Source organism: Diplotaxodon limnothrissa, linkage group LG13 (assembly GCF_057381915.1).
Source record: "Diplotaxodon limnothrissa isolate DT_005_m linkage group LG13, D_limnothrissa_male_GT1.1, whole genome shotgun sequence".
Taxonomy (NCBI): domain Eukaryota; kingdom Metazoa; phylum Chordata; class Actinopteri; order Cichliformes; family Cichlidae; genus Diplotaxodon; species Diplotaxodon limnothrissa.
The window spans coordinates 6,234,891-6,306,979 of NC_140608.1; the positions used below are offsets into that span (position 1 = coordinate 6,234,891).

General features: G+C 38.6%; 2 protein-coding genes across 2 annotated transcripts in view; one reads left to right on the forward strand and one right to left on the reverse strand.

Moving 5' to 3' along the window:
* cd74b (CD74 molecule, major histocompatibility complex, class II invariant chain b) overlaps window positions 1–1,926 on the reverse strand; it is a 3,858-nt gene extending 1,932 nt beyond the window's left edge. Inside the window, exons 1-4 of the mRNA XM_085369070.1 lie at window positions 1,818–1,926; window positions 1,585–1,688; window positions 449–618; window positions 88–152 (exon numbers count right to left, since the gene is read on the reverse strand). Coding sequence (XP_085225196.1) covers window positions 88–152; window positions 449–618; window positions 1,585–1,670 — 321 coding nt within the window. The 5' untranslated portion in view covers window positions 1,671–1,688; window positions 1,818–1,926. The remainder of the gene's footprint in view (window positions 1–87; window positions 153–448; window positions 619–1,584; window positions 1,689–1,817) is intronic.
* A 6,816-nt stretch (window positions 1,927–8,742) lies between these two features.
* On the forward strand, window positions 8,743–59,283 carry srbd1 (S1 RNA binding domain 1). The gene is made up of 21 exons (XM_085369071.1): window positions 8,743–8,798; window positions 9,154–9,218; window positions 10,258–10,660; window positions 10,927–11,166; window positions 11,710–11,876; window positions 12,578–12,695; window positions 12,835–12,973; window positions 13,167–13,263; window positions 13,358–13,547; window positions 21,146–21,249; window positions 22,167–22,274; window positions 22,437–22,594; window positions 23,884–23,974; window positions 24,176–24,283; window positions 37,884–37,975; window positions 40,225–40,307; window positions 50,029–50,135; window positions 52,048–52,215; window positions 53,031–53,180; window positions 57,297–57,481; window positions 58,991–59,283. The coding sequence occupies exons 2-21, from the start codon at window positions 9,154–9,156 to the stop codon at window positions 59,281–59,283; spliced, it is 3,066 nt and encodes a 1,021-aa protein (XP_085225197.1). The 5' UTR covers window positions 8,743–8,798.
* Window positions 59,284–72,089: the final 12,806 nt, after the last annotated feature.

Below are 72,089 nucleotides of genomic sequence, written 5' to 3' on the forward strand. Positions count from 1 at the left end.
CAAAATTAGGGTTTAGGGTTAGATTTGAACTGAGACTTACTAACTTGAAAATCAAAAGCCCAGTTTCAGACTTTTTTTTTTTTTTACCGTGTCCGCAAGGTCCGACATCAGCATGGAGTTCGAGGGCAGATGCATCTTCATGGGTGCAGGAGCTATGGACAGGGAGAGAAAGGTGTATGTGAGACAGAGGTAAAACAAAAAGCAAAATACAGAAAAAAGAGAGTGGCACTAAAAATAAATTGTACAACAACAGAGAGCTGTAATTCGGTTTCAATAAAATTCTAGGCACTGATTCATTATCAGTCTAAGTTGTTTTACAGGTAACAGGGCAGTTTCATGACATTTTGTCTTTTTTTTCATCTTTTTTAATGTTTAGCGGTTAAGCAGTTTGTTTTAAATAAAGCTTTTTTTTGCTGCATCCTGCTAATTCCCAGCATAGCATTCTCACCAGAGTTGACTCGTGACACCTGTGACTCAAGTTTGTTGTTCTGATCCTCCAGAGATTTGATGTCATTCTTCTGGCTGAGGAGGAAATAGGCGGTCATCGCCTGGCCCACAATCAGCACACAGGCCAGAAGGGTCAATCCTGCCACCTTATAAGCCCGGGTAGAGCGGCCACTGAAAAAAAAAAGAAAGCAATATTTCTTTATTAATGCTTGTAGGATTAAAAGAATATTATTTGGCACTAGAAGGTCTTCAGGATGAAAACCTTCAGTGGGAGAAAGATGATGAGTAGGTAGGCAGAAAGGTTTATGGACATAAAAGAATATGAAGAATGAAGAACCTGATTGGTAACTTAGACTTTTTGTTGGCTCAGAACTGGGGAAAAAATTGATATAACAGGAACTATGTCCATGGTGCTCATGTGTATACGTAACTAAGTAATGACATCAGCTGTTGTCAAGCAGACACCCGAGTGAACATCTAAGATGAGCTCTGTTTTCACCAGGGCATGTTTTGGACAATCCTTAATTTTATTGACGTGTGCTCAGCAAGAAGTTTTTTGACTTCTGATTTACTGATTCTAGAAAAAAAATATCCTAAAATCATTAAATACAGTTTTGTTTTTAAACAAATACCATATATATTTCATTTGCATATATATATATATATATTTATTTTTAATTTTTTTATTAGTTTTCTTATTAGCGTGAAACATACATAAAATATAATTACCATTATATAAACAATCACATATCTATGTCTATACATACATATTTATATACCTAAATAAGTATATACAAAGGAGGGGAAAAGGGAAAAAAAGGAGAAAGAGATAGAGAGAAAAAAACAACAACAAAAAAACCCCCAAAAAACAAAAAGAAATTTTCTCTCTCTATTTCATTTATATTTTTATTTAATTCTAAAATAACATTAATTTCTATATCAGTAGCAGTCTTAGCATAATAACCCACAAATCCACTTCACATTGCAGTTTTGGAATCTATTTTTGTTTCATTCTTTTCTTTTTGCAGTGTGTAAATCAATTAGTGACACACACACACACACACACACACACACACACACACACACACACACACACACACACAAAATTAAAAAAAACAAAACATCTTAAACACTTACTTCTGTCCTGGCGCTCCAACATTGACGGTTGTTTCGTGGCTAGGAGCGCCAATTAGAGGTTGGGTTGGAGTCTCGGTGTCGGACATCTTCACGCAAACACAAACCTGGGGGCAAACATACATATATTTTTTAAAAAACCCACTAATTACAAAATAAAACAGAAAGAATAATAACATGCTTTCATAAACACACACACACAAACACACACAAGAACATGGAAACGGGTTGTTTACCTTCTCTTAGGTCAGACTGTAAAGTGATTCACGGTATTAGTGACCGAATTCAGCCAAATTTTACCTTTATGACTGAAGAAAGGCAGAAGGAACTGAAAGCTGAAGGCAGGGGAATCCCGCACTGCCAATCTCTACTCTGGTTGGCGTTTTTTTCACAAACTGAATTTGTGATTGGCTGTTTGTAATAGTTCATCATCTGTAACTAGGAGCAGAGAATACAGACGTTTAGTCTTGGAAAAACAATTGAGCTCTTTATATGGCGAAGTAAATGGGGTATATCTTTGAATTTTATTAAATATCTGTAAATAATTTAACTTTGTTAACAACACAAACAACATACTGTGTTTTCAAAATACCTGTACTACCGATTATGTCTTTAATAAAATATTTCTATCTTTATTTCTAAATTTAAATCTAATATTAACAAAATTCTACTAATAACTATAGATTGAGGAACAATTATGCTTCCAACCCACTCCTGTAATGTCTTTACATCCTTGAATCGAACTTAACTCTTGAAAAAGACAGTTTTTCATTCACCATTCAAAAAGCAGACCCCAGTTAACACTCATTTATAAAATCTGTTATTATATTAAATATATATCATTAGCATATATTTAACATGGGAGATTTTTCTAAAAAAAAAAGGAAAGAGTAATATTGGTATATTTATATATATTTCAAATAAATATCCACACATCCGGCTTACAGACTTCCTTTTTCCTCTCTTTATATTGGTTGTAAATTTCCACCAATTAATGACATCTGAAGTGTGGACACTGCTTAGTTTCTTACAATTTAGACATATGCAGCATTGTAAAATCATTGAGGTATTTCTTGATTTAGATTTGTTGTGACGTCAGAGTAATAAAACAAAGACCCAATTGAACTGGCTAAAGGAAGTGAAAGTATATTGGACACCTGATTTGACAGGACAGTACTGCAAGTCAGATAACTTAAAATCAGACGAGGTTGCAAAATCACAGTTGTGAGTGGTTTGGTTGAAGTTGTAATAATGAGTCTCTGTGCTCGTGTTTTAATTCTTCTGGTAGCCTAAGAGGTTCTGAAATTACAAACATTACACAAAATGAAACTGATTTTCTGAGTATGTGGGCGATGGAGATAACCTTCTTTCAAGAGTAAGGAAAAGGGAAAGGCTTCTGTAGTATCATTGCTTTCGCTCTTTAAAATCACTATACTATATTTAATGGGGGAAACCCTATCAAATCATTTTCAGTAGATTTTTATGTATACCATGTACATTTACACCATGTAGACCCCATTTCCATGAAGAGGTGTACATGGGGGTATTTGGGTGCCATAACACACACCATGTTTGGAGATAAAAGGAGACTGGATTTCACCCAACAAACACTATACCAGCTTCAGTGGTGGGAACATCATGGTGTGGGTTGTTTTTCAGCATACGACACTGGCACACTTTATGATTGAAGGAAGGAGGAATGGAAAAATGCACCAAGACATTCTTGATAAAAATACTGGTGTCATCTACCAGGTTGATGACAATGAAACGAGGGTGGCCGTTTCAGGAAGACAATGAAAAAAAGCCTCTTCAACCTGTCATCACCACCAAAGGCTTTTGTACGAAGTGTTAAATAAATTTCAGTAAGCGTGTTCAATATTTATTATTACACATATTGTAGCACTGTATTGGAGCACTGTATTGGAGCACCTTTGTCTGGTGACTTTGGAGGGAGCTGAAGCTTTTGCTGGATTCTTGGTTAATACTCTGTTTCTCTCCATTAAAATGAAACTATGATAAAAATGAGATGGTTCAAGCTTACAAATTCAATATTTTCAGTGCTGTAAATGTCTGAAAACATTTATAAGTGATGTCAAAGAATGAGAAATGCTCTTTCTCATGTCCATAACATAATAAACAGTTTTGAATCTTTTCACATATTGTATTGAAGACTTCCATCCAAAATTTGAGTCAGACCAACTATACCAACATTAGTTCCACAACAACAATTTGTAAACTTAGAGGAGCCTGGTCAGATGGACATTTATCAGGAAATGAAGTCAGCCCAGTGAAGAGGAAGAGGAATAGAGTACTTTTCAGCAACAAAGGGAACAAAACACAAGAAGCAGACGAATACAGAGTATAGATTTTACTATACCAGAAGAAGAATGTACCAGAGGAAAAATGTAAATGAGAAATTGATAAAAATCTGAGGCTGAACAGAGCAACAGGAAGTGATACTGGGGATTTTTTTTAAAAACAGTTTTTCTTGATTGCTTTGACACAGTTCTCCGATCAGAAATGTCACTCTAACCACTCTTTATGTCCTTACATTGGTCTTTTATCATTATGCTTCATATGCTTCACATACTTCACTACTAAAAACATTTTGTTGTGTTTATGCATTTCTCATCTGTACGTATTATAACTTATATACAACATATCTTTTACTTTGTGTTAGTGTTTGCTAGCAAATCACTTCCTACTTTTTTCAGTGGTTATAGTAACACATGCTCTCATTCTGGTATCACAGCTGTGTGTTGTGACTAATTACATACGCATATATACTGTAACCATATATAGTGGGAATTTCCTGTAATATACAATAGTACAGCAGTAGTATTGTAGTTGTTTATATAATTTTCCTTGTTTATTTTTTGATGCACTTTTTTTCAGGAATGATCTGTAAGAAGCTGCAAGAGACAAGGTAGTGAGATGTGGTTTAGAAATGATAGCACTGACAAAAAGACAGAACCCTGAGCCAGAGGTGGCACAGTTGAAGTTGATAAAGTTTTCATTGGGAGTGAGTTGGATGGACAATTAGAAATCAGTACATCAGAAGGAAAGTATAAGTTGAGTGCTTTAGAGACAAATGTAAAGGGACAAGGCTGAATGGACACATAGTGAATATACTGGGCAAAGGATGTTGAAGATGCTGGTGCAAGGCAGCAGAAAAGTAGGAAAACCAGATAGAAGATGTGTGGAATGAAGGAGGGTTGATGTGACAGAGGATAATGTTAGGAATAGGACAACTACTGTGGCAACCACTAAAGAGAGCAGCCAAAAGAAGAAGATGAAGATAGTTTCATGTGTATCATCTTGCTTGGGGCTTTCCTGATCTGTGTAATGCATAGAGGAACACAAAAAGTTATTTACACTCAGGTCACGCGGTGTCCCTGTTACCATGTTATTGTGCCACATGTGTATATGTACGCAAATCACCCTAAGACATATATAATATAATATAATATAATATAATATAATATAACAATAGCTTAATTTCAATTTTCAGTTAACAGGCATTTCTGTCAGGGCTCTGTGTGCGGGCAGGCGGAGATGAGGATCCAAATGCAGGACTCGGACACTGAATTGCAACTCAAAAAACCCCTCAGCTTTATTGCTGGTGATGAAACAAAGCATGAACTGACAATGAACAACTGGAAACAGAAACACACAGGCACAATCTGAGAGTACGACGCAACAGAGAGCAAAGGAAAACACAGGGCTTATATACACAGAGGAGTAATCAGGCAATGGGAAACAGGAGGGAGACACCGCTGGGAGAAATTAGGCTAACGAGACAGGGGAGAAGTAAAACTGAACACACTGACATCAGACATGAACGTGAACATTCAAAGTAAAACAGGAAACAAGACACTTTACTAAGACACGGACTAGACAGAGTGAGACAGACTTGACACTGAACTAAACTTGCAATAATAACAATAATCAAAACAGTATCTCTAAATAATCAGAACATAAATCATAATCCAGAAAAACACCAAAACATAAGAAACAGAAAAAGCTGGGTCAAAATGACCCAGAACCGTGACAATTTCACTATAATTCAAAACAGACTGTAGCTCAGAAAGTAGAGCAAGCTGAAGGTAGGTACGTTGATCCCTGACTGCTCCAGTCCTCATTGCAAAAATCCTTGGACAAGATACTAAACAATTTGCAGATTGTTCTCCATTACATCAAGTGTGAATGTTATATAGAACATGAAGGGGTGAAGGAAGCATGTTGTATGAAGTGCTTTGAGTGTTCAAGTAGTGCTCACAAGTGCTATAGAAGAACTAGTACATTTACCAAATTGCTTGCGTGCACACAGCCGAGAAAAAGGAAAGTTCAGTTCAATTAATTTCTGCTCTGTTTAATAAAAATCTCAGTATTATTTAAACTCAGTAAGTGGGCTGGCCTCTAAACACTCAAATTGAGCACCGAGTGAAGAATTTCAGGGCAGAGTTTTGACAGTGTGCTCATAACTTTGAGTCATCCACGTGAAGTATTGATTACACACTCGTTCTGATAACATCTTCCCCTTTTAAAAAACAAGAAGTACTAGTGGCAACTATCACAACCATAAGCCTACAGTTGTTCTCAATAATTTTGGAACAATTTTCACCACTCTTAATGCAGCTGTCAAAATGGTTAAGGCATTTTTCATAACACAGACTAACCTGTTCAAAAGACACTACAACAATCAAAATCTTTTTCACATTTGTCAAAATTTGTCATTTTAAGACATCAAATTGCTATTTTTTTTTACTTACTTTCAAAATAGTACAGCAAAAATATAGGCCTAATATTAAGTGTTTCAAAACACAATGAAATGAGAAGGATTTATTTAAAACTTTACAAAAGTCTGTGATTTGGTGCGGTTCATAAATTCACATTATGTTTTATCATCCTTGAAATTTCTAGTACAACACTTGTATTAATAGAACACTGTATGCAAGTATGATTTAAAAAAAACAAACAAACCCATTAACAACAATTCTTGTAATGGCATTAAAATCAGCCCAACTTTTATTTTCAAATGCAAAAAAGTATAACAGCCAACATACTGGACACTGTTCTTCTGAACATCAAACAATTATATTGCCATCATTGTTATAATCTTACAATGAAACAAAGTCTCAGATTTAATTGTTCTAAAACTAAGTTTAGGCCTTCCACAACTTTGTTTTGGAAGTTACATTACTTACATAATCAAAATAAAATGTATTTATTCTTCAGTCACAAGTGCAGGCTCTAGATCAAACAGCACATTTGTTTTGCATTCAATCACAGAAGCTTGGTATGTTGTAATATTTTAAGGATGTTTGTTTCCAGTCCAGGCATTACTGCCTGAATGACTGTCGTAGATTTAAGTGATCCAAATGTGGGTGAAAAAGAAAGTCATTAACATTGTCCCAACTTTGCCTTAAATCGTCTTCAGACAGTGCAGAATGCTGCAGCACGTCTCTTAACAGGCACCAAGAGAAGATCTCATATCACTCCAGTTTTGACCTCCCTTAACTGGTTGACTATAAATTTTAGGTTTCATTTTAAAATTTTAGTTCTAACCTTTAGGACCCTACATGGTCAAGCTCGTCAATATTTATCTGACCTGCTGAAACCACATTCATCTTCTCGGGCTTTAAGGTCATGGGATCAGAGACTGCTGGTGGTACCGCGCACTCGTTTTAAAACTCGTGGTGATCGGGCCTTTCAGACTGTGGCACCACGGTTGTGGAATTCTCTTCCACTGTCTCTCCGCTGCACGGACTCCACTGATTCTTTTAAAAAACAGCTGAAGACATTTTTATTTAGAAAAGCATATGATTAATTTCCTTTTATGCTGTTTTTATAGTTTTATTGTTTTACATTGTTTTATTTGCTGTTTTATTTACTGTTATATTGTTTTATATTTCTATTTCCTGTGTTGTAAAGCACTTTGTGATTTTTTTTATCTGTGAAAAGCGCTATATAAATAAATTTTACTTACTTACTTACTTACAAAATTACAGAAATGGAGAAAAGCAAAATGATAAAACTTTATGCAGAGGTCAGAAAACAAATGGCCAGACTAATTCAAGCTGTTAGAAAGACAACAGTGATGTTACAAGCAAGATATGCAAAAGAGCATCTCTGAAAGCACATCTGACCTTGAAGCAGATGGGCTACAGCAACAGATGACCAAACTGGAGGCCAGTCCTGTCAGCTAAGAACAGGAAACTGAGGCTATAGTTTGCACAGACTCACAAAAATTGGACAATAGAAGACTGGAAAAACATCGTAGTCATATGGCCTCCACATTCACCAAATGTCAGTTCAAATCCATGTCAAGTATGCATTTCTATTGGTTGCAAGTAAACCTCTGACATAGTGTTAGTGTATTTGCTCTTTCATACATATTCATACATACAGAGGATTCAGACATCCATACAGAATTCATAAAAGTGAGTAGTGAGAAGTGCATCAACACAGAAACAAATAGCTATAGTAGTGAGGCATATGAGGTATATGTAGAAATAATAGTAGAAACAATGTAGACACAATAGCAGTGTGTGTAAAAACAAGGAGAATGTCTTATATGAGTGAGAATATGCGTCACAGATTTGAGTTCTGCATTAAGAGTAGCGAGAATGACCTTTCTGCTGTCAGAACTGAGCCAAAGCGATGGAGAAAAACTGTAAAAAAAAAAGAAAGAAAGAAAAAAAAAGGAAATTAATACGTAAATAGATAAAAGAAAAAGGTAAACACAAACAAGAGGATAGAGATACAGAGAATTTATTAAGCTAATTTTGGAAAAGTGAATAGTTTTGGCACAACAGTAAATTCAGATGATAATTCAGATTGGAAAAGCTGCCGACAGGACAGGTGAAAAAGGACAAACGAATCTCCTTCTGGAAGGGAAACTTACAATTACATATGCCATAAAGCCAGCTGCAAACATACTCTCGTTTACAATTCACAAATTCCCAAGTCACGAAACTGAGGCTGTGCTGTACTTGGCCCCTCAGCTAAAATGAGTTTGACCACTCCTTTGCAGTATGTGGCAGTGTGCACCTTCCACAACAAATACAAGGAAGAAGAGTCTTTGGCCCTTTAAGACTTTTGGTTGCTGTGATTGGCTCAGTCCATTTTGTTGCAGGAAGCAGTCGTTGTACTGCACAAAGTGCTATTCCAGCGCAATAACCACAAATAGTTTGAGTATTATCAACAGTATAAAGGTATAGTAGGTAGTCACGCTTTATGCCGTGCGGAAAAATTGTGTCATGAATTAAAATGCTTCGTTATGTCAGTAACGTTGCTTGCTTCATCATGTAGCGGCAAATTTGAAACAGCTAACCAACATAACGCCGATTCTGTTGTTAGCTAGCAGACACGTACAATTCAAGTTCAGCAAAAATAAATGGTCTTATGGTTGAATACAATGGGCTGAGTATTGTTTAGCGACGTAACTCTCGCCCAACGGCACTGACAGTGCACTATTATTGTTAAAGCCAGATAATTTTACACGATGTGATATGATTTTAACGATGAAATTTGATGTAATGCTTCTTACCAAAATACCTCCTCTAACAGATGATGCGAAGACCCAGAGCGACTACTGTCAACGCTGTAAAGTACAAAGATGTGGACTCCGACCTGTAAGTGGTTTTTACTCGTTCATTTCACCCACTCAGTAGGGCCGTACAGTATTTGTGGTCAGGAGCAGAAAATAATGTTCCATTGTTTTCATAACAGGTTGCTTAAAACATTTGTTAAATCCTGTATTTTAAAAGATTTCTCTATTCAATGAAAAAGCCCTTGAGAGTTATAAATTAGTGTGCAGTAAGTGAATTACATCATAGCTTCACAAACTGAAGCTTAAAAAAAATGCATTATGTGGTTTAAATCGAAGCTGTTTACGTGATGGTCAATAATACAAAGTGGTGGATTTCTGTATGTTCTGCTTTTGGGAATTTTAAGGTACTAGAATTTCAGGATCTTGTGGATAAGATGGTATGCAGACAACAAACAAGTTTCACCAAGTCTAGAGCTAGTCTTTTATGATAATCTAAGTCAAAGTCAAATTTATTCATATAGCACATTTAAAACAAAAACTGTTGACCAAAGTGCTATACATTTAAAACAATCAAAACTGATAAAAACATAGGAAGACATGACAGGCACAGGCTAAGGTCACTTAAACCCTAATGTCTTCGAAATTGCTACAGATAGCTTTTTTGCAACAGCCATCATCTGTAATAGTATTAATTCTATTAATAAGATACATACTTAACATGTATTAATCTATTTTTTAATAGTTACTGTGTGTAATGTGTTTTAAACTTTAATGGACCAATCAGGAAACGGATTCCTAGACAATGACATTAAGGGAAATAAAATGAATTATAAAATGAAGCACTTTTAAAAGTTATATTTGTTCTATTTTAGTTATAGTGACAAAACAGGTGTTGTATTTTGGATCATTTGAAGTTTAAGGCCTTCTTTGTGAGGCCTTAGAAAGGGGTATTACGTGTTAAATGTTAAATATGTCACTAATTGTTCGGGTTGCTTCCATGTTACTAACTATCAATCCATTAAACACCTGTGAAAAACATTATAAAGTTATTAGAAAGGTTCAAGTTTGGTTCTGGTGTTATAATTGACAGATTTTGTTCTTTTTCTTTACTCCACCATCAGATCTTTTTCCCAAACGGTGAGTAGTGATGAGGATGCTGAGGAATGGAGGCCACCGAAGCCAAAGTCAAAAGCCCCCAACAAAACTGCTAGAGGTACTGCAACTGGTGAAAAGAAAACAACTGCCAAGAAAACTGCAAAACCAAAAGAGGCAAAAGCACCCAAAGAACCTAAAGCTCCCAAAGTGCCTAAAGAACCTAAGCTAAGGGCACCACGTAAACCTGCAGCAGGACGAAAAACACAGGCTGCTAAAAGTCTAAAGGATTCTGAATCCTCAGTGTTGGCTGGAATGGAGAGGAAAAAAGTGGATAATGATTATAGAGAAAAAACAGGAGGAATTCAAACTGACTGTCCAGAGGAAACGAGGGCTGAAGAGAGCGGGACAAGTGTCAGAACGAAGGAAGAGGTAAGGCAAACTTTCAGTGTTTATAATTACAGCCAAATGAAACATATTAGAATGTAATTATAAGTTAACTTTTGTGACCCATTAATTACACAAAACTGTGGCTGTATTTATAATATTAAAAACTGGACAATGAACTACACATCAATATTTACATTCTGAGTTGATGTCTGCAGAAAATGTCCATGTTCTAAATGTCTTGTGTTTGCATTTTTATATTTTCTTTCATCTTTTCCTTGTTTTCCTTTCTTTCTCTTCTTTTCTTGTAGAGGGTGTCATTTATTGTGTCAGAATCCTATCAGAGAGACAGATGGGCAGACGAGGGGTCTTCACAAGCTTGGCTTGGAGTGAAGAAAGAGGAAGTAGATGCGGAGGATTTTACTTTTGATGAGCCCTGTTTAAAGAAACAAAAGACCAGTGCTGCCTGCATGGGACGGCCGACTAATTTACCATCATCTGAAGCGCAGTCTTTGAGGAATGAACTCAATATGAACTGGGACTTGATAGAGGTATTTTTATATATTATGTGGGAATTGTTTCTTTTTTTGTTTGTTTTTTGTCAGGTGGTAAAAAGACACCTCACTTAGTTTCAGACAGAAAATAAATGCTCTAATAAACGAACAGTTTGAAGGTGACCACCACCACCTGGCCAAAAAGCATATTTCTACCTTCATTTGCATAAAGTTATGACTCAAGAATTAAATTAGGCTATGTGACAGTGATTCGCATATGCAGTTTAGGTGATAAGCTACTGGAGAGAAATGCCACTTTAAAAAAGTCACAACTGCTTTTTCAAATTTAGTGTATTGCATTACTGATGTTTGAAAATCATAAGTATACAAGTAGCCGTTCTTAATGCACACTGACATATTTAAAAAACAGTGATCAGTTAATACACACAAAGATCCAGAATTCTGCATATCAAATATAATCAAATGCTCTCTGCTGAAGGTTAATTTGTGTCTTTCTGCCTACCTGCTTAACTGTGTGTGTATATATGCATGTAGAGTAGATGCAGAGTTGCAATTCCTGTGTGTGTGATTCCCCCCCAGGTGCTGTCCCACTTGACATGTGTGGAGCGATGGGTATGTGCAAACATCATTATGCTGCTTCGTGAGGAGAACACTGTGCCGTTCATGGTGCGCTACAGGAAAGACATGATTAACCACATGGATGCTGATGCTGTTCGAGATGTCCAGATGGTTTATGAGGAGTTATGGTAAGTGAATGTAAGATGTTCAATGAAACAAAAAAAAAAAATGAATCTTATACTTTCATAAGATTCAGATTCACCCTATCTCTAAGGGTGGCTGGCCTCTCCCTTAGAGATGGTGTGAGAAATTCGGCCATTCGGGAGGGGCTTAGAGTAGAGCCGCAGCTCCTCCACATTGAAAGGGGCCAGTTGAGGTGGTTTGGGCATCTGACAAGGATGCCTCCTGGGCGCCTCCTGGGTGAGGTGTTCCAGGCATGACCCACCAGGAGAAGGCCCCGGGGCAGACCCAGGACACGGGAGATTATATCTCTCGGCTGGCCTGGGAACGCCTGGGTGTTCCCCCAGACAAGCTGGAGGAGGTGGCTGGGAAGAGGGAGGTCTGAGCTTCTCTGCTTGAGCTGCTGCTTCCGTGACCCGGCCCCGGATAAGCAGAAGAAGATGGATGGATGGATGGATCTTATACTACTTACACTACTCATGCCCTCAATATGTTAAAAGCATGGAAAGAGCATTTTAGAATACTGGAATTAGATTTGTGAAACCACATGAGCTGACTATACTGAGTCCTGCAGCTAGATGGTGCTATATGTCAAGCTTTAAAGCCTGAAATAGTTGCATGTGGCTGATTTGTATTTCTCTGATTTCTGTGTGTTTGTCCTGCACAGTTGATAATCTGTCTTTCTTCTATGTGTATATTTGTTCTTCAGTTCTTTGGCAAAGAGGACTCAGTCTGTGGTTCAGACCCTGAAGAAAGATGGGGTGTTAACAACTGAACTGGAACAAAACCTGAGGAACTGCCGTTCAGCTGATGAACTGGATCATGTGGTCAGAATCAAATTTGTATTCCAAAGTGTTATCCATCAATTAACTGTAATAAGATTAGTTCATTCTTGACTCTCCACACATGAAAAGGGCTCTAGCACTAATAACTAGCTCAGTCCAGTGTTTGTGTTTTTGCCTGCAGTACTCCCCCTATAAGAAAGGCAGCAAGCTGACAAAAGCTCGCAGGGCCAAAGCACTTGGCCTTGAGGACGCTGCTTCTGCATTGATGAACACACCACACACTCTAGATTTAAGGGCATGGATAAAACCTGGTACTGAAGGTAACTGATAAACATGTGCACACTCTTGTCATGGTCTGCGCTGTTTTGTGTATTGCTTGAACCAGCCAATGATTACCAAATGATTTAAATGGTTATGCAATGCAGATGAAGACACACACAATCACATTCTAAATTCTTAAAGATTTATTGACTCATTTAAAGTACATTATTGATGTGTGTATATGTGTGACAGGTCTGTCATCAGTGGAAGAAGTGGCTACAGGTGTGGAGCACATATTGGCTGATATGATGGCCAAAGATCCTGAAACACTCACCTACGTGAAGACATTGTAGGAGTCTGTCTACATACACATAAAATCGAATTCATTTTTCTTGTATCTTCATGAATTATTAATATTGTATGTCTTTCTTTTTTTGTGCCAGATGTGAGAAAAGTTTTGTAAGCATACAGTCGTCTGTGTCTAAGTCGGCATTAAAGGAAAAGGAACAGGCGAAACCTGTCCAAGGCCACAAAACAAAAGCAGGCGCCGAGCAAAATAAAAACAAGGACATTGACAAGTTCCAACTCTACTTTGACTTCACCTGTAACATCCAACGTATCCAACCCCATCAGGTAGGAAGTTTAATTATCCTTTTAAGAATTGTCTGCAATCTACCTTAAAAGTTTTGTGCAAATACATTTTATAGCAGAAGCGTAACCATTTGGAGTGTGATTATAAGCTTAAAATCTTTCTCGAGTGCTTTTGTAATAAACATAATAAAGTACACTTTCTTTCTTTCTTTCTTTCTTTCTTTCTTTACATTTTAGCTATAACTGGCCTGCCAAGCCACCAAAAAAACAAACAATCAGTTCAAGTCCTTTGAATATTTTAGAGTTTGGGATATTTTTATTTTGGCTTTGATGCACTGCATATATAGTGCTATTACTAATACTATTTTCCTTTTTCAGAAAACATTTTAATATTACATACATTTCACAAGAGTAAATACAAAATAGAGTTTTTAAAGGATGATTTTATTCATTAAGGGAAAAAATGCTACCTAAACCTATGTGAAAAAGTAATTGGCCCCATTATAAAATCGTGAATTAACTGTGATTAAACTCATTTTTAGGAAAGCTGATATTAATTCTTAACGTGCCGAGGATGACTGGGCGTGGTGGTGGAATGGCGGCTGTTTTTAGGGAGAAGCTCGCATGCAAACAACTCTTAACTGACTCTCATTCAGGTTTTGAACTTTTGATGTTTGGCATCCCTGCCCAACACGTGTCCGTTCAAATTTCAGACCTATTTCCAATTGAAAATCTTGGAAAAGATTGTATTAGTTCTTTTGTAAATAGACACAATGTTCTTGAGAGGTTTCAGTCTGGTTTTAAAGCTATTCACAATACTGAAACTGAACTTTTAAAAGTTCTTAACAATCTTTTATTAGTCCCTGACTCAGGAGACTCAGCTGTGCTTTTGCTTTTGGATCTGACAGCTGCCTTTGATACTGTTGACCACAGCATCTTGATCTCACGATTGGAGCATTGCGGCATCAAGGGCCTTCCATTAGAGTGGTTCAGGTCATACTGATCTGACAGGACTTTCTCTGTGAGCTTTGGAGCTTTTATCTCTTCTTCAGCTCCCCTTACTTGTGGTGTTCCCCAGAGATCTATACTGGGGCCAATTTTATTCTCTATTTATATGCTGCCCATAGGTCTAATTTTTTGAAAATATAACATTTGTTTCCATTCATACGCCGATGACACTCGGATCTGTCTTCAACTGAAGAGAAGTTGTCCTGCTCCACTGGAGCCCTTAGTTCAGTGTCTCGGTGAAATTAAAGCCCGGATGGCCTCTAACTTCCTTAACTTTAATGACAACAAAACTGAAGTGATAATTTTTGACCAAGTGTCAATCCCAGCACCTCTCATTTTAACCTGCGCAGTCTTGAGTCTTTTATTAAGCTGCATGCCAAAAATTTGTGGGTTATATTTGACAGCAATTTCACCTTTGAAAAACAGATTAGCTCAGTTGTACATTGGTCTTTTTTCAAACTGAGGCTTTTAAGGTGAAATCATTTTTGTCTTTTAAAAACTTTGAATGGGCAATCCATGCTGTTATTACATCCCAGCTGGAATATTGTAACTCCTTATATGTTAGACTTGGCCAGACCTGCCTTGCAAGACTGCAGTTGGTCCAAAATGCTGCAGCTGCATGAACTAAAAGATGTGAACATATTTCGCCGGTGCTTGCCTCTCTTCACTGGCTCCCTGTTCACTTCAGAATTGACTTTAAAATTTTATTGTTGACTTACAAGCCCCTGAATGGACAGGCTCCCGGGCAATTGTCTGACCTCTTGCAGCGATATGCGCCCTCTAGATCTCTTAGATCAAATGAGCTTTTGCTTTTAGCCATACCAAGGTCAAGGCTAGTTCACAGAGGTGATCAAGCATTTGGGTCCGTAGCACCTAAACTGTGGAATAATCTACCCCTATGCATCAGACAGGCAACTACTGTCAGTCTTTTTAATCTCATCTTAAAACGCATTTGTATTCACTGGCTTTTAATACAGTATGAGAGGTATTTGGTGTTTGGTACTAATATTATAAGTTATTTGGTACTAGTTATTTGGTATTTTTGTACAGCACTTTAGTTAACGTTGGTCTTGTAATTAAATGTGCTATATAAATAAATAAACGATAATCTCACAGACATTTGGGAAAATATTCTGTAGACTGACGAAACAAAAATGTAACTTTTTGGGAGTTTTGACTCCTTTTACATCTGACATAAAACTAACACTGCATTTCATAATAAGAATATTGTGCCAACAAGCATACATAGTGGTAGAAATGTGGTGTTCTGGGACTACTTTGCTTCTTGAGGACCTGGGTGACTTGTATTTGATGAAACCATGAATTCTGAATCCTGAATATCTGGCCATCAGTTTGTGCCCTGAAATTCAAGTACACTTGGGTTACAAAGTGGGACAGTTATCTGAAACATACCTGAAAGTCCACCTCTGAATGGCTTAAACAAAAAAAGAAATTAAAGGTTTTGAATGGCCTAGTCAAAGTCCAAGCTTAAGTCCAATTGAAAGGCTTTAGCGTGACCTTAAATAGGCTGTTCATGTTCAAAAACCCTTCAGTGTAGCTCAATTTGAACAATTCTGCGGAAAAGGGTGGCTAAAATTGCTCCACAGCGAAAACCAAACAAAAAGAATGACAGTTTGCTTTATTTGTAAGATACATTTACGCTGCTGAGACTCACACTTTTTCTTGTGCCTATTTTTTTTTTTACCTCGACTGGAATTACTCCTTCTAACACCTTTACTTTTATGATATAACTAATGAGACAAGTAATAACCCAGCCATAAGAGAAAATACATACAAAACAAATAAACTTGAAAAGCAACAAATAAGTCAAGTCTTCTTGATGATCATAAAGGTCATTTACAGCTGTGGAGTGTGTTTTGACTACCCTAGTTCTCAAATACACACACGCATGCACATAAACATGAACAAATGCACACCATCTGCTTGTGTCATTTCTGTCTGCTTAATGCATGCCACTTCTGAATGCTAGCCTTGTCAGTCACAGTTAGCCTTGTCTGTGCCTTCATATTTAGCCCTCCTGCATCTTGCACCACATCCTCTGCTCCCCCTCTGTCCCTCTAGTGACTGGTGGGTTACTCAGAGTTGGGCCCGGGCCTCATGTGTCACCACAGCTTCCATCATCTGCTGTCTCTGCCACACCACACTCTCTGGCAACCGCTCTCTGCCCTACAGTCATTTAATCGCATACGCACATGCATACACACACTTGCTCACACACAAGCGCACCCTGTGAGTCCCCTCATTTTCTCTTCTTAACATATGTGACATGTCCCCTGCCGACATGCCATTGGATTAGGGAGCTTTGATTGACAGGCGCTCTCCTGTAGTGACAGCTACTGCTGCTGGGCCCACAGGCGGACAAAAGGACGGGGAGAAGGAGTGGGGGGCAGTAAGGGAAGGCAGAGCATGGACAGATGAGTGGTGCTGAGGTGCTTCCGTCACTTATCTCTCCTGCTTCGCTCTACTCTGCCTCCCTCTTTTTCTGACTAAACGTCAGCCCTCCAATCCACTCATCACCTCCGCTTTGCGCCTCTCCTCCCCTTTCTATGCAAGGCCTTTAATTCGATGACTCGCCTTTGTCACGGAGCGTTAATCCACAGGCTGCTGTGACCCTGCGAGCTGTCAGATTCCGGCTAATATGAACCTTTTCTAGCCGTCAAGTTGGCAGTTAGGGGGAGCAGGTGGGAGATGTGTTTTGACAGGAGGCATGTGTGTGAGCACACACTTGCCCGTTTGCTTTAGCACATTTTTATTAAGCCCCAGCCGTGGTAGTTTGTTAAAAATAAAGTGCAAGGCATTGTATTAAGGGTGTGTGGAAGTATAGATCTCCTGTGGTGGAAAACAAAATTAGGTAGCATGGAAAGTACATCTTCAGAATTTTAATCTCCTTAATGAAGTAACACATAAAAGGGATTCTAGGTTTTGGTGTTGGTACATTTTAATTCATCGTCAAAGTTAAATACATTAAGGAAAAGAATTAAGCAAGAAGGTAACATCTGAACATTAGGTGTTCACCTTGATTCAAAAGTACGGGCTTGAAATGACAGTTTAATTCTGAATCCATAATAACAGATTTGGTGGATGATTTTTCTCGTGCTGCCTTCTAAAATCCATGTCACTGATTTTTATGACCACATGAAGTGAAGGAAAAGAGTGCATTCCTGAACTTTAGAAGTTGAAACTTTTTGGTTTGGCATTTTTCAACTTTTCTTGAAAAAAGGGCTGAAAATATAAACAAATTATAGGAATAAATGAGTAATTCAGTACTTTTTGTTGTCTTGTTAATCAGCTAATGATTTCAGGCACAAAAAATCCAACTTTTCTTATGATTTCTTATGAGTGAAAATGGGGGAAAAAGTACAGTGATTTATTGTAGCGTATATAAGACAAAAGCAGAATTTGTACAATTTCAACAAGCTCAAAAGTCGGTATCATTTTATCCTTCAACACAGCCTGAACTCTCTAAGGCAAACTTATGTAGTCTCCAGGAATAGTTCTCCAGGCTTCATGAAGGACATTCAAAATCTCTTGTTACTGTTTCCCAATGGTACGACTTTCGGTTACTGTTCATCTGCTGATAGTTTTTTGCGCCTGCCACTTCTTTTGTTCTTCACTTGTCCAACTTCCTCAGTTTTGTAAGAGCACACCACACACCAGGCTAAGCTGTGCCCTCTTTAGCTCAGATTTAATTCCGACTAACATGATTTGAGGCCTTCTTTGAAGGGTACACGTTTACCTTATAGCTATTAGCAGCTGCTATGCTCTCGAGTATGCCAGGGAAGATTTGTTAAACATGCAGTGGGCTGTTTTTAATGCGATTTGCGCTGTGATCAAATGGTAGTTCAGCACTCCAGTCTGGGGCTTGCCTGCAGAGAAGCTTGGGTGAATGGAACTGTTTTATCAATTAAACACTTGTTTTTGATGGACAGGCGGAGAAAAACAAGATTATTTGTATGTTCACATTTTGTACTGCAAAATTGTTTGTTTGTGTGTGTGTGTGTGTGTACTGTACATGTGGTATATTTGAGTTTATGTAATGGTTTTAATGCCCGAGATGCTCTGAGGATTTTATAACTTTGTACAACTTGCGGTATATTGAATCAGATTCATGTGTCAAATATAAAATATGTTATTTTGCCACCTGGGTAGTACAAAGTCTGTGTAATCAGTGATTACGAGTGGACATCAGGTGTCCTGTCTCCTTCCTCCCTCACGCTCTGCACCTAATGTATTTATTCGCTACCTTTACCTAAACCAAGCGACATATCACCAGTAGTGAGAACACGTCACTGTGCGACAGTGAGAATGGGAAACTCCATGTGTGTTCCTTACAAAGCGTATTTTTTAAATGAAATCAAACTGTGTAAAGATACTTTTGTTTTATTATTCCATATACTTTACTGGTTATTGTTTATCCAGACCATTATATGCCCAGTTTTGTATTTCTAATCCTACTGGCCTTCACTTATATAGGGATATTGAGCATTCTACTGACAGCTTTGTTCAGCTGTTATACAACCACATTCGTCACTCATATACAATGTGTCCTGTGTGTGTCAACAAAGTCAAAAAGTCTGCAAGTTGGCACTGAATATGTGTGTCTGTTTGTTTATCCTTGATATGTCGGATGGATAGATGTGTTGATGACAGTATTCCTCTAAAGAAAGGGTGAGAGAGAGAAGGAGACAGACAGAGTATAGTTGTTGGCTGACTGCCCTCCCTTCAGGGCTGGTGGGAGGAATAAGGGGCATCTAGAAGAGACGGTCTGTCTGCTCTTGTCAGGGTTTGGCCACTACTTGGTTACCTGTCACTCTGGGCCCATCTAAAACACAAACACAGTTCTTACTCTGTCTCACATCACCCTTCCTTCCAGATCACCCTGTGTGTCCCATCAGTGACCCAACTCAGATAGAAACTGAGAGAAAGTGAGAGAAGCACCAGACACTGGTGTTTATCATCACTGAGGACCGTCATCTGCTATAGAAAAAACCTGAGCATGAACAAAAATTGCTGTTGGATGAACTTAGATCTTTTACTTTTGTTGGCACCATAGCTGAATTTGGAATACATACCAGCAACAAGGAAGATGAATTTAGTGTTTGTTTGTTTTCCAGAAAGCTACTTTCAGCTGCTCCCTTATTCACCAAGGCTTGCCACAGCACGTATCTCTGCATGTTTGATTTCGAAGGGTTTACACCGAATACCCTTCCTGATGCAATACCAAAGGAATTTGTGTCTTCTCCTGGAATTGAACTGGTGATCTGTTGAATGTGTAAACCACTACACTGTGGAGAGATTTCTTTTTTTCTCCATTTAGGTTGTGATATCAATAAAACCTTAGAAGCAGCAGCTAAAATTCTGGTACAGTTGTGCATTTTTGCGGTTGTTTATAAGAAATACATATTTGAATTATATCTTTATCATACATTATAGTGTTGTGTATATAGATAGACTGTTATGTTTATCTGTGCAGCTTCTATTTACTTAAAGTGTTATGAATTCTTGAATTTCTGAAAACTTTATTAATATTTTCTTATTTCTAGTTGATGATACACACGTTGATGCCAGACAGTGTCGTATGAATAACACTATAAAAGTATATGTCATTCTTAATTACCCAAAATAATTAAAGCCCAAGAGCGCAGATTTAACAAGGCTTTGTTTTGTATTTACTGCTTTAATTTCACTCATGGGCTTTCCTAAATTCCAAGATAAGGAAGTGTTTTGCCTTTTTTTTTTTTTTTTTTTTTTTTTTTTTTAAGACTACCTCTTAAACTTTAGTTCTTTGATAAAGATTCTTTGAGAAATCTCTTCATAGTCAGCGAGGCAGCTCTGGGGAGAAACATGTCAACACAGGAGAAATCTTAACTTTCATCATTATTTAAGGAAACTTGCTGCATTAATCCGTGTCTCTGCCATGCCATTAGCTGTGTTTTATGTTTTTATTTGTGTGTGTGTTGAACATGGGCGCATCCCTTCCGAGGGTGCTGCTGAGTGGTAATGGTTGTGGCACTGTGTGGGTGCGGGTGGGGGGAAGGCCTTGCGGTCTCAGTGCTGATGGTGGCATGGTGGTGGCATTTGTCAGCTTGCTTCTTCCGCTTGGGCTCCAGATTGACGTCTTGTTTCTTGGCCCTGTTCTATGGCAGGCTAAAGGTTCCCCACTGAAAAGGTCAGACACTTACTACTGTTTGCTTAACAGCATGTAACAGTTCCTCTGAGGGGGGAACGACCGCACAGCAAAACAGGCCTGGCCACGGGATATACTCCTAGGCTCATCACTTTTAGCGCACGTGTATTGAGATTTCAAAGATTTTTTCTTTTTTGTATGTTTGTGTGAGTAAAGCGTGTTCATGCACTAAAGCGACAGAGCCTTATGTGTTTTAAAACAAAATATACACATAAAATATACATTTTTCTAAAATATTTCTGCTAGCCGTTGCTATTTATCATACTTCAAATGAAGTATATCACATATACACACATAAATTAATCTGAATATTTATGATTTCAGTGGATGCTGGTTTTAGGGACAACAGCGAGTCTTGTTTAACTGTCTGTGCGGTAACTGGTGGAAATATATGTATTGCATTCATGTGTGCATATATGTGCAGACGCTGGCTATTAACCGAGGGGAGAGTCTCAAGATTTTGACAGTGAAGGTGAACATCCCCGACAGGGTGAAGAGTGACTTCACTAGGTGGTGCATCAACAACAGGTCAGACACAAGTAATACACAAACACTGTTACACTCACTGACACATGTGTCTGCCATGATAATATGATGTTTTGTTAAAAATTTTAATACAAAACTGGAACTGTAGAAGGCAGAAAGTGTGGCATCTGTTGTTGACTTTAAGATTTTTGTACAAAAGGCACAAAACTGAACATATGATACCAGTGCTGTATGTTTTGTGGCTGTTTTTCCTGTGGCTGAAGTCGGTAATAGAAATACTAAGAAATGGCTGGAGAGTCATTATTGCTTTTCAAGAGGACAAAAATGAAAATTTAATATTTTTTAATACTCCAAATTGAATACAATCCATTCATTATTTTTGACTTATGCTTCAGGTATCTCTAAATTAGATTTTACATTGAGAAATTATTATTAGCAACAATTCTCATAATTTTGAATATTTTCTTAGTATTCTTTTTTAATATTAGTTTTGGGAAGCATGAGTAGCACAGCACTTTCCTAGGTAACAGCAACTTTTGCTAATTCTGTTTTTTGCCACTCTGAAATAGCCATTTAAATAATCAGTAAAATAGAAAAAGAAGCAAATAGCAGTTGTTTGTAAGTACTATTTGTAAAGTACGCTATCCATTTTTAAATATATATTCTTAGGCATCTTGTAAGCAAGGTAACAAAATGTTACTCTAATGATAAGACGTATTTCTCATGATTAAAGGAGTAGTTTCCTTATGTGCCACCAAATATGACAAGCAGAACACTCCACCTGGTTTAAACTATAATAAAAGGTTCTGTACAGATTGGGTTTTTGATGACATTTGCAAAGCATCTCTTGGGAGCACAAGAGTCAGTTTGCAAAGGCACATTTGCTTTGACAAAATACGTTAAGCAGTAGAAACGCCTTGCAGAAGAACACACTCTTTACCCCCACTGCTTTAATGCAGGTGGAGGCCAAAGACATTTGCAAAAGAAGAACTTCATGCAATCATTAGGAATGCAGTGGAGGATTCATATAAAAGGCTTATTCTTCCTTTCCTCACCAGGAGTTACAGGTAAGTGGATTTTGGATTTTAAAGTGTTTTTTCACCCAATATCAGTTTTTCCATTTACACCATGATCCTTTTTTGATCCTTTCTCAGTTTCTCTTTTGTTGATGTTGTCATTCTCTTCTTTAACTTATCTATTTGTCTCTATCTTGCATTTTCTCTCTTTAGGACTAAGCTGACGAGTGCAGCGGAGAAGGAGTCAATCGCCATGTTTGTGCGCAACCTCCGCCAGCGCCTGTTGGTGTGTCCAGTGAGAGGCTGTGTCATCATGGGGGTGGACCCTGGCTTCAGACATGGCTGCAAGCTGGCAATTCTCTCACCTACTAGTAAGTAAACACAAAAATGTACAAAAGTGGACTCACTGTCAGCTATCTCTTGGTTTTGCAAGTCAGTGTATAAAAAGCATACTCATGTACCTACACAAATAATACAAAAAATACATTTTATTGCTAAAGATATGATGAAATCACATTGATGTTGAAGAAAGATGGAAATATAAAGGCAATTTAGAATCGGAGAATCCCACAGATTTACCCAGGGATTCAAATCAGGGCTTTGTCCTGGACTTCGGTCTACTGGATGTAGAGCAACAAATGTTTTTGAGTCGTTATCTGACTGGGAGACAAAGCCATGAGCCACATCCATTTTTGCTGCTCAAAAAGCATCTCTAAAGGCTTTTTGTGATTGTAATCATTGTAGCCCTTTCCAAAGAGCACCTTTGTCCATTAACTATAAAGGGAATTGTATTTTTACCCTTTTACCCTAAACCTTTTGAAAGTTTTGAGTACTGCAGTGCATTGTATCTCAGGAGAACAGCTGTGCCAAGATGGTTTGTTTTTAGTTAATGCAATTCATTGTCATATTTTAATACAATAACTAAGTATAAATTCACATCATTGCTTTTGCCAACTGTATTTTATCACACTTTTTAAGTGTCCTTTCAAATTTATGACTAGTGAATTTTTATTTCCCTCGTTTGTGTCTTGTGATTTCTGACACTTGTGCTTAATTCCCTTTGCTATTGATAATTCAAACCTGGATATACATAGCAATGGCACACATTTCCAGTTGTTACTGGGCAAATTATGAAGCCAAAGATTTTTTCTGAAAGGTTGCCGTGTAACCAGGCACCACTAGATTTGATAGAGCTGGCATGAACCTGGTGGGTTTATTTTTTTGTGTGCACACAACTATGTGTATGTGCTGTGTCCATTTTACTGTTTTTTTTTGACATGTCACTCAGTGGTTGTGCCCTCAAACTGGCAAGGGATTGCCCCACCCTCTGGGTTACCAGTTGTGTGGCCAAAAGTCATGCTGGCACACTTAAATAGTATCAAATACCGTGTGGTGTGGTCACAGGTTTGTGTCTCCTGGCTCACATCATTTCACAGCTTCAGATCTAAACTTCTCTTTTAATGAAGCAGTGAAGTGACTGACTTTCTGGCGCAGCTTGGATGGATTATAGGTTGTGTACTCAACTTAGAGGGAAGAGACATTACGTTATAGCATACATCTTTGTCTGTTAAATTCCTCTTGTCATCATAGTGACATATCAGCAATATTGTAATTTCTCTCTCTCTCTCTCTCTCTCTCTTGCTACTTTTATCTGTCCAAGGTCAGATTCTCCAAACTGATGTTGTGTACCTGCATAATTCAAACCAACCAAGGGAAGCAGAGAAATTACGCCACCTTATGACCAAATACAGGTATTACAACTAAAGAGTCACTGTTAATCATAGTATTTCTGTGCAGATTGTGTATTTGTCTGCTTTCTTGGTGTTATAAAGTCCACTGAACTGTATATTATTAAAATCTGGAGGGAACTCAAAACCCAGTTGCAGTTTTTCAGAGGTTGATGTTTTTTTTCTTAATCCTCAGTTTTCTCCTCTTCATCTTGTCCATATTAGCTGTAGTAGGGTTGTCATTGGCAATGGGACAGCATGTCGGGAAACAGAGTCCTTCTTCGCTGACCTCATCTCCCGGCGGTATTTTCACCCGCTGGATGTGTCCTATTGGTAAGGTCCACTATACTTTGGAATAGTTCGTAAATTATTTATTATCCTGAGTAGAAATAAATGCTTATAAAAGATGGCTGATAGATGACTCTCCAGAGGGCTGACTTCTATTGCACAGTTTAATGTTTCTTGGGTTTGCAAGATTTGCATCTTAAACAGTAACAGAAGGCTGTAAACTGTGGACCTTTAGATATTTTTGGATGGTTTGCAAGATATGTGTTTTTTTCTGAAAGGAAAATTACATAGTAGTAAGTGAAGCTCAAGCTTTATGAATCTGTGTAACACCAGAAACAAATTGAATTGAACTGGTGCTGAAATAATTCAAAGTTTAATACATATTTGCAACTGTATTTGTTCTGACTATTTTTAAAGTTAACTTTGTCTGTTGTCTTTCCTCTCTATGGTGTTTGCAAAAAACATGCCATACTGCTCGGCTAAGCCAAGGCTAACTGCACTCATGGTTCCTACTCTTAGAAAACACCCAAGGATTTTTTAGGACCAAAATATTAAAAAAACCTTTAAGTAAGTGATTCATTGAAATATCCTTGATTTGTTTATACAACTTAACTGCCAATATGTAATCTCTTTCATTATGAAAGAGGAGTAAGAGGGGAGGTATCAGCAAGATCTGGAATTGTTATGGTAAATGGTAAATGGCCTGCATTTGTATAGCGCTTTTCTAGTCCTTAAGGACCCCAAAGCGCTTCACACTACATTCAGTCATTCACCCATTCACACACATATTCACACACTGGTGATGGCAAGCTACATTGTAGCCACAGCTGCCCTGGGGCGCACTGACAGAGGCGAGGCTGCCGGACACTGGTGCCACCGGGCCCTCTGACCACCACCAGTAGGCAAACATGGGGTTAGTATCTTGCCCAAGGATATTTGGCATGCAGCCAGGAGGCAGCCTGGGATCGAACCACCGACCTTCTGATTAATGGCTGACCTGCTCTGCCACCTGAGCTACAGCCACCCCCATAGTATTATGATGATTAATAAGTTATTATGATCTTGGTACAGAATAAGATTAACAGTGGGGGAGAACAGTGATGAGAAGTGTAGAAGAATAAAAAACAAAAAGCATTATATGTGTGAGCGAGAAAGCAGGACACAGATGCAGAGTAAGACTAAGAGGAATGTGTCCTCCAGTGAATATTGTCCATTAAAGCCATCTGGACTTTGTTACGCTTTGGTCCAATTAAAGAGACGCTTTGTGGTTGAAGTTGTGTCTGTAACCAGGCCCAGTCCAAACTTAAGAATATAACAGCACAGAACCTGTGTCCAAGCATAATAACCACTGGCCTCTCCCTGCTCCATCTCGCTCACTCTCTACTGAGTTCCATGTGTGTTTGTTGACTTGGGGTTAGAAGTGGGACCACAGCCTAAAGTGACTTTAAGTGATATGTGAATGTCTATGTATAATTTTTTTTTTTCTGAGCACCTTGGAGTTCATATACACACACACACTTCAAAGGTTGTGCTTTTGGTATAATAGCCCATATTTTTTCTATCATGTTACATTTTCTGTCGTCTTTTTAGAACAGAAACAGTGAAAGCGAGGCGTTTAGTAAGTTAATGTCCACTTGATTATTTTCCTGACAGACGGTTTTTCTTTTGAGCACCTCCAGAGCAGCTAAATTTTACATCTTGATATAATGCCTTTCTTGTTCATTCTTTTGCTGCAGCTGTTTGGCATTCACACTTTTCACAACACAGAAGAACCTTTGGATGTCTGTTTGATGTGGTGATAGCTGAATGTCCTGTATTACTCAATGTGATTAATCACATTTGAGTACGCAGCACATGTGTAAAGAGTCTGCCTTAACTTGGTATGGTTTGAGGAATAAAGGCATTTGCAAGTGTGTGAACTATAGAAGAACAGAAAGCTGTTGTTTTGACATTAGTTATTGAAAAATGGTTGTTGTCGTCCAGAGATAACATCTTTCCAGAATCATCTGGTCCTATATCTCACTCTGGTTTCTTTGGACAGTTGATGAATAAGATATGGGGAAAAAAAAGATGTTAAAATACAGTCTGTTTTTTTCAGAATTTAAATCTACATTCTGCTCTTGCTGCTCTTCGCTCCCTTCTCTCTCAATCTGATTCTCCTTGGTCCTTGTTTTACATTATGTATCCCTTTCCTGACTTTCCCTTCTTAACTTCAGTTGAACATTCTTTGGCCCTGCAGAATCCTTTTCCTAGATTTTCAAAAACTGCCCATACTTAAATAGTGGTTCGTTCCAAAGTGTTAAAACTCTAGGATTGGTTCAGTATCAGTATTGCACGTACTTTGGGATTTAGAGTTGTGGTCATAAGTTTACATACACACATCATATCCATAATTGTTATGGTAATTTTGGACTTTTAATTATTTTTTTGAGCTGTTCTTTTCCCAGCGTGAGGTGATTGGATAACATACATTTCAAGTTAGAATTTATTTTTGATATTTTCTAATCCACACAGTGTCAAATGTATACTTACGTCCCCACTAATATTTGGTTAAATGTCCCTTAGCAAGGTGCCTCTTGACCAGATGTTTTTGGTAGCCATCGGCAACCAAAAGGCATAACTGTGGCTGGGTAATTTGCCACTCATCTTAGCAGAATAGGTAGAGTTGATTTAAATTAGTTGTAATTTTTCAATTGGGTTTTTAACCCAATTGACTGTGTAACTGAGATACTTCACATTTATGTTACAGCAGTTTTATATCAATACACTTATTTCTGCATGTTTTTTATTCTGTCGTTCCTGCTGCATGGAAAATCATTCTATGCTGGATGAAGTCATTCTCCTGGTACAAATGGAAAAAAGTTTTAGGGGTGGGGAAATTGTATAGCTAGCCTGTTGGTTAATATACTAGTTGTCAACATTTATTGATCTAAAATGGATTAACATCCTAATACCTGCTGTATTAGTAATATGTGTTTTTCCTTAATACTCCTTTAAGATATCTGGTTAATTGTGTCAAATTTGACAGAAGCATCTCTTGAAGAATGACAATGATTGCATGGCTGATTAAAGAATAACTGGCCTCAAAGAGTGATGGTTGTTTACTGTGAGGGTCTCACTCCCCTGCTGGTTGACCCACAGCTGACCCTGACTTGCTACTAAGACATACTCATTACTGTGACCACAAGGATGATGACAGTGATGTAGAATAGCTGTGTAGCATCAGAAACAGTAGGGATCTTAGTGCTGGCTGTGTATGACCCCAAAGTAATTAATTGACCTATTTTCTTGTATACTTAGCATGTTTGCATGAGCTTTTGTAGGCTGACGTGATACCAAATTGGTGCCCAATACTTTTTGCTTGACAGATGTAGGAAGGTTTTTAGGAATCCGTAGCTAGCCAAATCACAGTGGTGGAAAACAACCAGGAAGACAAAATAGTGGTTTCAGGGTATTTACAAAGTGAGTGACTCTCCCTGTGTTACCATTGCTATACCTTTAGTGGCCCTTGTTTTTCACCCTGCTTTTTTTGTTATCTGCTGCTAGTTATGATGCCATTACCATTTTAAATAGAATCAGTAAAAGTTTGGCATTACCAGTATTTTAATATTTTTACTAGAATACCATTAGAGGTATTAGGTTGGGCTGGCTTGTTTGGCTCTGTGTGTACCTCTGCAAACACATGTGTTGGTAATTAGACCTCCCCTCTCTTCTCTTTTCCTCCACTTTTTCTGCCAGCTTTGACTGTGCCGTAGTTCATTAAAGTCCCCGGCCTCATTTGCACCGTCTGCTTCCTGTCTCCCTGTGAGCCTTCATTGTGTCACCACCCCCACCCTTCACCACCCTGTCTTCTCTACTCGCCTGTCTCTCTTTCGCTCTCTGTCCTTCTGCCTCAGTGCTCAGATGGAATGACAGCCAGAAATGGCAGCCTGCAGGACATCCCTACTTGTATTTTGACTGTGCGTGTGTGCGTGTGTGTGTGTGTGTGTGTGTGTGTGTGTGTGTGCATGCAGTTTTCCTTGCCTTAGTCCTGTTTAAGTCTAACTTTCATCTTCCGCATCACCATAATGCTTTAGAAGTGTGGCCTTTTCCAAAGATGGTGAAAAAAGTGCACAGATTTGAGTCTTTGTCTGTAAGACTGTCATTTTATGTCATTTTGGAGCTACAGATGTGAAAGCTTGTTTTATTCTGTGCAGCTGTAATAGTCACCCCTATTTGTTTCCCTGATAGCGCAGAAATGATGTACAATGGAGTGCACGGAGTAATTTCATTAGGCCACAAAAAGTACACAGCACCATTATTAACATATATGTAGTTCTTTCTGATTTTTTTAAAGGTACAGTGTGTAAATCTCACCATATTAGTAGATTTCAGATTGCAGTCAATTGAATTGTGTTTTCTTACCTCTCCCAATTCAAGTGTATAAACCTAGCTACAGTGGCTGATGTGGGACAAACAACTCTAGCTGGCACTGCAGCCTGTCACTTCGCTGTCTACCTCAGCTGTCAATATACCACTTTCCCATGTCTATTTGTTTCTGGAACAAGCTGCAAAACTTTGTGAAAGGAGTCCAATAAGAGTCGATGAGTCAGTGAAGCTCGTGTCCAGGGTTTTCTGTTCGTAATCATGATGTTCTTGCCACTGTTCGCTGAACTTAGTGAAACAATAGATTAAACATTGTTTTACAGGGACACTTGGTGAATAACTATGTGAGAATGTTATCAAGCTGTTTATCAGAGGGAGAGTGTAATTTGCAAGACACTTGAGCCTTACATTAGCTGGAATAATGTTAGCTTATAACCAGCTGCTGCTGTTTAGCTTGCCTACTGTTAGTTTGTTTAAGAGATGGTAGTGTCGGATGTGTTATCTTCAGTGAATAAGTGACTGCAAGAATATCCAAGATAGATAAGCATATTTATTCACATTTTCTAACTTTAGTACCAGAGATGAGGCTTAAGGTGAGGAGGGGGAAATGAGGGAGGAAAGAGCATGTGTGGAGGAGGAGAAAGACAGAATGAAAAATTGATGATGTAAATATAGATGTCCAAATGTTAAATACTTATATATAGTTTGAACGACCTATTTGTGATCTTTAAATATAAAGTTACTTATAAGGTGTACAACATATGTGACCGGTATCCAGCCATATACATAAAATGCGATTATGCAGAATGGCAATGTCCGTCTTGTCCACATCACTTTGTTAGAAGATGTAATTACACACCAATCATTGTATTTCTATGAATACAACATTCTTTTTTTCTGATAAATAACCCCGAAAGCTATTTACTGTACCTTTTATATGAAGGTGATAGGCACATATGCACATTGCACTACTCAGTTCTGCACTTACTGAAAGTCAAAAATATAACTTATTTGTATATACTGCCTATTTAAATATAACGTTTATATTTTTGCAAATTTACTTGTTTGTGTGCACAAACTTGGGCAAATAAAAATGATTCTGATTCTTTAATAATCACAACTTTAGCAAATTCAAAATGGAGAAATACTATCACAGCAATTAATCTTTTCATTATTTTATGCTTTCAGCTGTTTAATATTCTGTAATTCAATAGAGAAAAGCAACAAATCTTCACATTTGAGAGGCTGGAATGTGAAATTAACCAGTAGTGATTATTAAAATTGTTGCTGAATAAATATTTTGTTGATCGGTTAATTAATTTTTTCAGCACTGATTTGCTCTCAGGATTTTTTTTTCATAATAAGCATATGACATCATAAATATTTTAGTGGGTTGATGCTATCATTGTGGCTATACAAGGCTTTTTTTTAACAAAGGTAAATTGAACAAACTGCCTAAAATGTGCATACTTGTGTCTGATTTCAACATCCTCTCCATAATAATTTAGGCCTAGTTCTCTTAAATTTTGTTTTGTTGTTTTTTTTTTTTATTTAATGAAAAAGATGGTGAGCGAACTTGGCTTCTAGTTGACCAGTTAAGCGGATAATCTCTGTTATGTTAATTTATATTTTATTCAAATTATATAAAACCTTTTATATTCAAGAGAAGATTGTGAGTTTTGACATAGTACAAAGACGTTTAAGGAGTATATACTAGCATACAACTCAAGGTTATTGAAACAGGATTATCATTAGAAAAAATATATATTTAGATGTTAGCAGTGGAGGATTAAGTATGACAGCTTTTAAGGACTTCAGTGTTGCTTCCTGTATTTTTCTTTTCTTGTCTTTGCCATGTAAGAATTATATCACACAATCTGGTTCTTCATAGTCCTATAAGATTCACCACACAGTAACCTTGCATGATTAAGCTTGAACTATGCCTCTATGGATGACCAGTAATCTGCAGGAAATTATACAGCATGAGGTAATATTAAGCTGACAAGGTTTGTCTGTGGCGATGATGACCCTCACTGAATGCACATTAGGTTACTTGCCATACAGCTGTGCCTGGATAATGTTAAGACCTCCTGCTGGACATCATTCTGGGACACATTAGAAGGAAGCTCCAAATTTCTGACTTGAGTAAACTATTTTCTAGGTTTTAGGTGACCTAACCAGAGTGCATCTGCTCTGATTGCCTGGGCATTGTCATTAACACCTGCTCTTTGCTAGCTCACTGCTCAGTATGTGTGCGTGTGTCTTTCTTTCTCCTACTTGCCTGGCTAGAGCAGCTTGACCTCAGCTGTCATTGTGCTTTAACACTGATAGAGCATGCAGGCTTTGTCAAAGCTCACAAAGGTGCACAACACGGACCAGACAGATGCTCGAGTGGAAATGTTTGTGTGTTGGTGTGATGTAGCGTTGTGCTTGGTGATATGATATGTGGTCTCTGTCACTTTCGTCAGGTGGTTTCCAGATTTTTGTGGGGGAATCTTACTGGTAGGAAAGACATGCACGCACGCACGAATGCACGTACGCACAGTGAATTGGACTGAGGTTTACAAATGACAAAAAGCTGAGAGGGTTCAGTGCAAAAATATTGTGCTTAAATTTGATCTGCAAGTCAGTTTTAAACACTTCCTGTTTTCACAGTGTTACGATTGAACTGCGATACATTTACCGTTGCATTTCACTGTTTTGCATGTTTTGGGCTTTGAGCATTAAGGCTAACAAGTTGACAGTGTTTGGCTGTAATAGGTTGATGTTATTATATCAGAGGGCAAGAATATGTGGGGTAAGGTTAGGGAGATCTTTGGGCAACTGTGATGATACACACGCACTCTGACCACTGCTAAAGGCAAACAGAAACGACATCCAATTTCTTGACCACTTTCTCTGTTGCTCCTCAAGGCAATGGGATGACTGACCCTCTTATCCTACATGTCACAACTCCAACCACCGGTCCTGTTGCGTTGAATAAATGACCTGATAAATTGCAGTGTGTTAAAATAAAATCGTTTTTTGTGGTGCTCTGTCGTAATAAAACTACTTTGTCTATATGGTGACTTTTGCTACAGTTTATTATAATTGAATCTCTTTTTTTGCCATTTCTGACTTGTCGTTGAGCTGTGGGTTTTGTCAAAGTTGTACTTTTAGTTGATAAAAGTATTATGACGTTTCTCTTTCTCGTGCTAGTCATTATTTTTCCTTAAATGGTTCATTCTGTAGATGAGATTGACACAAGCAGCAGAAGAAAAAGTCAAATAGCAGTGTCTAATAACAGCCTCTGTTTGCCCTGGCACACAGGCACGCTTACAATAAGTCCTTGACTGTCTTGCCCTCTGGCTCGCTCCTGTTGGGATGAGATCATTATTACTTGCTACTGATGGACCTGGAGGAAAGTGGTGGAGACTGTATTTATGACTGTATGTGGGTGCGGGTATGTGTATCCCCTGTCATGTCCTGTGTCCAGGCATGCTCCCAGGGCCAAGCTGAGAGAGTGATGAACATACAGTGGCAGGACAAGCGATGACTGAGTGACATCCAGGCACTCAGGCCCCATTGAAGGTTGGATAGGAGGTGGTGCAGAGGGACAGATGGATTTAGAGGCATGGAAAGGCCTCAGCTTGGCTTTGGGGTGCATCTTCATATTAGAAGAGGAAAATAAACCCACGGGTAAACAAAGAGGTTATGTCTTTGCCTTAAAATTCATAATGAATTGAGTCTGATGCAGAAAATGGTGGAAGTATTGAGTAAACATTTCAGACAGGAGAAAATATAACGTAACAAATTCTCTTTTAATACTTTGTGGACAGGTTGTGGCTCGTGGGGTTGAGATGTGGTTGTTTTAGCTAAATGTTTTTGAACAAAACCCAAGTTGTGTGTTAGTGGAAAACCTACAGGTCAGAAGAAAAACATTATCATTTGCATTTATCGTGATTATTTAAGGAACCTTGAGAGTTTCAACTTAAATACATATTCTGTATATTTGTTATTTGTTTAACCTTAAAAGGATGGGTTAAATAAATAGTTTAGTTAGTTGCAAAATGAATGTGTATTGTCTGTTACTATGTATAAAGTAGAAATGCATTCATGTATTGCAGATAGTAGACATTTCTTCTAATCAGTCACAGTGTTACCATGCTTTTTTTTTAATGAAACAAAAAAATATGAATTTGATATGAATTATGATGGCATGACTTATGTGTTAATAATTGTGGGATAGCTACTTTCTACTTTTTCCTTGAAACCTTTTACCCGTCAAAGTGTGAAAGTCTAAAGGGCATGAAAAGCACTGTGACATCTGTGCCCACCTTCTGTGCTCTTCACAGCTTTTTCATTTGATCTCGTTTGCCCTTTCTTTTTGGCACAAAGCAGGAAGCTTTTTGTTGCTCTCTTTCTATTTCATCCTCACGGAGCTCTTGGAGATATTTTGCTCTTTCCATTACTGAAGTAAATGGCTTGTAAAAAAACAAATAATTCAAGCAGTATTGTTTTTTGAAGAAGGTTTATTTGGACTTTTTTAGCTTAACATAGTCACAGATGGTTTGGGTTGGGTTGAGGACTTGGCATTTGCAGGTGGTGAACAGTAAATATCTGCCACTTTCATTCTGAGGAGCCACAGGCCTGTCGCTCCTCCCACCGTGCTCACTGGTGGCCAGCCTCGGTCCATTCTTCCCCACGTTTCACCCTAGGGCTACACGGTTCCCTACAATAGTCTTGTGTGACAAAAATGTGTGATGAATGTGTGTGACATGCCATGTGTGTATTGCGTGTTTGCATGTGGTTGTGTATGCTTTTGTGTATGACACAAGTGCAGGCCTTTCCTGCTACCAGATTGACGTGAGTGTCTGTGAGGCTTTGCTCTTTTCAGACATGCCTCACACTGGCAGTTGGAGTTTATGTGTGTGTGCGTTCGGCTGCCTGCCTTCTAGCGCCTCGAAAGAGACTGACGGCCTCTGACACCTGCCATTTGGACGCTTTTCTCTGTGAAAAATGTCATTGTCTTCAGAACCGACGTGTGTGTGTGTGTGTGTGTGTGTGTGTGCGAGAGAGAGAGGGAGAGAGAGAGAGTGCGATATGGCGCATCCCTCAATTTGTCTCCCTCAGGTCAAGCTTTGCAGCTGACTGAACAATGGAACGAAGCTGTTTGAGCAGCTGGGACAGAGAAACTTACTGTGTGTGTTTTTGTGTGTGTGTGTGTGTGCGTGTGCGTGCAAATTTATTTTTGGGTGACAACATCTGATGTTACAGCTCATTCTGAGGCAATAAAATGAGGCCAATCCAAGTATCCTGAACACAAACACAGTTGCTGGAATAGAAAACATGGTCCAGGTTAGACATATTTGGGCAACAAAGTTTGCGTTCTCTTTTCCTTACCATATTTAAGTAAAGCAGTAAATAAGAAGGTTTCTACTTCAGCTTGACTGGGTATCATTAACACAGAGAGAAAGGTATTGGAGATCAGTACCCTTTGCTGCTTTCTTTTGCATATTAAGCAGCAGATTGCAGCCACCTACACTCGCATTCTATATGGGATCTCTTTTAAGCAAGTGAAATGCATGCAAAGTCTTGCTGAATTCAAGTGACTGACTTTTGGCAGTTATATCCCTCATCTTCATTCTAAAAAATATCTCTGCTTTGGATGTAGGTTTAGGTTAGTTGTCCAGCTGAATTACAAAATCAGTGATTTCAAAGGTATTAATCTTTGCAGCACACAGAATGCTTTTTTAAATTCATAATTTCTCCCACTGAAAAGGCTACATCCAGATAAACAGAATCAGTTTTGGGGGATTTATTCATCAGCATTTGGTCATATTATGTATTTTACACATATATATTGTATATATTCTTTACTAGGCATGTTTTATTTGATTTACTCTCTTAAGTGACTGCACCTGCTGGTAATTGACTGTGCGCGGACTGTTGGTGCTACAGCTCCTTTAAGTGTGAGAGGCAAAGCACTCCTGTCTACTGATTTTTGTTATTGATTCCTTTTATGAAAAAAGCATATAATTGGTATAAAACGTTCCAAAATTGGCAACAATTATGTGAACTGAAGCATCTCAAGTGTAAGGGTATTTCCAAATTAAAAAGAGAAATATCAGACTAGTGAAATATAAAACCATAGGGCCTAAACAACAAACATCTAAATAGACAGATATTCAGTTACAGCATCCCTTTCTTCAAGTTGTTGAGTTGGGGTTTTGTGGCTAATAACAGTTCTGTTTTCTTGAGGAGTAGCAGGATGCCAGTCATTGTGTGTGTGTGTGTGTGTGTGTGTGTGTGTGTGTGTGTGTGTGTGTGTGTGTGTGTGGACCATTGAGTTTGTGACTTTCCCCCAGGAAAGGGCATGGCTAAAGGCAAGTCTATATTTATGTTTGTGTACAATTAAGAGAGCAAATGAACTTGCGAGTGAACGATATCCCTACAGGGGCAGAAATCATTGCTTCACACCAAGAGGCAACCACTGACTTTGTATACAAAAGAGAGAGAGAGAGAGTGTGTGTGTGTTATCTGTCCATTCATCCACCATCCAACCACAGATGACCTTCTGCTGGCTGCCAGGGCGATCCCCTCACTATGGCTGCAGTCATAGATGCTATGGCGATGAGGGCTCAGAGCTGTATCTATGACAGTGGTTACCCAGATGCCCCAGCAGCAGCCTTAATTAAGTCAGACGTGATAGGGGCTGGTGGCCTTGCTTTCTTCTCTCACCCTATTCTCAACTTTCATATGTCCTGTGTATGCTTCATTGTACCATCATTTTTTTTCACTCTGTCTAGAGCATCTCTCTCTCTCTTGTTGTAATTTTTCTTGAAAAACAAACGGTGTAGGTGCTACACCTCATTGACCTACCCACTCTGTTTTGGGGGCAGAGAGAGAGATCAGGGTTGGGAAATACACATTCATATGTATATAAATACATATATAATTATTTGGCCCTTTGCATTTGCTGTTGGAAAATTGAGATTTAGGTATAGTGAATGATTTTGTTTATATAAGCGAAATCTTAATCTGGTCTTAATCTGCATTACCTACCATGTAAATTTGTGTCTCTGCAAGCCTGCATGCTTCTGCGCGAGCCCATGTGTGTCAGGTTAATGACCAGCTTTGCTTTGACCTCCTTGAAGGTCATGTGCCATTGCTCGTTAGTAGTGTCACCATGGCGATATGTCAGCTGTCAGCGCGATGGATGGGAGGTTAACAAAAAGAACAGTGTAATGGAGAAAGGGCTGAATAAAGATATTTGGAAGGAGAAAGAAAAAGGGAGGGTGGACAGACAAGTTAATTTAAATGCGATTCTCATCAGACGGCCTCTGCCACTCCTCATTAATGAGATACTTATAATTGGCAAGATTGTTGTAGCAAGGTCTAGGCCTCTGGGATAGTATATGTGCACGCGTGTGTGTTTGTGTGTGTGAGCGCACTATGGAAGACCTTAGTTTTGGACATAGGGGAGGGGACGACCCTCTTGTCATATTGGTTAGCCCTGAGGGAACTCCCCCTTCTTTCTTTCTCCAAGTCCCCTTCAAGAGAATAGGACGACTAAACAATTTGGCAGTTTCATTTGTGTGTCACCAACATTAACATGGGTATCAGTGGCTTTGTTGTACCACCATCTTGCAAGTGTGGTGATGGATGATAAGCAGCCTACTTTAGACTGAATGCATTAACAGGGAAATTGTATAATTCGTAGCATGTTAACCTTATATTGCCAGGAATTTAATTATAAGATATATATGAAATATAACAATGCTGGAATTGTCAAAGACCTTGACTTCAGTTGAGTCGTTAAAAGTTTATTTAATGGTTAATTATGTGAAGTATTAAGGCAGACTGTTGGTTTTATTTTCTAACTTTATGCATAATTCTAACGATTTTCTTTCTGCAGCAACATGTAAATGGATTTTTTTTATGTTACTTAAATTTATAGATAACTGGGCAGAAAGAAGAATTATATTACTTAGGACTTAGTTGAAACTTGGTATGTCTGACATCATGTCTCAGTCCTGACATGGCTTTGGAAAATGTGAATGAATGCAGCATTTTGAACTTTTAATTGTATTTTGATTACATTAACAGCTTTTCCTTTTGTTCCCTAGTGATATAGACCTACCCCTTTGACACTTATAATGCACCAAAGTATTTAAGTAATAGATAAACTAATAAAACTAATAAACTAATAAATTACTAATATGTTTGTCACTTTCTGTTATATAAATTTCACATTTTGTTGTGAATGAACAAAAACTTTTCGATTTATAAATAAAGGACAGTCTGTAAAATTATTTATTTTTCTGTAATTTCACACATTTATCACGTAGAAAAATGAAGCGTGCTGTTGAAATTGCACTTCTTTTTGTTATGTTGAGACATCTCAGGGATTAAATGTTTAGTTATGTTTCTTTACACTGACAGAAAGAGAAGTAGCATTTCTATGCCTCACTTAAGATTAAAATAGGCTGTGTGTAGCTCACGAGGTTAAGTGAGTTTGACATCCCTTGTCTATAGTAATACTCTATAGAGGCTGGCAAACAGTGCACCAAAACTACCACTAGATGGCAGAAGTGCCACACGATTTGCTGTAAAGAGGTTCGGTATCTTACTACTGAGTCACACTTTCTTTTGTGAGAGTTCAGTGTGGAAAAGTGACCGTACTCTGAATCATATATGCAGAAAAATGTATGGCTGTGAATTTATAGTTGCCTAAAGTGCATACCATACAGTGGGCAAATTGACTCAATCACCCAACTGACTCGCTAACTTCTGAACATGTTAAGTATTCATAGGTACATGAGGCAGTGACTCATACATGTATTTGGAGTGCAAGTTGTTTTTTTACACCTGCTGCCAAGTGTCAGAATACTTAAAGGCATTTGAAAGACTGTAACTGAGATCTTAATGTTAAGGGTGCAGGACTACTAGTCATGATGCTATTTTGGCTTGTCATGGCTACAAAGGGGGTAACTAGAGTCAAATAAAGTAACTGTTTTAAGGACTTTTCAAGTACATTATTAAAGATGTAAGTCATGTTTAATTATGATGATGTCTCTCAAGTAGTAATAGCTGTTTTAATTAGTTTCCTCCTCCCTCTCCTTAACTCACAATTTTCTCCCTATGCAAACCCATCTTTCTCACCTCTTTTTCACCTTCCCCCCGCTGTCGAACCTGTATGTTTTCCCTTTTTCCTTTGTACATCTCTGCCAGTATCTTCCCAAAGACATCCTTTACTTTTCTAACTCTTACTTTTCTTTCTTTCCCATATCTTCCCTAGTATAACCAATGAGGCAGGAGCATCCATCTACAGTGTGAGTCCCGAGGCAGTCCAAGAGATGCCAGACCTGGACCCTAACCTTAGGAGTGCAGGTACACCAAGCTGCAAAGCTTGATTGTTGTCAAGTAGCAAGTAGATTTTTCCTGGTTTAATGTGTTGTTTTTGTGGATAGCAATATGAATAAGGTTGGAAATTTGGTAGTCAGGAACAGCTGTATGTCCTATGGTTTCAGCTTCAATTTTATTTTCCACCTTTTTTTTTTTTTTTTTTTTTTGCATAATGCTTTCATACATCAGTGAATTTCTGGCATTGCTTTTTGGTTCTCCTCTGTCGCCCTAACTTTGCTTTACCTCTCTGCCTCCCTTGCCAATTCTTCCTAACTCTCTGCACATACTACGTCATTGAAAACACAGTAGAATATAAAGGAATCACACTGAGTTTTGGAGAATAAATGTTTCCAGCAGACTTCCTCTATAAAAACCATAAATCAGCCAAGGCTGGATTATTCCTCACCAGTATCCTGTGGTCAGCAGCACAGAGCACTTGCAGAGAGCCATATTTATACCCATAACGAAAACCTCAAGAAATCTACTGAATTTATATTTGGATGCTAAGCCTCGACACCATGAATAACAGTGTGTGTCTGTTTTGCCTTTCCGGGGTATCTTTGCTATTGCCTTAGTCTAAATGAATGGCTGTGTAACACTGTATGCAGGGGGGTGTTTTGACTTATTACACTGATTATTGTGAGATTAGGGACACCTAGTGGAAATAGGTAATATTTTACCCATTTCCAGGGATTACTGTTTTTGTTCCACTTATTTCTGCTCCTCCCGTCTCCCCTCTGATCAGAGGACTGCTGTTACTAACTGGTTTTCAGTCACTCATTGCAGACATGCTGCATCTCTTTAAAAGTTGGCCTGTTGTAATCAAGTTTTTTCAGCTCATGATCTGATTGAGAGTAATGATGTTTGAGAGGAGTGCGAGCAGTTCATTTTCTTTCTCAGTTCATGCTCTGCAACAAAAACTGTGCAGCCACATCATCAGTGTCTCACCAGAAGGCTGGATGTCTCCGTTTTCTCCTGAGTAATGTGTCTGGCCAGGGCCTTCGTCAGTTGTTGTGCTCTTCATTGCTTCCCATTTTTGTAGTACTGTATTTGGCTCATAAACTTTCAATAAGTGCTGGAGAGTTCTGCTGGACTCCATTTACAAATAACCTCCCTTCAGAGGGGGGGTGGGGGTTAGAGACGGAATAAATGGAAAGAGTATAGGAGAGTTTTGGTGGTGTACTGAGCAAGGCTAGGGTTGAAACTCCATCCCTGTCTAAATATTATCTCAGGCAGCAGGCTCCTGCCGCAGCCAGAGGAGAGAGAGGAGGACCATTGATTCCAGACATACTCCCTCTCTTACATCCTATTCTTCCCTTTGTCTGCCTTTTCCACCTCAAAGATCAGAATCTGATGCATCCCATGCAGCATACTACATACACAAAACGGTGGATAGGGCAGGAAAGGAAGGACAAATGAAGGGACAAACTGTTCCCTGAAATTGATCAATGGATGAGCAAATCGTTGGTCATAATTGTGTTGTGATGCCAAAGTTTGGGGAGTATAGCAGTTTTTTTAAGTTCTATTTTTTAAGGAAACTCAAACTACTAAAAATATTTATGTATATATTGCTTTTTCTCTTTTTAAAAATTATATAAATGGAAAAGACATAACAGTGTACGGTAACGCCCAGAGCTGGCATCCCCTTTGTCTTGCCCATGGTTATGTAAGTACACAATTGATTGGTTGTGTTATTCTTCTCCGCTTGGTGTGTGCTCGTGGGGAAATGCCGTGTGTATGTGAATAAGATTATTGTAATTTTTCTCTTTGTCATTTAGAAAATCAGAAAAGACGTGTGATCTAAACCTTAAAGACTCTGTCATAAAACAAACCCAACGTTGGTTGAGGAGTATTGTGTATTTGTTTGTGTGCTACGTTTGACTGTTTTTGCCTGAGGGCACAGAAGTGGATAAATTGGTGTTTTTAAAGGTTCATGGCTCAAACATCTATCAGCAAGCTAAATGACAGGTGCAGCAACTCCAGCTGAATGCCAGCTTTAATTATTATTAGTGGGGGTGGAGGAATGACAATTAGGTTTGGCCTGCCCTCAGGCCAACACAGTAATATGCAGACAATTAGCATATCGAGTAATTACGCATACTACTATGGATTTGCATATTCAATAACTGTGAGTCAAATACCAAGTTTATGAAAAACACAAACCACGGATTCCCATGAGACGTAGAGGTATCTCATGTGTGTGTGTGTGTGTGTCTGTGTGTGTGTGATGGCAGTGTCGATTGGAAGACGTGTCCAAGATCCGCTGGCTGAGCTTGTGAAGATTGATCCCAAACACATAGGCATTGGAACATATCAGGTAAGTTAGCTTTTAGCTTTTCGATTGTCTGCTTTTGTCAATGAAGACAAATATTCCAGGTGTACAATAAGGCACTTATGTTTATTTTGATTTTAATGTTTCGTATTTACTTTAGTTATCAAAGATGGTCTTTTTAGGAGAGTCCAGATCAAATATTTCATACCAACAATAATGTAATCATGCATTTGCATTTCTATCCTTTCATCCTCCAAAGCACAAGTTGCTTTTTACTAGAGTTTAGGTGCGACATTTATCTTTTAGGCAAAACCAAGAGAGCAGAAACGTAACTGAGTCCTAAAAAGAAAAAGCGATGAGAGGGATGAGGAAAAAAGGCAAAACAGGCAAGCAGGGACAAAGAAGATAAACTTGGCTGAGAGCTGTGTCAACAGATGATGCTAAGGATGACTAATTCAATTAATGGAGATCAGGCATGACGTATGTTTGGACATTTGCTTTTGCTTGTTTAATTGCCGTTCTCTGTCCGTTTGTGTGCACTGCCAACTCTTTTATACTCTTTCCAGTGTCTGTGTGTGTGTGTGTGTGTGTGTGTGTGTGTGTGTGTGTGTGTGTGTGTGTGTGTGTGTGTGTGTGTGTGTGTGTGTATGAAGCAGGAGTTGGCTCAGTGTTGGTTTTCTGCATTGCGAGTGGGTATGTAATTGTGCGAGAAAGGCAACCTGAGCATTATGTCAGTGAGCTTACTGTTAGCATCAGCTATGAATGCAGTATTGTTCTCCATGTGGTCTTGGAAGAAAAGGCTATGAGGAGATGGAAATAAGTAGAAAACGGAAAAGAATGAGGATGACACAGGCAAATACAATAAGGTCACAATAAACGACTGTCAGCTGTACATGATGGATCCAGTATTAGATGCTATGTACTACAAAAAAAAGTAATAATAAAGTTATTTTTAAGGCTTTATTGGATATAGTTAAAGCAGGTAGAAGAGAGGGTGTAAACTGCAGAACATGTAGTGCTTTTTTGCAGCAGTTGTTTTTCAGTTATATTGTTAAATTGGTAGAATTCCTGTTCCTGATAAAGATGTGAGGACCATTTAATTATTGGGCAGTGATGAGAGAGAAGAGCTGATGTACTGTAAGGCTGAGTGAGTTTTCAAGTCTAGTGTTAAATTGGTGGAATTCCTCTTTGTAATAGAAATGTGAAGCCCATTTAATCACTGGGAAATGATGAGAGAGAAGAATTGATGCACCATAGGACTGACTTTATTTTGATTAACTTTTAATTTAATTTAATTTTAATTGCTAAAAAAGCAGATATTTTTGTCATTGATGAAAAAGAATTTTTGCTTTTGGCTTAGTAAAAAGGAGACTGAAGTTGTTATCAGTTGGTTTTTCATTCATCAACTAACAGATGAGGTGCTGTTTATCTGCTGAGAGGAGGTTTCTGCTCACTAAGTCAGTATTGTACAGGGTAAATTGTAACTAAGTAATACACTGATATCTTTTATCAAGGTTATTTCAAGAGCTGTCATTCAAGGAGCGTAAGAAGCATTTTCATGTGTTGCTTTGGGTAATATTTCAGTGTTAAGAAAAAGAATTCACCAGTGGAAGAAGAGAAGGAAGGGAGGGGGGTTAAAAAGAACAGCAGAGGGTGACAAAAGTCAAAGTAAAGGAATGATGGGAAAAATTTAACATTTGAAAGTAAAAGGAGGAGGTCATATTGTTCAAATGATTGTGTGCATGGCTGTGTGTGTTAGGTCACAGGCCCGTGTCTCTCATCACGTCCTGATCTTGACTCTCTAGGGTGCTCAGGGTTCTGCACCTCCCGCTCTCAGATCATGTGACTAGGTCAACAAATGCTAATCTTACCGAGTAAATAAACTCTGGGTGCTGACAGATATGAGATGGGACATCATCTTGACCTGTGTATGAGCTCACGCAAAGCATACACACTTTCTTCCCATCCTTTTTCAGAGTCAGTATGTAATGTGTGTGCATACATTTGCATTGGTGTATACGTGAATGTATATGTGTGAGAATAGGGCAGTCATGCATGCGTTTGTTTTCTAGCAAGTTCTTTTATATGGCCTTTTGAGCTTTCGGAAAGTTTATTGCCATTAGACCCAAAAAGCATAAGGGTAGATGTAACTCTAGACAGCTGGCACAGCATGCGCTCTCTTTCTCTCTCCCTGCTGACCCAGTGAGTGACAGCTCTGAGGGAAAGACGGAAATGAGCTGAGGGCTAAAGAAGTGAGGCCCATTAAAATCAGATTGGACGCAAGTATTGGGGTGGGAACGCTGTTTTCACTGTGGATCCGCTGGCTGACAGTTTTCCTTTTTTTTTTTTTTTTGAATGCTGAAAAGCCAGAAACATGTCAGAATGAGGAGCCAGTGTCATTAGCTTTAACAGGACACTGACATTTAAAAGACTACTTACACATCGGCACAGTACAGAAAACTAAGTGTGTAAACATTGCTGGAGTCTTCTGTTCTTTAATAATTAGACACTAACTTTCCTTTGAACCAGACCTCCACCTGTCAGTCACCTTTATGTAGCTATGGTCTGTTGACAGCTGGGAAATCCCCAGGGATGTGAAATGAACTACTGGAAAATACACACACACAGACGCACACTGCTGTGTAAGAAAACATTACCCGCCAGCCGGATATTAAAGAAACTGTCATTCTTCCCCTCACCTTTGTTGATTGTTTTTCTCTTCCAATTCTAACTTTTTGTAAAACTCTTCACACACCTGAACTAATGCCCTTCATCTGCCTTCCTTTAATTTCATGTTTTCTTTCAAATACTACAACGTGTTAGGAGTGGGTAATACAACCTCAAAATTATAGTGCAATATTTCAAGGAAATCTGAGATAATGATATTTATAAGGATGTAGAAAAAAAAACTGATCGCAGCTTGTAGGCAGCATTTATAAGTGTGAACAAATTCAAGGGCATTTTTTGTACGTCTTTTCTATTGAGCCACTGTCATTGATGCCATCGAAAGTGTGAATCTGTTGCCACAAGGTGCCGCCAGCAGCATTATAGTGCAATACTAGTGACACAGCATTGTATACAGTGACACAGCACAAGTCAAATGTAAGCACAAAAGTAACCTAGGAAGTGTTTTCCCTGGAAATTTTAACAGTAACGTAACTGTTTAATACTTTTGTGCAGCAGTAAGTAAAGTAACTTAATCCTGTACCTCTTCATGAGCCTGCACAATACTGTCACATATTAAAACTGAAACTGAAAACCCCTTGTGAGCAAGCACTTTGGTGACAGTGGGAAAGAAGAACTTCCTTTTAACAGGAAGAAACCTCCAGCAGAACCAGGCTCACGGAGGGGCAGGCATCTGCCGCGACCAGTTGGGGGTGAGTGGCAGATGGCTTGGATTACCATCCAACGTTTGCTGATTCTGCCAGATTATGGAGTGCAGCTAGCAAGTGCTCCAGCAATGCTTGGATGAGCAATTTGTTTAACTCTGGGTCACACACCACAAGTATAAGTACTGTCTTCATAGCCTGGTTGTACTCAGTGCTCCCTTTTTAGGTCCAAAATCGTCATTGAAGGGTAACAGACAGCTCGTGCTCTCAGACATGTTTGAGTGGCTTCGGCTGAGGTGGTTGAGCAGGCGGTATGATATGCCACTGCCATATAACATGTACTGAGTATAGACTGTAAATGGCAGAGAATAACATCTCATGTAGCTGAAGGAATCTAAAGTTTGTGTTCTTTTAGGAACATTTGCACTGACTTTCAGATTTGCTTGACTGAATATGAGGTTTTAGCCTGCATGCTGTGCTAGTGATGTCACTCTCACACCAAAGCCTGTTTTCCCATAGTGATATGTGTGTGTGTAGAAAGAAAGTGTCTGTGACTCCTTTGGCATGTTTTTCACCCTTGAATGGTAGTGCCTATGGGGCAGACAGGAGCAGGCAGAGCACAGGGAAAGAAGAAGAATAAAAAATGAAGGCTTGACAGTGATTGATAGTTCCTGCCTAGTCGCTTTGGAGCGTGGGAAAAAAAAAGCAAGCTCTTTAAGACTTGGCAGAAGGTGCCAAAAACATTAGGAGATACTATTTTAATGATTTCCTTTAGATTTGTTCAAGCATGTTTTTGAGTGTTTGTGCATTTAAGCAGGGTGTTAAATGAATAAACCTTCCATCTTTGTTTGTATAATGGATTTACAGAGGCTTGTGCCAAATATCTTCTTATTCTGCAATAAATAATACATATCTGGCTGCCAGGCTACTTATTTTAAGGTTGTACAATTTACTTTCCCTTGTTTAAATTTCTTGGTAAGTGCTTTCTAATTGCTACCTTTTTATATCAAAATTAGTTTATATAGTAGGATATTCAAGGGAAAAAAGCACACAAACCTCATAGTTAACAAGAGCAAACAGCAGAATTGTCAAATAAGAAATAAACTATTTAAAAGAGAGGAGGAAAGGTGCATTTTTTTGGTTCTTAAAATGATGATTTAAATCAACTGTGTCCTTAATTTTTCATCTATATTAAACAAAATGCAAACATTGCCTCTAATCTTTTTGTTAATGGAACATTTGAATAGAGTATTTTGTCCAAATTCTCAAACATGATATTTTCCAAGTGAAAACCTAAATAGATGAGACTTCCTGTGCCTCTCTTGAAGCGCTTTCTGTTCTAGTTTTCTCATGTTCTGTTTTGCACTCCCTTGGGTAATGTGTGACCGTGCATGTGTTTGTGCACACGAGTATGTGCTTGGTTAGGTCGTTAAATGCCAGTCATTCATCAGCACCCGAAAGTGATATGATGGCAAGGACATGTTTTTATGATTTTCTATCACCTTTCACAAAGACCTGATAGCTATTACTTAACTTCCTGAGCTTCCATAATGATCACTCTTGTGTGTGCATGCACACTCCCACGCTTTAACTACTTTAACTGTATGCACTACTTGCCTAACCTGTAACCTAACCTTAAAATTCATCTTAAAAATGGTTATTAAAATTTATTTTTATATTGAAGACTTGCTTTTTGTCCCTTCAAGAAAGACAAGTTTGATAATATGCCTGTAGAGAAGAGTCACTGATTAGTCTGCATATTGTCTTAGACTTTCATAAAGTAATTGTTGTGACCACATTTAGGGGCCTAAAACATTAGTAATGCCTGCATCCACAAACACAAGCATACTCAGCCAAGGCTCCATATGTAGAATACATATACAGGTCTCAGAGGCCTTAAAAAGTGCTGTCAGTCAAGATCATGACCTTGTTTATTTGTACATAGTTCACTTATTATGTGAAACTGAATGACTTCACTCAGCAGTTTCACTCCATTGTCTATCTGTCTGTCTTCAAAATTGGTTTTCCCAACTTCACTTTGGTGCCAAGTACATTGTGGATTGTTGACAACTGGGAGGAGATCTGTGAAGGGGTGGGGGTTGAGTTTGGTGATGCAGAATTTGGAATCATGGCTGCTGCTGAGGCAGCATACCTTAGTTGTTGCTCTGGTTGATTTAAATAAACAGTTTTAACTAATCAACCTCAGGTAGATGTGACAACATTCACTGACTTGTGGCTTCCCACATTACAAGAATTAATACATGAGTATAAGCCTTTGTGTCTCAGTTTGAATACAACACTTGGAACCCAACAGACATTTGATCTTAATTATTGTGTTCCTGTTTCTCTTTATTCTTTATTGTGTGAATGCCTCACAGGCATTCACACTATTGAGTTCCTGTTTCTCTTTATTCTTTATTCTTCTACCTTATTATTCTAGTTGCTCAGACCTTTTTGCCTATTTGCACTACTCTGCCTGGTTTACACTCAATGTCATTTACCCTTACCTGAATACTGTATATTGTATAGCTTTCTTGTTAATTTGTATTGTATTTATTTAAATTTTTACTTTTTAATTATTTTATTTGCATTTTTTAATCACTCTCTTATATTTAAATGTTCATTGCTATTTCATCTAGGGTTTGAGAGTAACGAAATTTCTATTCTCTGTATGTCCTGTACATGTGGCAGAATTGACAAATAAAGTTGACTTTGACTTTGACTTTGCTGGTTAACTACTCCCTCTGTTCCGCTCCTTCTGCTAATTCCTGCTATATCTTTTGGTCCTCACAACTTTTATACTTTTTGAGATATTAAGCTTTTTATGCCATTTTTTGGCCCATTTTGCTGAATGGGACCACATTGCGAGTGTGATCACTGGTTTTGCTTGCCTGGCTGAGCCATGTTTTAGCTCAGTGAGATGAGCAGCCGTTCTCAGAGCAGGAGGGCTGGGATCGAATCCCGCTTATGGCAACATTTTTTTCAGTTAACAGTTCAACTTTTTTTTCACTCTTTTCAACACAAATTTGAGCTTCTTCACCACTTTTCAGCAGAATTTTCATTCTCTTTTGCTCTTTTTAGCAGAATTTTCAGTCTGTTCTGCTCTTTTCAGTAGAATTTTAGGTTTTTCACCTCTTTTGAGCACAAATTTCAGTTTCTTCTCCTCTTTTTAGCAGAATTTTCAGCCTCTTCTGCTCTTTTCAGCACAATTTTCAGGTTCTTTGTCTCTTTTTGCTGAACATTCAGCTTCTTCTCCTCTTTTCAGCACAATTCAGCTTCTTCTGCACAGTGGACATTTTGCCTCTCATCATATTTCTGGTTGAGACCGAAAGTGGTTTGGCTCAGTGGGATGATCAGCTGCCGTGAGATATGGTGGCGAAGATTCAAATCCTGCCTGTGGCGGTTGCCGCACATGTTCCCCTGCTTGCATGCACTCTTTCTTGACACTCTTCACTGTACCCTTTCAAATACAGCCATTTTCAGCAAGCACTTCAGCTTCTACAACTCTCTTCAGCTGATAGTTTTGCTTCTTCTGCTGTTTTCAGCAGATTCCACTACACAGCATTCACACTGCATTTCCGCAGGAAATGCAACTTTTTCTAGTCTCATAGTTAACCTTCTGTCATTTACATCCCTCAGGCTCTTCTTCTTTCATATAAATGATCAGCCTGCTGTCCAAAGACATTCATTCATTACTGTCAGTCCCCTTTCCCTCTCTGGTTTACTCACCTTCTGGTTCACTGCAATTTTATAAATGTCGAAATGACAAGGTATTCTAGGTTTTATCAGTAAAGTACCTCTCTAAAAAACCCTTTTTGTTTTGTCTCTTTTGTAGTTTTCATCACTGTGCTTCTCTCACTGTCTCTGATTGACATGTGGTAACTCAACAGTGTTTAAGTACTTGAGGTGCAGAAAGAAGCACTTTGTTCCTTTGTATTGGTTGGCTGGCTTTGGCTGGTTTCCGACCAATCCAAACATAACCTTCTCACATAGGGATCCACTCCATTGGTTCTGTATGAATTTGAGGTTTGGGTGCTGGGAGTTGGGACGAAGGAATGAGGGAGTGGAGGTGATTTTCAAAGAGATAGTAGCATATATAGCTTTGTCTGGCAAACCACCTCTATGCTTCCACATCACCTTACAGCTCTGATCTAAATACTATGAAGAACATTTAGCAATGATCTAGATGGCTCAGATGGAAAATCTGCATTAAGTTGCGTATGTGATTTCTAATGTTCTTTAGTTAGTGTGTACCTCGAGGTGAGTTGAATATAAAATGAAAATAGAAGAACACTAGGTCAGTGCATCCCTCTAAAGCTAGAATTTGCAGCTTAAAAATAGTGATCGTGCCATTTTATTTGACTCGTCTGTTGCATAATCAGATAGAAAACATACCTCACAAAGTGTGACACGTGGATCGATAGATAAAAAGATACAGCATGACATGCTTCACTGGTGCTGTTAGCGCCACTGTAAACTGTGACGCAGAGCCATGCGGGCCTCTGCTGCCTGGGTGTTGAAGCGGAAACACACGGACTGGATTGTGGATGTTTAATAGAGCAGAACTCTTTCACTCCAGCTCTGAAATCACAGTTGTTTAGTACAGTTGTTTTTCTTCACCTGTATTTTCTCGTTAGTTTCTTCCTTACGACATATTTGCATATCCTTTTCTGTGTAGCAGTCCCTTATTTGTTATGCAAATATCTATTATTATTGAGCAGTGTCACAATGTTTCAAGTGTAAATGTGATTATTATGATTATTGTTTACTTTTGGGAAGTTACTATAAATGCTTATTAAGCTACATTTTTAGTGTTCCCATCCCTAACCAAGCAGCACCTAAAGTGTTCTAGTGTTTCTCACGCCTGTATAAGGTTTCAGCAAGAATCTAAGAACACATTCAGTGGATTTTTCCTGCAGGTTAAAACTCACACTACCTTACGCACCTCCAACTTTCTCACGTGAGAAAATTCTTTTCTGGTATGACAGGTGATTTCCTCCTCCTTGTCTTCTCTTTCTCATGTGAGCTTCTGCTTCTAGAGCCACTCAGCAGAAATCATAAATCATTCGTAGTTTTATTTGTTCCTGTTCGGAATTTTTTTTAAATTATTGTCTCCAAAAGGCCTCTGGTTATACTTACAAAGAACAGATTGTAGATGCTGTTTTTCTCCAGAACTACTTTGTCTTTTAGCTGTAAGTCATCCTCTGTCTGCTGAGCAAAGCTACATCTGTTGTAGGCTAAGTGCTAACTTAAGATAACAAGATAGAAATATTTTTGTAACTATATAGCATAAAAATGTGTGATAAGTATTGGAGGTTCTGTGCTGAAATTACATATTGTAGTTCACAACGGCCAAGCAAAAACTTTGGAGCCCCATGTGTTCTCTGTCTACCGCGCTCTCCCTCCTCTATCCTCATCTGTCCTCCTATCCTGTTATTGCTGACAGAGGGTGTGTTTGCTAGCTGCTCTTGTTGTTATCTGTTTACAAGTCAGTGTTTGTTAAAAGCTTGATCATGTTACAGGACAGCACATGCTAGTCTCAGTCATGTTCATGCACATGACAGACATACACATGCACACAAACACATTCAAAGACCAACAGTAGTCTAGTTTAGAGTGTCAGCTAATCCTCAAGCAGTTGCTGAGACATCAGCCTGTAGCTGAACTCCTGGATTTTAACCACAACACAGGGCTTCGTGTTTCTCACTGCCAGACCTTATATTTCTTTAAGATTATTTGGTTGTGTACTTAAGTAGTTTGTTGACAATAATTTTCTTTCCTTTCCTTTCTTGCTGTCAACCTTTCTTATTTTAAAAAAAAACAAACAGGCTCCACTGCTTTTGAAAAATATCTCCTGTTTAATGTTTGATTGGCTGGTCGATGAGAAATGTGAAAGTTTCATTTGGAGGTACTTTTATAGACTGAGAGCTACAATGACAAGAACACTGTATTACTGGGAAAAATCACAGAAAGGCCTAACGAAACATTTTCCTTTCACTTCTGTACTTCTCCTGTCAATCAGTTTTCTCACTCCCTTTTTTGTTTAAAATTTGCCTCATATTTGCTGTATTGCTGTCAGCACAAGATCAAGTAGCAGTATGTGGTGAAAATGGAATATAATATATGGGAATTAACCTGAACACGCTCAAGTGAAGTCTGTTAAAATCTTCCATTAAAATATTTTGATAAACAGATTTGGATGGGAAAAAAGAAAGCACAGCTACATGCAGCTGTGTTAGTTTTTAGTGTTCATCTGTCCCAAAGAGGTTTGAAAAATCCTAAGAATTCCTGTATTTGCTGTCACACACAGATAAAAGCAGTGATTTAAAGTTGTTTTCTTTGCTTAACCAGTTTTTGCCATGTGTCTTTCTGTCTCTGTGTGTGTCTGTACTTTAAAAATTCCCTGGTTTTGTCAATATGTTTCTTTTTTCTCTTAGCATGACGTGTCAGCTGGAGCTTTGAAGACAGCATTGGATGGCGTGGTGCAGGAGTGTGTGAGCTTTGTTGGTGTGGACATTAACATCTGCTCTGAGATACTGATGAGGTAGAGTACCCAAAATGACATATCGCATAATTTCTAAAAATCAATTCAGTTTTATTTATATAGCAACAAACCACAACAGCACTTACCTCAAGGTGCTTTAAATTGTAAGGTAGAGACGCTCCAATAACACAGAGAGAACCCCAATAATCAAACAACAAGTATGCACTTGGCAACAGCCTGCTTTAGCCCGCCTTAACCTTAAATTGAAGGAAGAATTTCAGAGTAGTCCTCCTTGATTATTCCATATACTGTGCAATATACCATTACCACAAGCAGTAAAACAGCCTGAGCTCATGATGCTGTCACCACCATGCTTAACAGCTGGTACAAAGGTGTTAATTTTGGAGCAGGGCTTCTTTCTTGGTCAGGATCATCTTGTGAAGTTAGGACACTGTAGAAAAAAATGTAAGTGAATGTATGTACACATTTGAACCTGTATGTATGCTTTTGAGCCTGTGTTGATTAAAGAAAATCCAAATTAAATTCAAACTTCTGCACCCAATTTGTAGTGGAAACAAAAGTTGTAGTATGATGTGATTTGATATGATTTGATTGAGAAGTCACTAGCCAATAATCTTGCAGTGCTCCTCAGTTTCACCGTGTACAGTTTCTAAACACTAAAATGGGAATTATACTCAGCTTAGACTGAATTGTGGGACTCACATTGCCTGTGTCCGTCTTTTACAGACAGTTTATGTTTGCAAGATTCTTTGCCTATGTTATCACAGAAGAGGGTTCTTACTGAGCGTGGCTGTAGACTCAGACTAGAGATGCATTAAAATAGCTCGTTTGGGACCAGTGAGCTGTCTTGCTAATGTTAGATGATAATTAAGAATCAAAACATCAAACATACCTAAAAACATTTAATACATGTCCTCACAAGCAAGTGCATGTTTGCACTCAACCACTGTGTGCTGCACAAATACATGCAGACAGAGACAAAATTCTGAAAACGAGATGAAGACGGACTCAGACCTCTGGCATACTTTCCCTTTGCAGTCACAACATGGCAAGGCTTCATTCACACTCATGCACAGGCCATTGCATGATCTACACACACAAAAACACAGATGGCCTGCCAGTTTTCTGTTTAGACTAATGCTTCACACCTTGGCCCACTTACTGGGCTGACTGGTATTAACAAAGAGGATTAGGAACAGTGGACACAATTAAACTCACAGAAACATACATGCTGAAGAAGAAACATGCAAGAACACCGTGCACACATGTGCTTATTTGTTACAACTTGTGCAGTATAAACATGAGTCAAAAGTAGGAAGTGCAGAAATTTCATATGCACACTTTTTGCAGTGGAGACAAACAGTATGAATTGAGCTGGCATTAGCTGCAAGGCAGGCATCAGGTCATCTGTTTACCTGTCTGCTCTGCAAGTGAGCGTTTTCCATTCCTCCACAAAGTTAAGCTATGCACAAACGCACATGAAACACACACAGACGTGTTGATGACTGAGGTATTATGCCGAGTGTTGACATAGCCACATGCTTTAGCATGAGTGAGTCACTGTGGGCATTAACAGAGCAGACCTAATTGAGTTTCAAATCACCTCTCGTCTTTGCTCAGCCTGAACTGGACAAATATACATGCTTAATATTGGCTTATGTGTGTCACTTGTGTTTCCAGTGCTTGCTTAAATGCCAGGTCACGGTTGCAGAATCTGCTGTTTGTTTGGTGTGGGTGTGTGTGTCTAAGCCTAATACTGTAGAGTTATTATAGGTGATCCCATAGGTATACAACCTATATGGATATCAACCAAGCTTGAGATCCTACTTATTTAATTACCTGTTCTGTTTTGTTGTTTTAGCATCTAGTGTAGAATAATTTTAAGAAGTTGTTTGAATATATTGTGAGATGAGTAATTTTTCTCCCTTCAATCTGTTGTTTTATCTCCTAGGCATGTAGCAGGCTTAAATGCGGGAAGGGCACGGAGTATCACAGAATGGAGAGAGCAGCACGGTCCCTTCATCAACAGGGAGCAGCTGAAGCTGGTCAAAGGCATGGGGCCCAAGTCCTACCAGCAGTGTGCTGGCTTCATTAGAATAAACCCACAAACTCTATCCAGGTACGCACTCATATACACAGTATATCCACATAGATAGACCTAAAAGCAAGCAGACAAACACTCAAATTCTGTTTCACAATGTTGTCTTTTTTCATGCAATGGTCTGTTGGAACAAACTGCTAAAACGCCCTGTTTATTCATAGACATTTTGTGTTATTTAGCCATGCAAGTAGTTTAGATAAACTTGCACCCAAGTTCTGAGAATTTCTCAATGGGGTTCAGTTCGTAGTGTTCAAAGCAGTAAAAATTACAGTTGAATTACCATCCAAGAGTTTGTATCGTGTATATCATGTAAAACAGAGATGGGTTGAAGAAGTTATTTATGATTTATGAGGAGTGTGATGTGATGCAGAAATTATTCTAAAGAAAAAATGTTTTAGTTACTCTAGATAATCGTGTCAAATGTGTTGGGAAATACTGACAGTGTACTTGGATTATTTCAAATATCCATCCATTCAGTATTTCTGACATTTTTCCCTCCGAGATGATGGGGGCAGCAGTCTAAGCAGTCTAGCAACTCAGACCTCCCACTTCCCAACCACCGGTGCGTTTTCAAGCCAACTTAGAGATATAATGTTTCCAGGTTGCCGCAGGTCTGCGGCAGGATCTCCTCCCAGAGGGATGTGCCTGAAGCACTTGTACCGCTGTTATATTTGGATGGAAGCAAAATTCACAGGGCTCAGTAAAGCAAAATGCAGCATGTTTCCATGGCTTGATAGACTTTCTTTTCCTTTAATGTTTATATAAAACAATATATAGTCTTAGAGCAGGAATACTGGGGTGATTTAAAATGCATTTCTTTCTTGCCAAAACAGTGTCAGATCATCATCTAACCAGGCACCAGAAGTGCCCGAGAAACCTGCAGCTAAGAAAGGCAAGGGAAAAACTGGTGTCAACGTCTCAACCTCATTTAACCCCCTCGATCAGACCTGTATACACCCGGAGTCCTACCATGTAGCACAAAGGTACAGTGCACACAAACACACACGGACGCTTGAACAGCAGCCCACCCCACTGGCTAAAGCATGTTCAGGCTATGATGGAGTTGATTTTGACACCATCTCACATGGGGTTGGTTATAGTGGTGGAGGGCTCTGATTTGATTTACACAGACATGGGATACAAGAGAGGAGGCGTTTGCTGTGGTGTGTGTGTCCTTGTGTGAGAGATGATTGTTAGCGCTGCGGATGCTGATATCAGAAGCACATTGAGCATCTGTGTGTGTGTAACAGATGGACACACAAAACGGAGGGAGAGAGAGGGGGCCCTCTCTCATCCAGCTGTAGTCACTCAACTGTGTTTAGTCTACATAAGTTCTGACACTAGTGGTTTTAAGCATTGCTCTCCTCTTGTTGATGGTGTCTGTACATATATGTGGGGAGATGTATCTCTGTGCACACACGTGCAGATAGATTGATGTTGCGTGTATGAAACTTCCTACTTCAGTGTCTGTGTGTTCAATACAGACTGCACTAGAGAGTAGTTCATCAAAGAAGTATTGGGGATCAGAGGTCTTAAAATATAAGAGCACACATTACTCTTCTGTTAATACCCTCTGCACTCCTTTTTGAGCTGCACGCGTTTAGTTACATTTATTTGTTTTTCTCTTTTATTTTTATTTATTTATTTGGCAGACACGTTTCTCGTCCATACTTTCAGCTCTCTCACTGCCCCTCCCTGTCACTTTCTCAATGGTGCCTCACATTAAAACTTCTTTTAACCAGAATTACCAACCGTTTAAAGATATCTTTAGCATTTTTCCCATAGAATTTAACTCCACAATTGAAATTTCTCACTGGACATCTAATCGTTCTCTGCTTTTCTATTTCTCTTGCTGTTCAGAATTCTTAATCCTGTGTTGGCAAATGCATTATCCGGTGTTATGGCTGTATTATAATCCAAGTCTGGGAATGTACTCCATTCAGTATGGGTTCTGAAAGTATCCCAAAGTGTGTTGTGGTTTCCAGCACATCAGCTGTCTCTGTAAAGATTTTCAGTACATGAAAAGCCATGTCAGTTCTTGCTCTTTTATTTTGACAAACCAGAAAATAAGTAACCTTCCACTAAACTTAAAATCACAGGGTATGACAGTGATCTGGAAATAGACCATACTACTTGACGAGTGTATCACTCATTGGGCTAGTTTGGATGTCTTTTTACGTAAACCTTTAGATTATAGCTGTAAAAGTCTTGGTGAGTTATATTCATAATCAAAGAGTTACTTGGAAAATCACTAATTTGTATACTGACTCAAAATCAGAACTCTAATAATCGCTACTAATCACTAATAATCTAATCAACTTGAATTGATTAGATTATTAGCTGTGAGAGCATCACTGAGATACCCCAAAGATTTTCTCTCCTCCTCACCTACAAATGGTGAAAACAAGGTTTAGAGGGAGAATTGTAAAGGAATGCTTGTGTGTGTTAGTGTATGTGTGTGTTTGTGTGTGTCTTTATGCTGTATAAGGAATATCATGTTCATCGCATTAGTGGAACTGGATCCTCCATTACTGCTCACAGCCTACACATCCACCCTTTTTTGTAACCATATACACACACGCGCACAAAACCAGAAACACAAGAGCACACACATGATTTTTCCACCTTTAAAAAAATAAAAAATAAATCAGTGAAGCCTAATTCTGTGAGTGCATTATGTGAAATATTTAATTGTAATTTGGTTTGAGACAGCGAGCTTCCACTGTGTGATGAATATTGTTCTCATAAGTAACAGTCAGGGCCTAATATTTCTATAACTGAAGACAGAGTGGGTCCTTGATTGTATGCCTGGACAAAATCTGTATTAGAGCCCACCCAACGCTACATTCACACACACATACCAAAATACATGCACAGTGTTGGTAGCAATTATATAAGTATGAACCCAACGGTGTTGGAGGCCTGTGGACTCCCGGTACCCCTTAAATACTAACATACACCACTGAAAAATAAAATGTGAAACACACACCTACAAGTAGGGCCCTCCACCCACTTAATCTATTCTAAGATATCTCTCCTGTGCTCTTCTATTTGCTTTTATTTAGGTTTTAAGATTTTAGTATTCCTGCTACTCAACCAGTGTGCTCATACATTTAGTTTGGATTTTGAACTTCTACCACAGTGTATATGAATTAAGGAGCAGGAAAAAAAACTTATATGAACGTATATTAACTGCATGACTTAAATGACTCTATAATATATATAAAGAGTTAAAATATCAGAAATTGTACTTAATGATATAATTAAACTTGGTTGCATTGTGCAAAGAAAAGCTTTACAAATGATCCTGCTTGCTTTCTGTAAGAAATTATATGTCAGCCGCCTTTTCCTGGCTTTAGTCCAACTGGGGGTCTAGATGATATGTGTCTAAGCAATCAAGACACAACTATTTCTTTTCCTGTTAAAAGATATGTGGTTGGAAAGTTAAGAAGATTAAAGAGGCACAGGAGAGAAGACCTTATTGTTATACAGATATCCAGTTTGGTCCGAAGGTGTTGTTTCCTTACCACTAAGTCATGTCTGGCACATACTTAGCTACTATTTTGTACCGATCAAGCTTACTGGTGTTGAGAGATCGAGTCCGCTTGTTTCCCTCTTTTGGGCGTTAGACAGGGACTTTGATGGCAGGGGCCTCTCGACGCACAGCTGTCACAAACATAGTTTGTACACAAGCTGTTTTATGTTACATCGGTACTCTCCCTCCTATTGCCAAATGAACATTTCTGAACAACACAGTGTATGAATCAGGTTGGTGTGTGTGTTCTGGTGTGTTTCCACCTGTTCTGTCCATCATGTCGTGGACAGCTGCTGAGTCTGTTTGGCGTCAGCCTGCCAGTGAGCGACATCTATCACGGATGTTACCCAGCTGGTCCACACATGAACACATGCATAGAAACAAATGCAGTCACATCTATCACCAAATATGCCAAGTGCCTGTTGTAAATAATATTTACAGTATGTATAATACACACACACACACACACACACACACACACACACACACACACATCACTTTTTTTTCCATAAACCCTGCTCGCTACTTTGGCTCTAATGCCAATTTGTTACTGTTTCTGTTTAGAGTACAGAGAGCAACTAATTAGTTTGGATTTATATCTCCGGCTCAGTGAATTTGAAATGGTGCGACTTGACTGTCTAGACATTATGTGGTGGGACATCGTGCTGGAATCAAGTGATAAAAGTGTGGCTGACAGACACGAAGTCCAGCCTTAGCACAGTGGAGGCAGTTTCATTAAACAAGGTGTCAGAGCGTTTACAGCCCAATGAGGATTTACCTGATTTACCAGGGGTAAATTAAATATGTGTTTTTGCATCCAACACAGAAAACTCCACCTTGACAACTCACAACTTTTTGCGTATTACTCACACACCTCTGCCGCTCTCCCTATTTTTCCCCAGTGCCTGCTCACTTTCCCGTATAAGCTTAATATGTTTTTTTTCCCCTCCATTTTTCCAGCATCTTTTTTTTTCTCTGTTTTTACCTTTACTGTTTGTCATCTACTCTTAGACCCCAGTCATGCAAGCCTAGAGATGGGTCAGTGACCCCTCCTGGCAAATTTCTGTTGCTAATGGAAGGGTGTTTATTCCCTTGACTGGTTGGCAAGTGGTTGCTGGACTTCGCTGGTAGTCACAAGGTGAAACTGGTTGAAAAGAGTTACTTGGTGCAGAACCAAAAACCTCCTTGCAAGTTCTTTGGTGGTTGTTTGTAGTTTGCACAGTCAATGCCGTGTCTGCAAAAACTACTCCCCTACTGGTAGCGACACTTTGCAATTAGCAATACAAACTGGAGATGGAGCATCATGTGAGCGATTGTGGTGAAACGTTTTCCAAATTTTTTTTGTGCTAGTTTATGGAATACATTGCTAGAAATATAGATAAATTATCCCAACATTTTCCCTTTTCAGTATAACGGTAGAACACTAAACTCTAGTAAATAATAATGATATTTGAATTTCTAAATCCCTAAAAATGAGTATCTATTATTGGTAAGGCTCTATGAAGTCAAGTAGGTTTGTGGTTTTATTTCTAAGCTCAAATTTCTGCACGTCTCTCCTGTCCAGATTTCTGTCTCTTGTGGGTGGGAGTGTGGACCAAATTGGGAGTACAACCCTGAAACACTGTGTGGAGAACAAAGTTAAGACAAGCAGTGTAGAGGAGCTGGCCCGCACCCTGGACACCACACCCGAGACCCTCAAACTCATTATAGACGGCCTGACGCAGCCCCCCGGGTTTGACATACGACAAAGTAAGACTCCGGCCACTCACTGATATACTGATATCAATTCAATCAGAAGAACAATACAAAGGACAATGTTGAAAATGCTGAAGGAAAAACATGTTAATGCATGTAAACATTTTTTAAAAAAAATTGGTTTTAATAGGAAAATGAGATGTTGACATTAATATGTTTACATAAATGTTACTTTGACTTTGTTATTTAAAAGGTATTTAAATAGAAGAAAGCCAATGAAACATATGTATACCCTTGATCATGCATGTTTTTTATTTCCTTATATCTCAAAACTATCAGTATTTTGAATCGTATAAAAATGTTGTAGACTGCACGTATCTGCAGCCTATCAGTCACAGTAACTTCCCTTGGCCTCTCATCTTTCCTTCATGATGTCCTTTATAGGTCCCCACTGACTGATAGAAAATCAAACTTGTATTCATCCAGCTCTTTGAGAATCTTGCTAGTTATGACACACACTGACTTTTCTTGCCTTTACTATAATAGGCATGTCTTGGCAGTGTAACTTGATAGGATCTGACAGTGCTGTGGCTTCCTCCCTGTAGCCCCACAATACAAGCAGTGTGTTTCTGACAGGGTGTGATGGGTCCAACAGACTGTGTTGTTGGGCAGCGTCTCTTTGCAGAGACACACATACAAAATGCACAAAGAACTCTGTTTTTCTCCTTAATCTGAAACACTTCAGTTCAGGCACATACAAACATACCACTAAAACCCCATCCATAGTTACAAACTGTTGCTGTAGCTCAAATTTGTTTTCTCAAGGAAAAAAATAGGACACATCTCTTGCTCTTCTGTTTTTGATTAAGCAGCCTATTTATTGATAATGAGGAAATATAAGTCAGCATCAACTCTCAAATCCTGATTAAAAATGGCACAGAGCACTTTAATATTTGTGCAACATATTTTTCTTTGACGGTCTTCCCCAAAACAGGGAAAAAAAGATGTAAGTACAAAAGAGTAATTATTTTCAGACTGGCTAGTTAAATACTATTTTATGTGAAGAGGAAAGAAGTCAAGTCTACCCACTTATTGCTGGCTAACTTGTCTTAAAATTGAGGAACGCGGCTTCAAAGTTCATTCTCAGGTTAGCCTTATTCGGTTGCAGTACACTATGCTTGGCCTCATAGCCAGTGCTCAGCTGAATAAACAGATGGGCTAAGACTACTGCATGAAATCAGTGCTGTTGGGAGGATAATTGGACGGGACTATTTCCTGGAGCACAGTCCTTTGTGTTAGTGTTACAGACAGGAAACAGGTCTTATGAGCAGGCAAAGTGGAAAGTGGGGTTTAATACACTGCTGATAAACGTATGTAGATACAAGTATTGAGTGACTGCTCGAAATGTTATGTTTTTCATGTCTGCCTCATCAACAATTTTTTTCTGCATTCCCTTATCCCACTTTTTACTCCCAAACACTTCGACTGTCTGCCACTTGTGTATTATTTTGTCATTGATATCGCTCCACACCTTGCGTCTAGCTATCTTTTTGTCATTCCCAGATTTTGGACAAGCGGACTTTAAGCGGGGCGTTGTGTCCATGAGTGATCTGCGGGTGGGTGCTGTGCTGACAGGCCGTGTGGACAACACCGCTCTGTTCGGGGCTTTTGTAGATATTGGCGTTGGCCGTGCAGGCCTCATCCACAAGAGCAACATCACCCTGGACAAGCTGCCTGTCAGCCAGCGTCGTCGCAGCCTGGCTCTAGGACCTGGGGAGCGAGTGGAGGTCCGGGTCCTGAATGTTGACCTTCAGAGGGGACGGATTGGGCTGGACCTGATCAGGGTCTTGCAATAGAGTCACTTAATACCTATGATTGTCACTAGAAGTGTGACAGAAAATTACAGGTTTTAAACTGCTAAGGCCTGAGATACACAGACCTTGGTCAGTGACCCCCCTGGCAGTCTCTGATTCTTAGGGTAAAATGTCTGTTTTGTGACCCACTGACAAGTAATTCCTGAAGGCTGGTGGCAGTGACTATTTGAGTTGTTGTAAAACTTGCTGTGCCTCTCCACTGCAACCAACACTTGAATTGAATTGATTTCCTCAGGCAACAACTTAACAACCAGTCAGGGAATACACATTTTACCCCCCATGACCAGTGCTCACCAGATGGTTGCCGACCACTCTCGAATCCTGTGTGACTAGTGCCTAACTTGGCTAGTTTTAAAATGATCAATTTCAGTGAACAGCTGTTACAAGTTTAGAAATAAAAGCAAAAATTTCAAGTCATGTTTAACAGTTAGGACTCTTCATTTGGGACTTGTTCTCAGTCTGTTTGTCATTTAGAGGGGGTGCTTTGCTCGGGACAGAGCACTACACCTGTTTGCTGAACTAAAGGCAGAAATATGTTTTCTGATCTTGAAATGAAGACTCTGATTGGATAGCTTAGTGAGATGATATTACAATTATTTGCACTTTAGTTGTTTGTAATGCTGAATACGACATACTTGAGCGACTATTGCTACTGTTTGTAATACTTGGTATTCTCATTATTTTCTTGGATTATTACTTGAATAAAAGAAAAATCAGTTCTTCACTATGTTCTTTGTCTTCTGATTTTAGCAGTTGTTATTGACTTTTGGATACCTTAAAGAAAACCATTTGAACAAACAGACTGAAATTCTGCTTAGTGCTGTTTCATCTGCAGTTGATGGTTTGAAGTTAAAATATTATACATATCTATCTATCTATCTATCTATCTATCTATCTATCTATCTATCTATCTATCTGTCTGTATATCTATACACGTATGTATAGATATATATATATATATATATATATATATATATATATATATGTATATGTATATGTATATATATATGTATATGTATACGTATGTATATGTTATATCTAAATAATAAATATTGTGTTCCTGATGAAAAAGAACAATTTCAGCAAATTGTGTTATATGATATGCTTCACTTTTTTGAGGAGATGAGGAGACGCACGAGTAAAGGTGGGGGATGAGTGTGAAGCACGCTGGCATGAGGCATGGAGAAACTGAAGGTGTAAGAAATCAAGGACCTTATGTATCAAGAGATGAAAAAAACAAGTAAAAGAAGCAAGTTTTTCTTCCATGTGCACCGGAAAACATGAAAAGACAGAATGAAGGAGGGTTTGTTGAAGCAGAGGCAGCGATAGCAGGAGGAGGTGGGAGTGTTTCTGTATTCCAGACTGCGGTAAAGCCTGAAGGCTTTTTAGGCTTGGTCCCAGACACAATTATCCAAACACACACTAATCAGCTGCTTCAAAATTAATCCCAGACTCCCTATCCACATTATCTAATTTGTTTGTTTTTATGAAACTAGAATAAATAAAAAATTTAAAAATACATGGAAATATGGTTCTGAGAAAGCCTGAGGTCCCCTGTGCTAAACCTTACACTGGATGCAGAATACCGAATCACTCTTAGCACTGCTGCTTCACTATTTCCCCTTGGGGGAACAAATAAAATATATTCTATACGCACAAATACAAAGAGATGTTAGATCAAGATTAATCAGTAGTGGCAGTTTGCTTGGTGATGATATACGAAAACTGCACACAAATACAGACTAGGCTCTTTTACTGTACTTCGCTCTACTTTTAAGGAATTTTTTGTTCCAGTCAAGGTGCCTCTTTACATTTGATGTTAACTCCTCTTGTCAGTTATTTGCTTTTCTTTGTTTTGATCTCATATCTTGTAGCTTGTTTTAATGTTGCTGTGTTTTTGTCTTGGGGAACGCAACTATTTGTGAAAGTAAACACAGCTTCCCTCAGCACCATTCCTGCCTTTCCTGCCGTTAATTTTCCTCCCTGTACTAAACGTGAGCACACAGATGGGACAGTCAATCTGGCAGCCAGCTACTCCCTCACCTTGGAGTTTTTGCCAAACACTGACCAGTAATGAATCTGCGATAAGAAGCAGAGTATCTGCAGGAGCGGTTGTGTAGTTCTCTGTTATCCACTGCTGCACTGGTTCTCGACTGTTGCGTTGTGGAGTGAGCTCAGGTGTACCTTGAGGTTTTGGTGAAATGTGAAGAAAATTGATTGTAAGAAAGCTGCTGAACAAGTGTCACACTTTCACTCATAAAGCATGATGGCTATTTGTGGTTTCATAAGTCAAATTAACAAAGAGAAACAGCCCATTTCAGCATATTTTGTTGCACAGGTGGATATGAAATGAACTTTTGTTTTATTTATCGAAAGCGTAGAGAGAATAGTTCTCACAGCTAGTAAATACATCCTGCTAAGCAAACACTGAGTAGAAAATATGTCTTTCTCTGCTGATCTCAGATTTCTCAGACCACCTGATAGACATTTAATCACTGTTTGCAACCAATAACCAATAATAGTTGTAAAAAGTGCCATAGGTTTGGTGTTACTTGCAATTGTATCAAGCTTTGCTTAACACCTCTCCATTTTTGTGGGACTATGCAAATACTGGAGTAGATAAAACAGAACTTTCTGGGGCATTTGGTGCTGGTAGACTTTATTAAACACGTCTGTATCCGCTGAAGGTCAAATCATTAAACCCTCTTAAATGACATTACCTGGCAGTTGAGCATGTGGAGGATTATATATACTTTTTATTGTTAACTCCTGGTTGTAGTTTTAAGAAAGACCAAATGAGTTGGTAAGAGTGCAAGAGTTTTGTAACTGACAGACGTTTTTACCCATTGAAGCCCATACAGTGAACACATCGTGTGAAAAACCACAGCACATGTGAAAGGAGTTTGTGAAAAGCAGGAATTACATTTTCCTGTCTCATTTGTTAAAGCTCAACACAAACGTCAGGCAGATTAAAAAGCAAAACTCTCTCTTATATCCCTGTTTTCCAACCTTAGGTGACACAGTGAAAAATTCCAGATAGACGTGGGGGTGAGAAAGACTTTGGCTCTTGGCATTACTTGTGAAAAACAGAAGTAAAGTATAGACAGAGGAGAGATGGATGAATGGAAGTAGGAGAGAGAGGGATGGAATGAGACAGGAAATGAAAGGCTTTCTCCGGTTTCACTCCCTGTGACCTCATCAGTGTGATCATGGGTTTTATGAGCTTTCCCTCTCGACGCCCACACACCACCTCACACGTGCCAGGACACACACACTCAGTCACACACACTTCAGGCCCTATATTTCATTCCCTGGCTCAAAGACAAACACACGGTACATGTGTTTTTGTCTCTTTGTCTGTTCATTTTCTCACACTCTCTTTGTCAAGGTTTCACATAGTTAATCACACACCAAGATGTTCAAAAAGCTGAGATTCACTTAGAGGCTCTGATATACAAATACTGACAGTGAAGGAAAATGTCTGAAAGTATGAGGCACTTTAAATTAAATAAAACATTAACATAGGCCTCGGCATTAGCTGTGCACACTCTGTGGGCATCACTGAGATGTGGATTTGGCTTTTTGCATTTCATGTCACCAACGGAGCTTAAGCTGGCTTATCCACTAAGTCGAAAGATAAGTGGCAGTGAATGTGTAACCACCTGATTATTAGCCAACAGTAAGTGAAATTAACTTCTGAATAATCTCTAAAGCACTTTTATGCTTCCTCCTTTACCCTCTTCTTTTTTCTTGGGGTCACGTCTCGTGCTGATATTCATTTCCCAACCCTGCGCTCTTTAAACAACAGCTATGTCACTTAGATTTCCTAGTCTCCAACACCCTTACCACTTATCTCAATAAAGTGGGTAATGACTTAAGACTGTGTGTTTATTTTAATCAGTATTAAATCTTCTTGGAGTCGAAACGTAGCGGAAGGTTACCAGCAGACGGGGTACTGCATGCCAAAAGAAAAGTCCTGTTAGCACTGATTCCAGCCTAGATAAATATTTTCATAGGTGCCAGGTGTTCACTTGACATTATCCACATATATGTGGAATATAGTAAATTATATTTTGATTGCCTTTCTTTTGTTTTTGCGTGACCACAGTACATAATTAGCACCTTTAAAGTAGACAACTAGAGCATAGCAAAAAAAAATAATAGCGAGAATAAGAAGAGGGGCAGGTGGGAAGGGGAATTTTACATTACACGTTTCTTAAGTTTTATGAATACAGAATAATTTACAGAAGCTTAACACTGAAGGGAATAAAACTGAAGGTTGCAAACTTCAGAGATGTTAACGTAAGCCATCAGCTGACTTAGGGGTACACTACAAAGGAAGTTCAACAAAGTTTGTCTTGCTTCGTGTTAGTTAACTTGACAAAACGTAAAATCCCAGTCAGTGATAATATCATATCACAGCGGTTCTTTTTTCAACCCAGTCTTTGTCCTTCACACTTACATAAAAGGGAACCATTTAATTTTTCTTCCAAAGAAAATAAATTCAGTCAGCGCCACCTAGTCGAACTCTAGACATCAGCAGAGGAACAGATGATGATTTCTAAGATGATGAAAAAAAATATATAACAAAATGAAACACTGGTGCTAAATATGCGACCAGGTTTGGCGCTTATTATTATTATTATTATTATTATTATTATTATTATTATTATCATCATAGATCCAGCTGGAAATGACCTTAAAGCCATTCTCTAGGCTTTTTTCTGGCTCCAGTTCAAACCTCAGTTCAAATGCTTTAGATTGGTTGCATGAATCATATCTAATAAACTGGCACCGGCAAACATACACGTTTAAAATGGTTATATAATACTAGGGATTTGAACTGCTTTTTATTCTTTCTTTTTTTAAACATAAAAATACAGGTGTAACAGCTTCTGAAGCTGTTTAAACAACACTGAAACAGTTCTTTTCTTGTTGGATAGAAATGGGCACATTCCACATAAAGAAGTCCCAGTTAACATTTTTAGCATTTCAGGCATAAATCTAATTGAGTTAATATGTTTATGTGTTTATGGATGTATATGGATGTACATGCTGAACTCTCACCACACACAAACATACACTTTGGTGAATAGTTAGGCAAACACAGATACAGCTCCATATACATGGCTTCCTCCAGAGTAGCACAGTAAGGGATAACAAGGCCTCTTCCTGTTCCCGGGTCATGACCATGGTTAGTGCTTAAAGTGATTGACAGCTGAATGTTTGGGTTAGGCTGCCATCTCTGGGGATTTACTAAAGGCAAAACCTCAAGTGTGGGACACAGGCAAGACATCACTCATATAGAGACCTATGGTGTCAAAGCATGTGCATTCACACAAACACATACAGACAGACTGTCTAGGCAATCCCTCCTCCACATATGACGCACAAACACATCAAACACATATACTGAGAGTGTATGAGTATATCTCACTGACATATCTTATGTTCATCCCACTGGGAACTCAGTCTGAGACCACTGGGAGGAAGGAAGTGGGAACTTAGAGGGAATTCATTCACACTTAAGGTGCAGCATGTAGTGTTACTGGCAGCTCATGATGATTCTCCTTCTTTTTGTTTTTATTTTATCTGAAGTGAGGTGGATAAGTCATTGATTATTTTAATTAGCATCATGTACTGTTGTATCCACCAGTCTCTGTGATTATATGATTTTATACATTGGATTGCCTGCAGTCTCATCTAAAGTACAGCTTTTAAGAACAAAATAATGAGATCTAATGACACCATAGATTTTTGGGTTTTTTTCCTTTTGGGGGGGGTTAAATAGGAACTTTCATGTCCAAGAAAATTAATGGTAAACTAATGGCTACTGATGTCTCATTCTGTTCTGGGCTGTGGGCAACTTTCACTGGAAAATCTGGAAAATCAACAGTTAGTCACGGAAAAAAATAATGTAGATTTTCTACTGGGGCTTTTAATAGTTTGTGAAATTTCACAAAGGTGTTATGGGACTTTAATTTATGGAAATCGATCTGTAACACTAAAATTAATCCTTGAAACTGTCTTAAACAAAGAAAGAAAAAAACAAAAAAGAACAAAAGCAATGTGGTTGTGTCGTAATCATTATCACTTCCGACCACGCTCTGCTACAGCGCAGCTGCTACTGTATTAAGAACCATCTCCTGTCCTGTGTGAGCCCCTTAAGGCACACACAGGGTTTGCTAGATTTGGCAGTTGTTTGTTTAGCTGTGTGTTACAGCAAGCCATTAATACTGAGACCTAATAGTGCTGTCAGTAGCATTAACACACATGGGAGCAATTTCCTTGACACAGATTACACAAGGACATAGGCTCCCAAACTAGTGCTTCCTGGACATGGATTTAACCTGGAGTTATAATCTTAGGGGTGTGGTGTTTATCCATGTTTCAAAGAACATAGATAAACCTTGCAAAATATTTTAAATTAATTTCTAAAAATTAATTATTTTGCAAATTCACTGAAAGGAGATTTTCACTCTCTCTGTCGTAAATTCTGTAGTTTTATTAAAATCATGTTCCAGTTACATTTGATTCTGCAGAAAATCAGCTGCAGCTTACAACTGCAAAAAAGGAAGTAAATAATCACAATAAGCATATTGCAATCAAAGATGACAGTGCTGTCCATATTTCTTTCCATACCAAAGAAACTGAAAGTGGACTTTACTTATTTCGCAACTTTCTGCTAAATTTGGGCACTGAAAGTGGAAAGTCTCAATACTGTCCCTATACCAAAGCACTTTTATGTAATATTCACACGTACACTTACACTCTGTTGGATGCATCAAGGGCAACTCGGGGTTCTGTATCTTGCCCAAGGACACATATAGACAGGAGGAGCTGGGCATCAATCCACCGTCCTTCTGATTGGTAGGTAACCTGCTCTAGCACCTGAGCCCACAAAGTGAGATCATGAAGAATGAAAGAAACCAAGTCCTTTCACAGATGTAGTTGTGCAGCAAAATATCTTTGCAAGCTCAGTAAGTTACAGGTAGCCTAGCAATTAATCTTCTCTTCATTTTATATTTTGGCACAGTTCTGGATTAAAGGGTCACTCTGCTGTAGCCATGTGTAACTCAGACAGTTTTTCTTTTAGTATGATTATTTTTTGGTTTGATTATTTCATCATTGATTTCGCCTTTTATCCTCATCTGCACAGGACTGTGAAATGAGCCCCTTTCGAGAAGTTTACTGCTTAACAGCTGCAGAATCATCCCCTCTGCATTGTTGCACAGTGCAAAGCGCTCTTATTTGTGAGGCTTAAAGTACACCAACAGGAGATGTATTGATTTGTATCTGGTGAACAATGGCTGTGCTCACAGCAGCTAGACTTTGAAGCGCATTCTCTGAACCCCTCAGAAATGTGTAGAAAAAAGGAATTCAAAACAGTGGGTGGCACTTTTTAAACTCCAAAAAAGCTAATTTTTCACAGATGTGCTGTAAAAGGTAAATAATGGGTTCTTACAGTGCATGTATTGTTGCAGCCTGTAGTCGTGTCTCATATACCGTATATGAGACCTTATTTGCATCCATATTTGAGGATAAGCAGATATAGTTTTAGTCATTAGCCAGTGACACAATTTCAGCTGTCCACTAATACAGATACATTCATAAATCCCAACAACTGAGTAATGAAATGAATTGTTTTTAATTTGATCTTCTGCTTTGCATTCCTTAAAAACCTTGACATTGTTTCAAAAGTTTTCATTTCAGTTAATTTACATATTCATGGTATATCAGCAACCCCCCCCCCCCCCCCCCCCATTTTGTCAGAAAGTGATCCGGCATCTTCTCAGACAGAAAGAAGGACTATCAGCAAAAGCGTGTTCCATGAAAAGTTTTTCTTTTTTTCCACTGTTTGCTTCTGAGGATATTTCCAGTTGTTTTAGTTTATTTTGCCCCATTTTGGTTCATGTGTAATGGTGGAACAACGCTGAACAATTTATTTTTTCTCAGGGGAAAAATTGCATTGTTGGATAAACTCAGAGAGAAGGCCTACAAAGATGGATTTTTAAAACAAGTTTTTTTGTCAAATAAAGAATGAAATGTATACCTTTTCAATCACCAAAGAAGAATGACAGAAGTTTTCATCTCAGATTGCTTTTGGCAAACAAAATCAGTTGCCTGTCATTTTATTGAAAAATTACTTGATTTCTAAAACATGATACGGTTGTAAACAAGGGAAACTTTTTCGGTCTAGCTGCTGCTTGTGATCGACTCAAAATCTATCGCCTCTACAAAAAAAAAACCCACTTCACATAGATATATAACATATGTCTATAGCTATAAAGAGAGAGATGTAGATATAAATTATATATCTACATCTATAGAGACATAGATATAAGCAGACCTAAACATTATTTAAGTTGAAGTAGAAACAATGTTTAGAAAGTTTTTTTTAATACAAGTGAGAATAGAAATGACTTTGTGAAAAAGGAAGCTTGCACAGAACTCTATGCAGTCGCATGAAAAACTAAGTACAGCCTGTGTTTGTGTAGATTGATAACTTGGTTTTCCCCATGACTTTACCAGTCACTCACATTTCTATGGAGGAATTTTGGCCCACTCCTCCTTACAACATCGCTTCAGTTTACTGACGTTTGCAGACAGTCGTTTATGCACAGCTCTCTTACGGTTATGCCACAGCATTTCAATAGGTTTGAGGTCTGGATTTTGGCTGGGCCATTGAAACACTTGCTCTTTTCTTGTTTTAGCCATTCTATTATAGATTTGCTGCTGTATTTGGCATCATTGTCTTGTTTCATGAACCAGTTTCAGCTAAGCTTTAACTTGGCTAGCCTCACACTTAACTCTAGAATACTCTGGTAATCAGAGGAGTTTATGGTCAACTCAACTGCGAGGTGCCCAAGTCCTGTGGCTGCAAAATGACTTATTGATCATCACCCCTCCACCAAAGTGTTTACCAAGTGGTATTAGGTATTTGTACTGATTGACTGATTAGTTTTCACCAAACATCATGCTGTGCGTTATGACAAAAATCTCCACTGGACTTTGTTCCAAAAATTGTGTCATTGTTATTTTGGAAACTTTTATAGAGATAGTCACACTTGCTTGTGAAATAAGAGCACCTGGCTGCCTCCTAATTCCTATGTAAGCAGTAACAGTGTGCCTATTTTCACAAGACTGCATGGAGTCCTGTAAAAACTTTCTTTTTTGCATAACGTATTAATAAAAAGCAAACTATTAGTAGATTAACTCCAGTTTAATTAAATGTTTTCACTTTGTTGTTGTTTGCTTGTTGTGGGATTAGACACAATTTGAAAAGAAAAAATGTTCTAGTGCCAACATAGCAGGGTACATAGCTGCAAGAGACACTTCCACACTAGCATCATCTTATTTGACTTTTGTATAAAAATGTTAACTCACTAACCAGCAATTACCAAGCTACTCTGGAGTGATCAGTAAAAATGAATGTACATTGTTTCTGTTGTTTTTGGTAGCTGCTGCTCATCATGTTAAAAAGGGAATGCAGACAAACAAAAAAGAAAAAAACCCCAAACAAATAAACCAGTGCCAGTTTAATGATATGAAAAATCCCCTTTGACTATGGATGTTAAAGTTTCCACTGGCTACTATAAAGTTATATAGATTTATGCTAAGAGATTTTTTCTTTCTTTCTTCTTCTTTTTTTTTTTTAAAGAAATTCCTTGTTGGTTGATTTTCAACAATATCACCTGTGTTTGATGTTTTCCATATTCAGCCAGTAACAACATGAATCGTGTCAGGACACAGTAGATTCGCAGACTGATTTTTCAGTTTTGCTCCAGTATAAGTCTTGCCATGGAAAAGTATCTCAATTCAGCTTTTTGTCTTTTGTTAATTTATTGTACCTTTTGGACAGATAAAAAAAAAAAGCTTCAGAATTTGGAAAGGAAAAGGAAATCTCGCCTCCCAACTCACTCACATGTGGATTCATTCCAGTGAAACATGAGAAGGTAATTAAACATAATGAAGATCTATGCAGAACCAAATAGCCTGTGAGGGCTAGAAAGAGAGAGACAGGAAGAGAGAGAACGAGAAAGAGCGGTGCAGGTTTAGAAATTGTCTTGTTATATAGTGTGTGTGTGTGTGTGTGTGTGTACATATCCTCACCTGCCTGTGGAAAAACCCAGTGGTTTGGTGTGGTTTCCTGGGAATACACTTCCTCTCTGTTCCATCTGTTCCACCACACATCACCCAATCAATCGCTAACCTGATACCCATGCTGTTCATCCTGCCAGCCAATTGGAGGAGCCATTGGTGGTCATGTGATACTCCAGAGACAGTTGGCAGCCCATTTGTAATGTACAGTTAACGGTATAATGGTATTTCTGCTCCACTGGAAACCACTAGAGTTTCTTTGTGTTTCATGTGTGTGTTTTGTGTGTGTGTGTGTGTCTAATGATAAGTCCACTTTTAGACTCTTCAGGATGGCTTTTATATTCTTTGACAGTTAACAGTATGTGTTGCAAATGTCTGTGTGTTTGCACACAGGCTATATCACGTTGCATTTCTGTCTGCATACTGACTATGCATCATAAGTCAGAGTTGCCTTTTTTACTGATTCTATAGTTGCAGTATACAGTATTACAGTATTTGACACAGGTTTACATATGTGCAAAATGCCTCAAAGGTTTACCTGCCAAAGATTCACGCAAATGAACGCCAACATCTTTGTTGATACTCTGAGACTGGCAACTACAAGATTTTTCTCTTTTTCCCTTAATGTCTTTTTTTAATCCCCCCATTTTTCTATTTAGTGTGCACGTGTGCACCTTGGTAGTTCTCTATTTATTTACATAAACAGTGCCTGAATTTCACATCTGAGTCTTTTTAATCAGAACTTGGGCAGTGTTGCGCTGCTGTAACTGACTGTTGTTTCACCCACCATTTCCAAAGCAAACAGGCTGTGATTACAGTTGAGGAGCGTGATCCGTTGTTAATGGTTTTCTAACGGCCTCGGTGACAGTTCTCAGGCTGCCACTGTGGACGGCTGTGATGTTCTTTAAAGAGCAGTGAAACTGGCGTTGAAGACAGCTTTGGAATATGTAACGTAATTAAGAGATATAATAAGATTTGTGAGGAAATGGAACTCTCCTCGCTTTCCTCCGCTTATTCTGAAGAGAGACAGCATGCAGGTACTTGTGCTATTTTTAACTGTAAGCAAACTTTAAGGTACTTTTTAAAAACTGTAGACAGAACAAGGCTTCAGATTCAAAACATATTCTTGACTAATAACACAACCTATTTTACTTCAAAGACAATCCTGAACATTAACGTCGCTTTGTTTGGCAAAACTGCTTTTCAGTCAAAAAAACAAAACAACATTACTACTCATAAATGTTTCCACATTTATGCATTTTTCAGTAAATATTTACATTTTCCCACCTTGACTTATTACCTCACTGTATTTGTAATATACAAATAAATGTCAAATGTTTTAAGAACTGAATAATTCTACTTCTTTTTATTTGTTTTGTCAAATTAACTTACTGTTAATTTGTCAAACTTCAAAAGCTTCAAATGTAAGTGTGGTCAAAACTCTGGTCAGCAAACACAGCTTTGCACTTGACTTGTCTAGCTGCGGTTTCAAAACTTTACAGATATTTTAGTAGCAAAAGGATATTGCCATTGTGCCTCAAACCAACCTTCTTCTGCCAGGTAAAAAAAAGACTTTCAGTGCAGGCACTTAAGCTCAGAGGCCACTGGCATGCACTGGGCACACTCAGTACATTTAATCTGAAAATGAATTAATTCTTCATAGATGTAAATTTTTTTTTAGGTGGCTATTCAAATGAGTATTTTAGTGTACATATGTGAGGACATGTGGGAAGGTTTTCTCACAGTGGTACTTATGACGGGTTAGAGAGATGGCTGAAGAGAATGGAGAATGAGAACCAGTTATAGTCATCATGCTATATCTGCTCAGCTTCTCTTTGAGTTGCGGTCAGTTCATCAAGAGCCAAGTGGGGATAAGGACAGAGTGTGTGTCCTTGTGCATGCATGCGTGGTAGTCTTTCTGGTGCTTCTGGTAATATGCTTCTTTCTATATGTGTCTGCATGTGTTTGTGTGGTATTGCTGACGGAGAACAGCTTAGAGGGGGCAATCCAGACATGTAAAAGCTGCCAGAATCCTCCACACACACATTTCAACAGGAGCCATCATTAATACTTTAGTCAGAGGCCATCCTGATGTGGGGCCAATTTAGACCCACCACTACACATAAATCTATCCCAGAAGTCTCTGCTTCTGTCTGGCCAGCTGGCAAGTAGCGTTGGAGGCACTGGAAAGAGGAGAGAAATCTATCCAATTACCTCTCCTCGTTTTCCTGCGAAGAGAAAGTTCCCAATTTTTCTCCTTGGTTTCATTTTTGCAGCTTTACAGCCTGGTTGCTCAGGGAGGCAGCCTTAGCCTGGAGAAGCGACTTGTGATCACTTCAGTGGACGGGGATGGAAAAATGTGGGCGGTAATGATGAGCAGTTCAGCTCGATTCAACATGCAGTATATCCACAGATAATGTGCCTTTTAGCAAGGCACCTAACCCCCCACCCAACTTCTCCCTAGGGAAAGCAGTTGGCTGTATAGTGCCTATGAAGCATGTGTTTACTGCTTATAGTGTGTGCGCTTATTTGTTCTTCTAGCAGCAAAGCCTCCAACTAAGCGATCGTATCAGTCGTTTGTTTCTTCTGAGTTAAACGAACCGTGTAAGCGTTTCTGAAATTACCCACAATAATGTTTCACAAACTATAAAGACAGAACACGCCTGTGTTCGGACGCAGAAAAGATT

What these genes read in the sequence shown, in the direction of transcription:
- srbd1 (XM_085369071.1), top strand. Translation starts at nt 9,154, where the DNA reads ATGATGCGAAGACCCAGAGCGACTACTGTCAACGCTGTAAAGTACAAA. An exon ending in AGGTGGTGCATCAACAACAG is followed by an intron (nt 21,250 to 22,166) that starts GTCAGACACAAG and finishes GCTTTAATGCAG; the next exon opens with GTGGAGGCCAAAGACATTTG. An exon ending in CACCTTATGACCAAATACAG is followed by an intron (nt 23,975 to 24,175) that starts GTATTACAACTA and finishes TGTCCATATTAG; the next exon opens with CTGTAGTAGGGTTGTCATTG.